The sequence below is a fragment of the Abrus precatorius genome, unplaced genomic scaffold, assembly GCF_003935025.1.
Source record: "Abrus precatorius isolate BTA unplaced genomic scaffold, Abrus_2018 Scaffold1, whole genome shotgun sequence".
In the NCBI taxonomy this organism is placed as follows: domain Eukaryota; kingdom Viridiplantae; phylum Streptophyta; class Magnoliopsida; order Fabales; family Fabaceae; genus Abrus; species Abrus precatorius.
Window position 1 is genome coordinate 3,878,293 of NW_020874291.1, and position 63,399 is coordinate 3,941,691.

Here is a 63,399-nt window from a genome sequence, read left to right on the forward strand (position 1 = left end):
CAAATTTCATTATTCCAAGTTACCTTATATAAGTGCAGCCGCCACACGTAAACCATTACACTTTGATTGACCATTATTTGAAAAATTCCTTATTTATGGTGTAACCGAAAAATGGAGCCCTAATCCTTCCTAAAGTGTGGGCTCTTCCTATTCTCATGTCTCTAATTAAAGTTGACCAATTTGAGTTAAATTAGCATTCATTCCCATAGTGATTTATTAAGGAAGTTTCTCATGTTTAATCCCTCCCACGAAAAACCCTTCACCTAGCCATTAGGAGTACCATAATTGCCTTAATTGCCTCCCACTTATTTTCAACCTCTCGAGAAAATGAATAGACTCGCGCTCCAATTTCCTCCCCCAAATGATTGGAACTGCCAGCTGCATTTAGGGGACAACGAGTCAACATGGGAAGTTACCACATAGTGCATTTAAAATCCTAAAACTGTGCATGATATTAATTGCATATTCCTTCCTTAATTACATTACATTCATTGCTATTCATTGTGAGGTTTATTGCGCACACTGCCCCAAAGGAGCGCCAACCTTCATGAGCAATCAATGAGACGTTTTGCATGCCCATTCCCTCCTCCAATGACTCAAACCGCGGCCTACATTAAATGGGCGTGTCGATCAACATAAAACACTACACCTGGAGCAATTACCCCTAAAACCGTGCCCAGCATTAAATTTCCATTTAATTGTTGTAATCCTCATTTCTTGAGGAGACCTTTCACTTGCACGGCCATGTTGGAGGCACTACTCTTTCACTAGCCACTCAATGGACGCAACCCTTCAAATTCATGGGACACGAAGAGTTTGAACCCATTTCCCTCCACAAATAAACCCTAGCCACCAACCTACATTAATTGCTCACTCTTGCCTAGGCCAACCCACCACTCGGTTATTCAACCACGATGATTAGTTATGGAAACCGTGTGAGCACATTAAATGGTGGCTTCTTTTTCCACCTCGTGCATTTATTGCTCGTGATAGACATACCCAAAGACTTTAAGCGACGTGACCATTTGAGAAGAAGCCAAGAGCCACGTCCTTTCAGGTGCCCTAAACCTAACCCTTCATGAGCAGCCCTAAACTGTCACTCCCCTTTGAAAATGAAAAGACATAGACACTACACTCACACTATATAAAGACCCTACTTACCTTCATGCTCCCTTTTCATTCTTTTTTTTTAGAAACCCTCACAGTGACCATCTCTTTGAAAGTCATACTCTTTCACTCTTTCATTCTTCTCTTTGTATCGTAAACACACCCTCCACCTCACCTCTCAAGAAGACAAAAACAGACATGAAGCAACCGCCTGCACTTCCACCTTTTTCAAATGTTCTTGCCATCGCCAAGGAGCCACCGCGTGGACGAGTACTTACAAACTTCAAGACCGAGCCTTCCACCCTTTTTCACTCTCATTCCAAACCAGGTTAGGGGAGTTCATGCTTGTGCTTGATTGCGTGTGTGGTTGTCTACTTGCATGCATCACTTTCTCATCCTCGCTCTAAGTTCTTGTTGAAAAACTTTTAAGTGAAAAGATCTCCTCTTATCCCTTGATGATTTTAATTGAATAATGTTATGAAGATTTCATTTTTATGGTTGCATAAGCTCGATCATAGTTAGAGTGATTTTGCATGTAAATACTCGTTTGATATTCCTACCTTTCTTCTTCATTGATGCTTCTCGGTTGGGTGTAAGGGACAATTTCAAAATAAAGAGTGTGGTACCTTATTATTGTTATATTCTTCATCTCTTCTCGACCCGCGTTTCCACTATTTCGTTGCATGTAGCCTCTTTAGTAAGATTTTCTTTTCTATTTTCTCACCACCCACTCCTCTTTCTCGACAAAATTTTGTAGAAAGAACATCAACCTTATTCTTATTTTGTTTGACCGAAAGTAAAGGGAATAGTTTTCGTAAAAATAAAGATTTAAAGTTAACCTTAAACTAAACACGATTTAGTTCATTCTTAGTCTCAGATCTGCTTTGTTCATTATTTTATAAAACTTAACTTTTGCATGGTGACAAATCCACGGTTACTTGGGTAAAAATTTCAATGTTGTTTCCTTAAAAGATGTTTATCTTTTCTTCAAAATTTTCTTGAGAACGTATTATAATCATCTCCACTTCTCTTATACTCTTATTCTTTTCTTCATCTTAATCTGGAAATCGAGTGCACATGTGCGCATGGTCACGGTTGTTCCTCTTAAAATGTATTCCAGGAATTAATCGGGAAAAAGAGGACTCTTGAAATTTTAATGCTACTATTTTATTTGGTTGTCGTGACTTGAGTGTTGAGTTTGTTTTGTATTGAAATAATGGTTGCTAAATATGATGTTTTCCCTGCTGTTTGGGTGTGCCATCCGAGAATGATAACATTGACTTTGAAAAATTTTAAGCTTGCACATAATTTTCTTTGGAGTTATTCGTGTGCATGGAGGTAAAAAGGGGAGTCAAGGTCACAGTTTGACGCAGCTGGGGAATGTGGAGTGTTCAGGTTCAAGGGGAGAACCTTGGAGGTAGTGAAGGGGGGTTGCCCTAATGGCGCGGAGTAGCTCACCGTGGTCGGGACACGTCGCCATCAAAGCCTTCACTAATCCTGACGTGAGCAAGCATTGTTGAGGATCGTCGAAGAACTCATTCCTGAGGAACAGAGATGAAAAAAATATCCCTGGATATTGTGTAAAGTGTGTGCTCGTAGGGAATGAGAGTCTCTGATCACCTTGACTGGAGGAATGCTGGAAAATTGAGGAAGTAGTGATGTCCTAAGTTGCATTTGTTTGAATCATATCGTTGATGAATTTCTGTGATTCTGCTTGTGCTTTGTGGCTATCTAACATATATCAATTTGAGACTATGTGTTTACTGGAATATAATTTCGTGAATATTTTATGTTATTTTAATTACCTTGCTTATTCAATTACTGATGGACGATTGTATTGGAGCTCACCCTTTCTGTTCTTGTTCTGGTATTGCGTCTTGTGTATGTATTGCATGATTGTGTGACAGATGGATCCACAACGAGCAATAATTTTGGGGGAGGACTCCGGAGGGAAGGAGGCATGGACGTACGATCCAGCAACGCGCCGCCTCACCTACCAAGGGATGATCTCCATGACCATGGGACCTCTCGCTGAAGATGGATGGAAGCCCAATTGGAGCGACCACCTTTTTGCTGATATCTCTGTACCCTTACCACCTAAACGGAGTATCATTATTCATTCACCCCCTCCTTCTCCATCATCTTAAGAACCCCCTGCCAAACGACTTAAAACTTTTGTTGATAAAGGTAAGACTATCATTGACCTCGATCCAGAGCCTACACCCTGTCCCAGCCCTACTCCCGCACCTGAGTGGAAAGACATCGGAGTTGTTGAGTCTTCCATCAGGCCAGTACCCCGTCACTCCCTGCAAATTTAGGCACCCTCTTCCGACAAAGCTAGACCTTTCACCCGACGCCCTTCACCACCACCACCTACCTCTCCATCACTACCACCTACCATTGGTTGGATTGACAGCGACCTGGATGACTTGTTGCCCTCCCCTCGCCCTCAGCCAGTGAATGACTCTCCCGACTCCAATGGAATGGAATCTGACCCTAGTGAGGATTCCCTTCCGTTAGAGTTTTATTTGTAGTTTGTTATTTTATTTTGTCATGGATGAACATTGCTCATAGGTTTTGGGTTGTTTTGCTACTGTTTGAAATACTAAACTTTGGGATTTTGTTTTACTGTGGTTTACCTTGGATATTTTGGCTGGAGAATTTATATACGTTTACTTTCTTTCATCTATATGCTTCTCGTCATACTTTTAGACTTTTATTTCAATCGGTGTGTGATACTAAGCATTTGTCTCTATTGTTGTTATAAAATCCTTTTACAAATAATCTGGATGATTAAAAAAATGATTAGCATGTTGTTAAGATACAAGACTAATTAAAGTATATAATTCTGTGATGAACGGACTCAATGGAGATGTTTTGTTGCGATTATTATCTGCTCAATTTAATTTGAGTTGTGTGATGAACTGATTTATGGTTAAATTGAGAATACTATAGATTGATATGGTTAGTGTTGAGTAGTATGAGCAAGAATTTTATTATAACTATCCGTGGAGGTACCTTTGAATGAACCATGAGAATTGAAAGTTGAAAATTATTCCCATGTAAGAGGGATTGTAATTAGTAAGTAGAGTTGCTAAGATGTTGATTTGCATGAGTTGTACACGTTTATCTTGGGTGCATCATTCTATAGAAGCCTTAAATTTTTACATAATAAGATGAGATCTTGGTAGAAAATAGGTGTTACAATTATTGAGACAAAAAGGCATATTTAGATGGAGCATTAAACACAGTGACGCCTTTGAAAGGATTAAATAGGTACTGACGTCCACTAACACAATGACACCTCCAAAGAAGGGATTGCCTCTCAGACTATACCTCTCTGTGACCTAACAGACTTTAAATGGTTTGATAGCTCAAGAAAGTGAGGGAGTAGAAAGACCGGTTACTTATTTAAGTCACATGCTAAAGGATATTGAGATTCGGCACCCGACACAAGAAAAGTACTGCCTTGTGCTTGTATATGTTGCCCAAAAGTACAAAAACTATTTTCAAGCACATCCCTTGCACGTGATGACCAAGTCAGTAGGAATAAAGCATCTATTGCAAAATGGCATGCTAACAGGGAGAATAAGCAAGTGGTCTCTCATGTTAAGTGAATATGACATTTCACAAATCACCTCCATAATAGTTAAAAGCCAAGCGCTAGTTGACCTACTCACCATATGCCCAGTACTTATGGAGGAAGAAATACGAGAGGAAATAAGAAGGGAGGTGGCGGCGACAAAACCAAGAAAGTGGGAGTGGATGCTAGCCTTTGATGGAACACCTGTAAACCCCCAAGGCAGGGCGAGGATTGTTTTGACAAATGAAAAGGGAGAAGAATTATCTTTTGCATACGAGTTGGCTTTCCTTGCACAAACAACAAAGCAAAATATAAAGCCTTAATTTTGGGTTTAAAAGTGGCCAAAGAAATGAAGATCTAAAAGTTGAAAATAAAAGGAGATTCTAGCCTAGTCATTAAACAGCTCAGAGGTGAATATAAAGTTGTAATGCCCCAAGTTCTGTAATTTATTGATTATTGATATAAGTTCGTGAATTACTGTTTGAATGTGTATGTATAAGTATGTGTGGTGTTGGGGTGCATGATTTTGTTTTGTTTGAGGATGTGGATGTGTGTATGGTACGAATATGAGCATATACGAGTATGCAAATGTACGATGATTTGTGATATGAATATTGATTTGTGAATTGGGCTAGAATTGATTGAGAAACAAGCTTAGTGTGCACTACAGGGGCATTATCGCTGTAGCGAGAAGGCCCTAGGAGAAGGGTGTGAAACTATTGCGCTCTTACTGTAGCAAAATGTCTCTCGCTACAGCAAGAGAGCGACAGAGAGAGGTGCATTTCTGGGTGCAATCTCACTGTAGCAAGAGGGTCTTGCTATAGCCAGATTTTGCAGAAACCAGAGTATAGTTTTCTATGAGATTTTCGTTGTAGCAAGAGATGGTGTCACTACGCTATAGCGAGAGTGTCACAACTAGAGGGGTATTTGAGGGGTTTAGGGCTTGAAAAATTCATTTCCCACTTTCCCTTCAAAGATCTCTCTCTGTTCCCTTGATTCCCAACCTATTCTTACCGATTAAACTGCCTCTAAAGCTATTTGTGAGTTGGATTGAAGGTTGAAATTGTATTTGGGACGCTTGGAGGTAAGTCCTAAGAGTTAGAGTTCCGATTTTCCATTCCTTTTCCTTATTCTTTCAATTTCTCATGGAGTTTTTCATGTATTTAGGATGAAATTAGTATGGGGAGCATATTCCTGGTTAATTTCGTGTTTGGATCTTCAATTTGAGGTAAGGGGAGACTCTACCCTATTTTTTTGTGTCTTTAATCCATTTATATTGATAAATAATGTAATGTGGTTGATATAGAATATAGGAATAGGCGTGTTTTGATTAGAAGATTCTTGATTGAGCATGATGAAATGAATATTGTCCATGTGTGTGATGGAATGACTTGACTATGGTAGGGTTTCAATGAAATTTGGATGTTGAATGTGATGTAATTGAATGTTGGACTACGTGCCGTAGTATGAAAGTGAATATTGTAATGCGGTTGAGATTGTGAGTGAAACTATGTGTTAGCATGATATCTCTTGATGCAAAATAATTGAATGGTTAGAAATGTGCGTTAATGGCGTGTCGATGTTGATGGTGATTGTGTTTGAATATGTTAGAAAGCTATGAATGGTTCAACGATACATTGGGAGTGTGGAAGATGGGGTTGGTAGAAATACCTTGGGGAAGAAAGGATGGTGGTAACATCAACAGTGAGCGTGGGTGCACCACAGGTCACACGCTCTCCTCCTGACTCGTCCTCTGACTAACACCTTTGCCAAGGGGTCCGTGACTATACACGTTGTATCTGTGAGGCATGGGTTATCCGGCGACCATCCATGGTGAAAAATAAAGTAAGTCTCTAAGGTTGAGGGCATAAAAAAAACTGTGGTCACAGTGCCACAGTGAGCATGACTAACGTGTAGGGAGCGCACGTGTGTGTATGGATTGTTTGGTGGTGCAATGAGTGCACCTGTGTGTGAATAAGAATGAAATGATGGAACTAATGTTTTGTACTCGTTGATGCATGATTTAAAATATGTTAGAAATTGTTTATGTATGAAATGGGTAAAGTGAGATTCTATGCTTGTTCATGTGTATGATAGTGTAGAGTACTCACCCTTACATTTATTTATTAGGTGACCAAGACGATTAGCACCGAAATCAGTGAAGGGATGAATGAAAACTGCTATAGGATTTATAAATTTATTTTTGCAAACTCTGATGTAATTGTATTAGTCTTGTAGAAATGATTTGATATGAATTGTAATCCATCCTTATTTTGAAACATTTTACTAAATTGTGTATTGTGAACAGTTTGAATGAAAATTTTTATTATTCTTAATTTTGTAAAATTTATTTAATTGAAAAATTAAATTAAGGTGTTACAGGGCCAAAGAAGAGACTCTTGCAAAATACAGAGAGCAAGCTCGCCTCTTGCTAAGAAGCTTTGAGAAGGTTGAGCTTTCTCATATCCCAAGGACAGATAACAAGTTGGCTAATGCATTATCAACAATTAGAGGAAGAATAAAGGGGGATGAGGGGGTGGTAAAAATAAAGAAGGTTGGAAAATCATAGATTAAGGAAGAAGAATAGCTTCAGTGTATTAGGAGTGGCAAAGAGGACAAAGTCATGGGTGAAATACACAGTGGAGCATGTGGGAGACACCAAGGCGGAAAGACGCTATGTTATGAATTACTCAGGATAGGCTACTTCTGACCAACAATGAAAGAAGATGTAATGAAATTTGTCAAAAGATGTTGGGAATGCCAATGACATCAGAATGTCATACACTTTCCTGCAACTAAACTACATAATACAAATTGCATATACACTTTTGCATGTTGGGCATTAGATTTTGTAGGACCAATAAGTCCGCCCTTTGGGGGAAGAAGATGGATTCTAGCAATAACAAAACAATTCACTAAGTGGGTGGAAGCGGTTGCACTCAAAGAAGCCAATTCTGATACTGTAATAACCTTCATCTGAGATATTATTATTTGTCACTTTGGATTGTTCGAGCATATAATATCAAACAATGGAGCCCCTTTTGTAAATAAAAAAGTTTGTAGCGTGTTAGAATCCTACAAAATCAGGCATGACAAGTCTACCACCTACTACCCCTAGTCCAACAGCCAAGCAGAATCAACAAACAAAATCTTGATTAAGATGCTTACAAAAATGGTGGATGACAACCCAAAGACTGGAGCGAATATCTATCTCTCGCATTATGGGCTTACAGAACTGCTAGGCATGGGACTACAAGAGTGACGCCTTTCTCATTAGTGTATGGTGCAGAAGCATTTTTGCCCACGGAAGTCATGACAACTTCAGCAAGAGTGCTTTTAAGACAACCAGCAAATAGGATCGCTGAGGCTGAGCTAGCAGAAGAAGGGAGAAATTAAGCCCAGGATGAGATGATGAGACATCAACGAAGGGTTAGAATAGTGTATGACAAGTTAATGAGACCACGAATGTTTGTTGCAGGAGAATTAGTGCTCAAAGCGACCGATGCAATAATGAGAAATCAACACATAACAAAGTGGGCACCAAAGTGGAAGGGGCCTTTCATTATTCAAGAAGCACACACAAATGGATATTGCACCTTGATGAATGATGATACTCAAAAAATGGTGGGACCTCTGAACTTTAAATATGTCAAAAAGTACTATAAATAAAAAATAAATAAGAAATAACCAAAACATATTGATCTCATATGATGTCTTTTGTTCATTTCTAAGCAATATTTCATATTATTATAGGTAAGTATATATTCTATTTATAAAAAAAAATAAAATTAAACTCTCAATAGTATTTAATAAGGAAGCTACAATAAATATGTATAAATAAATAAATTAATAAAATATATACACATATGTAGATATATATAATAAGGTGTTATTACAAGTTCCAATATATATATATATATATATATATATATATATATAAATTAAACTCTCAGTAGTATTTAATAAGGAAGCTACAATAAATATGTATAAATAAATAAATTAATAAAATATATACACATATGTAGATATATATAATAAGGTGTTATTACAAGTTTCAATATATATATATATATATATATATATTAATTCTCAACTTTTAGTTATTTTAAAATAAAAACTACTGATAACAAAATACACAATATGGATAATAAAAACAGATATAAGAGTATGTGATGATACAAATCCTATCAGTATAGTATCTTATCCAGAGACATATCATAAATATATCTTGTGGTAAAGCAATAATAATAATAATAATAGTAAGTATACAATGTAAAATGTTGTAATTAACAATGAGCAATTAACTAGTGTCTCAATAAGCAAATAAGACTCAAAACGCTCAGCAAACCAAGAGCAAATAAAACACGTGCTCAACACACAAGTAATCAATCATGACACTCAACAAAGTCAAGAGCAAATAAATCACATGCTCAGCATATAAGCAACTAATCATAACGCTCGGTAAAATCAAGAGCAAATAAATTACAAAGCATCTTATTCAAATTTCACAAGGCAATGAGTCACCTCATAATTAATGCTCAGAGCAGTACACAACTACCTAGTTTCAAAATACATCATTGAAGCCTAAAAAAAAATCAAAAAGAGAATGGAACATCATATTTAGCGAGAATTTGTTCTTGTCGATCCTTCTCAACCAAAAGACACAAATGCTCTGCATCTAAAGCCTCCAAGTCAGTTTTTAGCTTGTCGACACGGGAAGAAAGATAGAAGATCTTCTGGAAAAGGACGTTACATTGACAAGAATAAGACTTCAAAGAAGTTGAAACCTTTTGAAGCTCCTTAGAAGTGGTAGAAAAAGATAAACAGTCAACAAAAGTAGACTTAAGAGTATCAAACCAAACACTTTTAAAACAAAAACTGGCTAGAGCTTTTAACTTATCCAACACTATAAGATGCAAGAGACCAAACAAACCCAACTGAGAATGAGATGAAACGAATCTAAAGAAATTCAAAAAGCACTGATAAGCATGATCTTTAAACTCCATGGGAAAGTCATCTTTGGAAAGAAGGAAGCCTTTGTGGGTCGCAACAAAATCAGATATCAATTTAATGCCCTTTAAAGAAAGAGATGTAGTGAAATGATTTGGAAAAAAAAAGGCAAGAAAGTCACACACTCAACAAAGTTGTTCAATAAGAAGAAAAGAGAAAGAAAGAAACACTTACCTAGAGAGGATGAAGAAGGAACGATAGAAGAATCATGTTGTACCACAAAAAGCTCCAACAAAGCAGACTCATGGACACTATTAGCAACTAAAAAAAAAAAAACACATATGATACATAAAGGAACAAAATGACCAAAAAAAAAGAAAAGAAGAAGTAAACAAAACAAAATTCCAAGAAGAGGAGTCTTTTGCATACTCATAGTTGGTGAATGAACACAAAAGGGAAGGGTACCCTTACCCCCTAAAGAAGACGTTTCAAAAAGCATAAGTAAAACGAAAATGATTGTAATTGATTGTAATCAATCATAGGGAGATATGGCTGATTACATTTATTTTGGGCTGAATATTGTGATTGTAACTATTTTGGGAAAATATATGTAATTAGTGGGTAGGAATTAGTCTGACCGTGAGCCAAGGAATTGTGCTCTTTTTCCATTTTTGATGTTTTTGTTGGATATTAGAGCAAGACCTGGGAAGAGGTCGCGGCAATCATGCAGAAAAATCTGCAATCTGTTCGCATTGCGGCAAAAATGGCCACGACATCAAAGGATGCTTTTAGTTGATTGGTTATCCCGACTAGTGGGGAACCGATCAAAAACTGAGGGAGGAAATGCTGGAAGGGGTCGAGGGCGTCAGGGAACCCAATCTAAAGGAACTGCTGCACGTGCAAACACTGTGCAGGCTGACTCGGGTAAGAAGGAAGGGAATACTGCAAGCATGGTTAGTATTATAGATGACCAATGGCAGGTATTGATGGAGATGGTATAATCTTGAAAGCAAAGTGAAACTATGACTGGTAAAAGAATTATTGATTCATGGATTATCAATAGCGGTGCCTTAAATCACATGACAGGTTCGATGAAAAACCTGTGTGATGGGAAAACCATTCAAGGTTGCCCAATAGGATTACCAAATGGTGATGAGGTGGTAGCCTGTAAGCAGGGAACGATAATTCTAGATGAAGGTCTCAAATTTAAAAATGTTCTATATGTGCCAAATTTAAAATGCAATTTGGTTTCAGTCTCTCAACTAACAGATGAAGCTGATTGTGTAGTACAATTCACTAACAAATTGTGTATTATGCAGGACTGCACTTCGAGGACGATGATTGGAATGGGTGAACGAAAGGATGAGCTGTATTGGTATCGAGGGGTGGACAAGGCACACACTTATCATGTGGGAATCAAGAATCAGCTGAAACTTTGGCACAAGAGAATGGGACATCCATCAACAAAAATTATTAGGATGCTTCCTAATCTATCTAATAAATGTAAAAATGAGGAGTTAAATAAAATATGTGATATTTGTGAGAGATCTAAACATGTTCGAAGCCCGTTTCCTCTTAGTGACCATCAAGCCGGAAATTTTTTTGATTTAATTCATCTTGTGGTGCTTATTATTGTTTAACAATTATTGATGACTGTTCTCGTGGTATTTGGATATACTTGTTAAAAGAAAAGAAAGAAGTTGCGACAATGTTAAAGAATTTTATCACCTTTGTTGAGCAACAATTCAACAAGCATGTTAAAATTGTTCGTTCCGATAATGGAACCGAATTTATGTGCTTGAAACAACATTTCCTTCAACATGATATTATTCATCAAACCTCCTGCACTAAAACACCACAACAAAATGGAAGGGTGGAACGTAAACATCAACACATCCTGAATATTGCTCATTCATTGCGATTTCAAGGAAATCTTTCAATTCATTTTTAGGGAGAATGTATCTTGACGGCTGGGTATCTCATCAATCTCACTCCTTCTCCTATACTAAAATGGAAGTAACCATTTGAAGTCATATACGGAAAAGTACCAACCTATGATCACTTAAAAATATTTGGATCCTTATGCTATGCACACAAGCAAAATAAAGGAAAGGACAAGTTTGATAGTAGGAGTAGAAAATGTGTTTTTGTTGGATATCCTTTTGGTCAAAAAGGCTAGAAATTATTTGATCTTGAGAAGGAAATTATTTTTGTCTCGGGATGTTCACTTCCACGAAGAAGTGTTTCCCTTTGAGAAAACAAATAGGCCCATTACCAAGGGCTCTCTTAATGACTTAGTTGGACCTGAGTTTGAGCCCATTGTCCAAGAAGAACCCTACCCACCTCAAAGATACGATTACCCCATCACTGTCAACAGGGGGGCTCAGTTTTGATTCCAGAGGGAGATGGAGTTTCGCCTAGAGGCACCGACCGTGGCTCCAAAATCACAGAAGGCACACAGACTGCAACTGCTCCAGTCCACATGCTGTCGGCGGTAGAGGAGGCTGCAACATCACCAAATGATGCGCTGTCACCCACAAACCCGATGATGTCTGACCCAGGCATGGAATCATCGTCGACTGCAGAAATGGCATCTCCTCCAAGAGATTCCTCATTGTCGCAAGATCTAGTAGGTTGCGGTCATCGATTGAAGACACCATCAGTGCATCTCCGCGACTTCATCACCCACACCTTGATACTCCATAGCTCCTCTGATCGATCATCTTCTCCAGCTTCGTTCTCAGATACGGCCTATCCTTTACATAAATTTGTGGCATACAATTCATTTTCTCCTCAACATTGAGCTTTCCTTGCGGCCTTGCACATAGAGCAAGAGCCTCTGTATTTTTCTCAGGCTGTGAAAGATGAACGTTGGTGTGAGGCTATGTCCTAGGAGATTCATGCCCTTGAGACCAATGATACTTAGGACATCGCAAAGTTGCCTTCAGGAAAGAAAGCACTGGGATGTAAATGGGTATACAAGATAAAGTATCATTTTGATGGGTCAGTGGAACTGTTCAAAGCAAGACTCGTGATCTTTGGGAATCACCAAACCGAAGGCTTGGACTACAACGAGACCTATGCTCCAGTTGCAAAGATGGTAACTATACGCACTGTTCTAGCTATGGCAGCAGCAAAAGATTGGAAACTTCACCAGATGGATATTCACAATGCTTTTCTTCATGGTGAACTCGTTGATGAGGTTTATATGAAGCTTCCACCAAGTTTCCAAGTATCTCAACCAGGGTTGGTTTGTAAGCTTCGCAAATCCCTGTATGGCCTCCGACAAGCCCCTCGATGCTGGTTTGGTAAACTATCTTTTGCCCTTGTGAGGTATGGATTCCAACAATCCTAGAAGGATCATTCTTTGTTTTGTTTTTATCAAAAGAGTGTGCAACTCGCTGTTTTGATATATGTTGATGATCTAGTCATTACTGGAAACAATAATGATGCGATTTAAAATTTTAAAGATTATTTGCACAAGTGTTTTCACATGAAAGATTTAGGACGTTTAAAATATTTTTTGGGGGTCGAGGTAGCAAGGACTTCCGCTGGAATTTCCTTATGCCAACAGAAATATGCTCTAGACATCATTAGTGAAGTCAGACTACTTGGTGCCAAACCCGCATCTACACCATGTGAAGAAAACCATCGATTGGATCTTGCTACAGGCCCACCATTAGAAGATCCAAGTTCATATCATCGTCTCGTTGGCTGCCTTATTTATATGTGCTTTACCCAACCGGATCTTGCTTACAATGTACATGTGTTATCTCAGTTCATGCAACAACCTCGCTTGGAACACTGGCAGGCTGCCTTGCGAGTTATGAGGTATCTAAAAGGACGTCCTGGACAAGGTATCCTCCTCTCTCAGGACAATAATTTGTAACTCTATAGATGGTGTGATTCGGATTAGGCGAGCTGTCCCCTTACTCGTCGGTCTCTCACTGGGTGGATTATTAAACTTGGCAATGCTCCAATCTCTTGGAAAACGCAAAAACAACAAGTCGTCTCTGCATCCTCAGCTGAAGCTGAATATCGATCTATGGCTAAGATAACTCGAGAACTAAAATGTATAAAAGATATACTCTCCTCCCTCTTGATCCCTCATCATTCTCCTATTCGTCTCTATTGTGATAGTCAAGTAGCTATCCATATTGCTAAAAATCTTGTATTCCATGAACGCACCAAATACATAGAAGTGGATTGTCATTTTGTGCAGAATGAAGTCACCAAAAACCGTCTACTTATCTCTCATGTTCTCACAACTACTCAACTTGCTGATCCTTTTACTAAGGTTCTTGGTCTCAAACAGTTTGGCATATTATTGGGCAAGCTGGGCATACATGACTTGCATGCTCCATCTTGAGGGAGGTAAAACATAAATGATTGTAATTGATTGTAATCAATCATAGAGAGATATGGCTGATTACATTTATTTTAGGCTGAATATTGTGATTGTAACTATTTCGAGAAAATATATATAATTAGTAGGTAGGAATTAGTCTGATAGTGAGCTAAGGAATTGTGCTCTTTGATTGGCATATGTAAATGTATATATGGATCGTTTCAGCAGAATATACATACTAGAAAATTATTTTGGCAATAAAAGAAGCGGCTTCCTCTATATCTCCAATAATAATAGGTGAACAAAGAGAATGTCTACAGTAGGGCGGGCCTTCAATCACTTAGATGAATGACGCGGAGGAGTGAATTAAGAAGCCTTGGAATGCAAAGAAGAACCATCAATTTGAGTCTGAGTGCAATCACGAGTAGATAAGGAAACCTTTTTAGCAGACCTTATATGAAGAAGTCACGAAATAAGGGTCCTTGTAAATAATCTGAACGGAAGGTGGAGCAATGAAATTGGGTAAGGATTCAAAATCTTTAATAGATTGTTTTACAGCAGCAAAGTGTTGAAGCCAACTATCAGTAACACCTCCTCGGCGCAAATAAGAAACGAATAAATAAGAATCAAAAGACTGGTCTTCAAGAGAAGAAAACAACATAACCTGCATAGCACCGCATAGCACCACTAATAATAGATGAAGGAAAATTAACGGGAAAGATAGGCTGATCCCACCCAAATTGTCTGCAAACATGATCAGGACGATATGCATAGGGCCAAAAGGCAACCCCTGAACACTTGGTAGTGCCTGTCAACACGAACCCTGGTAGAATACGCGAAAATAGACAAAGACACCAAAAGTCGTAAACACCCTCCAATGACGAAGGCAAACCATTGCGAGTAGGAAACTCTAAACGGTAGTATATTCGGTGTAAGGCATCAACATTTTTATAACAAGATGTAAAAGATCGAAAAATAAAAGAAGACTCATCATCGATGACAAACAGCAAGGGATGACGAGGACCACCTCCTGACCAACACCAAGAACAGGGGCGACATTGCATGTGAACATTATCCATTGTGGAAGTGTTACGAATCGGGGCATAAAGGGGAAAACGCTTAGAAAGAAATATTTCAGGAAGACAAAATCAACAAAAATATTAATTAGAAAGCGACCATATGATAAACGCATTTGTTCCTAGACCTAATCAAGATGAGCTAAAGACCACCAAGGTAAACACTCAGCTCTTCTGAGAGAAGACATGCTAGAGGTAACCTCAGCCCTTCTAAGAGAAGACATGCCAAGATAAACACAAAAGGACTTATAGATTCTCAAGGAGGACCTAAGAAAACATATCGACTTAGCCAAAAAGCGATAAAAGTTGCGCGTTTGAGACGAAGAGAGATCGGAGGACCAAATTCAAACTTGCCAATAATATCATAATCTCCATGGAAGTAGCGCACCCAAGTTGCAAAAGTATATTTTACAGAAGTTCGCTTCCTAGGATGAGAAAGAAGATTGCCAGTCCCTCTAACCTTGTTAGAACCCTTAGAGTCAGCACGACACTTGGCAAAAAATATCCTAGAATAATGAGCACTCTTACTTGTATGAGCTTTCAACTCTAAAGCCAAGTCGGTAATGTGACTAGGTACTGGGGCGTCAAATAGATATGTGATGCTAAAGTTAGGAAGTTTCAACAGAACAAGTAAGGATGTCTTCAAATGTACCCCAGACAGTAATGAAAGTGTGAGTCGAAGCATTCCACCGCTGAAGCAATAACTCAAAATCATTAGAACGGCGCACAACCAAAAGATCGGAAGATTCCCAAATAGCTTCCTCAATCCCTGTTTTCTCTAGAATAGCAACAAAGGGGAGGTCATTCAGAAACGCATGCTCAACCCAATCGACCCAGCCTACAGGGGATGCACGAGAGACAAAACACAAAGGGGCCTAGGGAAATTCTTGACAAATTGAGTGTGAATGAAGGAGGGAAGGACCCATTGCAGAGGAAGGTGCCTCCAATGAACCGTAACAAAGGCAAACTTGAGAGTCTGATGTAGGATTACCCAATGGACCTGCAGAAAATAAGCCACCACAAGAAGATAGAGGAAGATTTTGGAAAAGGTGCGTCTAACACCCAGAGGAAGATGAAGGGTAACACTAGAGGTGATAGAGGATGATTCATCAGAATCTGTTCCGTAAGTAGCTTCACTAGGGGATCGCTCAGAACCGCAAGAAGAAAAAGCCATAAATTTGCAAAAGCAGCGAAAATGTGTTTGAAAGTGTAAACATTAAATTAGAAAAGAGACATTTAAAAGAGAGAGAGAAGGAAAAGGCATTTAATGGAGCTTGTCAAATCCATCGCCTAGTGCTTAACAAAAAACACCACCCAAAGATAACCATGCGTATAAAACAAGAAAGGTTAGGAAATTGAGTAATATAAATTTAGTCCAGCATTCAATGAGCAAACTAAAGCGTCCTAATGATGTGCCCAAGGAATAAAGTATTGAAAACACGCTCAGGTAAATGGAGCATTAGTATACATTAATCCATAGGCACATGTGGCTAGTGTTTAGAATGGCCCAAAAACTACCTGGGTCACAATTGTATTGAGATTGGGTTCAATTACAAGTCTCACTATGAGACAAAATTAGGGGCCAGAGTCTAAGTAATAACGATAAAAGAACAAACTTCAAATAACTAAGTAAGACAGATTGAAAGTAGTGCAAAAATATGAAGCTACAAACAAGGAAAAGTGAGAAGGGCGTCTGCTTCCAATTATCAGAGGAATAAGAGCATGCAGCTTTTAACAAATATCATAGTGCCAATCCCAACAAAATGAAGCAAAAAAGATGTCTAAATATCTGAGGAGGAATATACGCTTTAACTATAGGATACAAGTTTTAGTAAAGAATGAAAAAGCATTTCGCTCGCCTGAAAAAATGCTTCTATTTTGTTATGTACTTAATAAATGTATAATTTGTTTGGATTCATAAACTGTAACTATAAAAGAGATTCTCTACGAATGAAGAGATCGATATTTAAATGTGAATGTCTTTACACTAAACTTCGTGAAAAATTTTAGAAGCGTGAGTTAGGAGATTCAACTTTCAATATTCCCATATTGGTTCTACATAAGTCTATATAAAGGCTTCAATTTGTTTGATTTTATAACTTATAATATCCTAATTTTATTTTAAATCATAAATAAATAATTGATTGTTAATTTTTAATAAAATTGATGCACATTTTAAATAAAAAGGAGATGGATTAGAAAATTGAATAAGTGATCTATGAACAATAAAATTTTAAAGACCCAATGAAGTCTAAACCAAGAAAGGATTTAAACACAATTAAATATTTAGAAAATAATAAATACAACTCACTAATTTTAAAAATACTCTGACAAAATCTGGGTTGAACTAGATTAAATACTCTTAATCACTTAAGATAATTTTTAAGCCTTAAAATCATAATTCATTTGGCTAAATAAAGAATACATTAGACATGAAAGACAATCAAATTCTTAAGTTTAAATTTTTGTAGAGACTTTGACCAAAATCTCCGTAAGCAAAATTTTAGACAAAGCCTATACATGCCAAATTGCAAGTAAATGTTACTTGCAAGGAGTTAACCCAATTAGAAATTAAGTACTAAACCAAAATTTACACCTAGTTACATATAACACCTAATAAAGATAAATTGTTATCAAAATTTAATTAAATTAGACAAAAGTCTAAGAAAAAGATCAATTATAGTAAAGTTATTTAATGAAAATTTGCAAAGTTAATATACCCACTTTACATCTAATGTTGCATAGTTTTGAAGCACAAAAAAAGGCCTGATTTTGCTCATTAGAAAGAATTTAGAAATAGTCTATTTCATGCTCATGGATTACTCAAAAGAAATCAAAATAAAATGAAGCTTTAAGGTTACATAAGTTAGTGCACTTATGATGAAGAACATTGCAAATAAATCATACAATTATTCAAAACCATTAAAACTTTGAAACTATGGTCTTTTATGGTTTAAATTTAACCAAGTTGGTTAACTTTTTTGCTTAAAAAAGCCTAACCAAAAGAACCAAATAATTGAAAATAAACTAGACTAGAAAAACAAGTCAAAAAGCAAGAAAAAGACAATCCAACAAAAAAATTTGTGAGCAACAAAAACGTGGGAGAACCAAGTGTTTGAACCAACAAATTAAACTTTTCCAAGGGTAGACACTTAATTGAAGTTGGTCATTTAGTTCTTAAACATAGAAACCCAGTCAATTAATTGAAAAATCATTCTCTGTACATTACCTAAATTCACATAAGAATTTGGGTCATAAATAGGAAATTGATCATTTTTACTTAACAAATCCAGTTCTTTTCTTTAATTTAAACACAAAATAGATGTCCCAAGGCAACCCACACACTTCTCTTTTTTAACTCAAAGACCCTAAATATAACATCTTCTATTTTTATTGCAAATTGTAACATAAATTATATCAAAGAAAAGTAATTAAGGTAAACACTTTTATTTTTTCTACTTAAAGAATAGAGAAAAAATTAAACTTTTATTTTCTATTATTTAGTTTTATAAAAACTTGAAGTATTCAAAAATTTTCAAAATTAACATTTATGAAATTTTTTAATTTGTAAAGAAAATAAAACCAAAACTTTCTTTTTAGAAATTTACTCATTTCATGATACGTACACATAAATTTGAAATAAACAATATTGCCTTCTGGCAGATTAAATTTTTATTTAAAATGAATATAAACTACAATTAAAATGACTGGCTGTTAATATTACAGATACACTTCAAATTAATATTTACAACTAAACTTATCAAAGTATTATAAATTCAAAAATCGATGTTTAGAACAATTACATAACTTTGTCAAATTAAACTAGAAACTTATTAAAATATTACAATTTCAAATGATTTAAATTCTACAGAGCAGACTTTCCTCTTAATGTTACTGGGCTATGATCCTAGAATGAATTAATCTTCCTTTTATTCTCTTCGATTTCATCTCCTGAAAATAATTAGTAAAGGTGAGTATTTCTCGCTCCACTAAATCTCTTATTTGATAAAATAATTCAAATGGAGTTAAAAATATTATCTAACACATTTTAATTTATAATCATTACTGATAATACACATACCACTTCACATTCATCATAGTTTCATAATCATTGACTGGACTTCATAGCATAGATAATTGCTGGTTAGCCACTGCACACAAATACAATGTGTGCTAACTGGCCCTTTTTAGCAAAGGTGTGGTCAAAGATTTAGGTCAGGAAATGAGTATGAGGCTTGTGGTGTCTTTTCCATCTATTTTCATTAATTATGCGCATTTAAAGAAAAGTACCATCACCTTCATTTCCCTTAAATTTTCAAAATCATCTCATCTTCCATACCCTCAGTGTATCTTTATGATTATCTAATTCTCAACATTTCTTATATCATTCTCTTTTCATTTCTACATGCTTTTTCATAGATCAACATGTCATAATACGTGAGTTATGATCATGTAAATCAATGCATTACATTACATGTATTATGAGTACACCCTTTGATGCATCACAATACTTGTATCATAATTACATTCCTTAAGCTGTTATGACTCATATATTATAATCACACATCTCATAATTGCACAATCATGTCACATTATTCACTTCTATACATAATACTCTTTCTTCATCCAAGAACATTTAATCATTCTTCAACAATACTATAAATCTATCAATTTCAACATATCTCAGTCATCATACAACATCCATATTTATCATATCACCTAATACAAAAAGATCATCAATCAATTTCATACCACACAGATCAACGCAATGTACCGAAAGTCGAGCACCTCTGGACTCAGACCAGACGTACAATTTAATATACATATTTTTTCGGTTTTAATAAAGTTACCTATCTTAAAGTTCAATATATTCTAATACATATATTATTTAAAGTTCAGTATATTCTAATACATATATTATGTAAAACAATAATTTGACATCACTTGTACATACCTAAATAATAGTAAAATCTTAAAACTCCTCCAAAACTTAGTTACTCAGTTTTTACTATAAAATTTTGTCTAGATAATTTCTGAAATAAGTTATCAGTTTTTCATGCCTAAATTTCATTTCTTAGTACTAAAATCTTAAGAAACACTAGAGTTCTATTACCCAGAACGAGAATACTGGAGTTAGGATTCAAAACGGAGTTTTCTCTCCAAAAATCCCTTTTTAACACTAGTTTCAAGGAAATCTTGTAACTTTTCTATTTAGAAACAAGTAGTTTCAGTATTATAAGTTAAATTACATAAATAAGACTTAGAGTTTGGGATCAACTCTTCGTACCTAGAAATGAGTCTCTCAGATCAAGTTTTTCTAGATATCCAAGGGAAAGGTACAACGTCCCAATGGAGGATATCATCTTAAGGTTATGTTTTCTTTGAGTATCACAAAGCATAAAACTTTAGATTAAGAGAAAACTAAGAAATAGGAATGAAGTTGGAGAACTAGACTCTAAAAAACTTACTTGGATCTAAATGGAATAGACATTCGAGCTTGAACCTGAAAGAGATTTGGGGTTCGAGAATGTTTTTTCTGAGAAGAGAATATGAGAGAACAAAAAGAAACGTGGAAGGAAAGTTGTATGATGAAAAATGAACATTTTAAGGACTAAGGTTTCTTAAATACCCTTCCAAACTCGTGCATTCTCGCTTGAGCGAGCCAATTCTTGCTTGAGTGAGCCTAACTTTCACTTGGGTGAGAAAACCAGACAATAGAACTACTTAATTTCTTCTATTCTCGCCTGAGCGAGCAACACCTTACCTAGACAAGAGACATTATCGCTTGAGCGAGAATAGGTCTAGAGAGTTCCCTATTTTTTGTGCGACTCCTTGTCTGAGCAAGCTGCTTCTCACCTGAGTGAGACCCCTTGTCGCTTGAATGAGAGGATAGTTAAAGCAACTTTATCCTATCTTGCTTGAGCGAGATTCATCTTGCTTGAGTAAGAATGCTAGAAAATACCTTCTTTTAAAAAACTCTATTTCACTTGAGCGAGAAGGCAACAAAACTAGGGTTGATACACCAAAGCAATCATAAAACTCAAGAACAAATCAAGCTTTATTAAAAAACTCACCAAAACATAAAACTTTGGTTGCATTTGATGCAATGTATACTAGGGCTTTTCTAGCATCTGAAGTTAGGATGACTTCTCTTTCTACAATGCTGACAAAAAGGATTATGAAGACCAATTTTTGTCTCCTAGAAGAGATTACCACCAAACAAAAGATATATAGAAATAAAATAGTAAGATTGTTTTAACAGAAAAATGGAAAATTTTGAAAAAAAAAAAAAAACCTTAGTTCCTGGAAATGAAAGTCCTGAACTATGCAGATTTATACCTAGCACCCACAGCAAACTTTAAGCATAAGAAGGAAAAAATTCAAAAAACTTGTCCTCATATGAAATCCTAAACGGAAAGAAGTGGACCAATATAAATACATAAGTAAGAGATCTGGAGAAAGGGAGAGCAATGAGAGTAAAACTTTTAGAAGGCAAGAGTAAAACTTTTAGAGGAAGAGATCTAAAAAGAGAGGACAATATTTTGAGGAGAGAGCTTTTGAAGATTCGGATAAGAAAGAGCAGAAGAATACAAAAAATGGGTAGAGCATAACAAGGAAGAACAAGCCAAGAAAAAAGCAAAAATCAAAGGAAATACCATACCTGTCGTTAATCATTGCTTGGATCATTTTGTCATCCTTCCTTATTATATTCTCAAGGTTAGCACCATTTCTTTTGTTCTATGTTTTGAAACTGATTCACAAAGTAAAAATAAATGAGAGATAAGTGTACTAGTGTTGAATCACATTTTCTATTTTTCTTTTTTTAATTATTTAATATTATTTTATTAATTTTATAAGTTAGATTTGATTTAGCGTGAGAATAACTCTAAAACTCGAGCATAGCCTTCACACTAGCACTGCGCTGCAGATCTGTCCCTATGTCTATTGCTTTAGTCATTTCACATTTACCTTTTCAATTGTATATTTACTTTCAATTGTACATCTCTTACAATATGACATTTTGACAGTATTTTTTCTAGTTTTGTTCAGTGACTTAAGACTTTATGTCGCTAGTACCTTTTCTTTTTTATTTTATATATATATATATATTCTTATTTTAGTAACATTTATAACTATAAGTAAACAAAACATTATTTATGTTTCAATATTTTTTTTAAGTTTATTTTATTTAATTTTTTCACTTTTACTAGTAAATATAATAGTGATAATATTAAAAATAGTGACAGTAATTTAAAATAAAGACAAATAGACTTCTTGAGAATATTATTGTTATTATTAAAAAAATAATATTAATTTTTATTTTTAAGGTAAAAATAAATAAATAAATTTGTGCTTTAGATAATGGTAGTGACTAGTGATTAAGTGAGTAAAGAAAAATAAAAAAATTATCCGTGCATAATATTCATTTTGTCGTTATTATTGATATTACTGTCTTTGTTATTATTTTATTATTATATGAGATTACTATAAATCAATTGTTTTATTATTTTATGATTGATAAATTAATTTTATTCATAACAATATAATAAATAAATACATAGAATAATTACAATGATTTACAATGTATATATGTAACACCTCTGTCATTATGTGTTGTAAATCATTAAAACCTATGTGTATTTATATTACCTTGGTCTCATACAAAATATTAATATTAAAAAATTAATTAATGTTGATTTTAGTAATCAAATTATTTTTTATATTTCTTCCTTTAATTATCAAACAAATAATTTATTAAGTAAAATAAAAATCAAATTACTATATTAAATGCAATGATTGCATCATCAGTAGCTCCATTAATCTTGAAAATATTACAGATCTCCAGAAAATTAGCGATGTGAGCGTTTGGGTCTTCATCTTGCAACTCATCAAATTGAACAAACTGCTGAACCATCTGAATAACATTGGGCTTTATTTCAAAATTTCCTTGCACATCCGGACGAACAATGCTAGACTCTGTCCCCGTTAATGATGGACGAGCATAATCGGACATGGTCCTTGGTTGATCTTCGTTGTTTGCCATTCCTTCCATGTGGGTTTGTGCGTTTTCCCTCTATACTAGCAGTCGCCTCTCTTTCCGAATTTTTCGCAAAGTTCTTTCGATCTCTGGGTCAAATTCAAATAGTTCTTCAGATAGTGCAGTAGAACGGGTTTTGATCATACACTAGAAAAATCAGCTCCTAAAACGAATGAAAGCAAAATAGTTAAGTTAATTCAAGACTAAAGAAATAAATAAAATTAGTAAATATGTAATAAAGGGAATCCTAATTAAACAGTCCCCGGCAACGGCGCCAAAAACTTGGTGTGTAAAAATCGAATTACTGGGCAAGTGTACCCGTTGTCGAAGTAATATTATTAAAATTTAAATTAAAGTACCAAATGTTGTATCCACAGGGACTGTTATTAAGAAACTTTTCCTTAATTGCGTAATTGTTAATAAATATGAAAAATAAACCTTGTTGATGAAATTGCTAAAAGTAAAAGAATAATAAATTAAAAGGAACAGATATTCTAGTGAAAATAAATTATAGAAAATTATGACTAAAGGTATTCAATGTAAAAAGGCAAGTATCTAGACTGTAAATCCCCTAAGTGTCCAAATAACTGAAATTCTTCTTCAACTACTTAGTTCCAAACCCTTATCGCTGCAGGAAATTCCAAATTAAATCAATACCTTTCTCAAGGATAATGATTCCTAACCCTCAGTTGATTAATCGGAATCTCTTCCTTAATTAATACCCCTAGGTTGCATTAAGTTCATTATGAATTCCATAATTAGGGTTAATCCTAATACAGAAAACTCACGTCTTTCTATCTCTAGAAATACATTCAAGTCTTTTTAATTGAGCAATGTTAATTTCATGCAGGAATTTTACTCAAATTCAAACAAGAAAACAAGATAGAGAAAATTGATACTACTCAATTAAACCCAAGAGAAAGGAACATAAAATAGCATTAGAAGAATTCCATAAAATTTAGTCAATTAGGATTCATTACGTCTAGATACTCAAAGGAAAGTTAGAACCTAAACATCTTGAAATTAAAATTACAAAAGAGATGAATTAAAACGCTTGATCCTATCCTCCTGCCGTCTTTGAGTCTTTCGTCTCAAAAAAACTGCCCTCTCAGGTTTGAGTTTAGTTCTCCTTTTATAGGAATTATCCTAGGGTTAATTTTCTCGCAAAAGTTAAATTTCTGACGCGCGTAAAAGTACACGGCCATGTACTTGGCCGTGTACATCTCTGTTTTCTAATAGACGCCCTTCAAAGCTTTCCATAAAAGTACACGCTCATGTACACGGCCATGTATCTGGCCGTGTACATCTCTGATTTTGATGATACACTTCAATTGACGCGACCAGTGAGATACACGCTCATATACACGGGCATGTACTTGCTCGTGTATATCTCTGGCTTTTTTGTGTGTTTCAATTCCCAATATCTTTTAAAGCTTTCACTTCTTGATCTTTTTTCCTGAAATATGAATAAAATGAAATTAATAATAGTAAATTTTCTCAATGAATAGCTTAAAACTCTCAATTATCATTCATGAATTACAATGTATGATCAAGTATAGAAAGCATTTATCAAATACATTACATAGCTTATCATAAATCCTTAAATCTCTCCTTTAAATACGTATTCCTAGTGCACTATGATCACAGAAATATGATGCCTTCAGCAATAGGTAAATAGTCATTGACTAACCCATGCATACAAATACAACGCATACAATTTTGAGTCCCTTAGCAAAGATATAGTCAGGAGTCTAACCAGGAAACAAGTGTGAGGTTATGAGACGCATTCGCTCTCAGAAAGAGTATGTACACATACACAAATGTCACTCACCATCTTATGTTTCTCTTAGATTTTCCATCATCTCTGAACTCTATACCCCAGTGTATTATGTAACTATCCACACTAGATTCATCCAGTACTTTATATTTATCCCATATTCACTTCATTTTCTAATCAGACAATCTTGCTTAATAAAGCACTTCCAAACTAAGTCCTTTCCACTCACAGCACAGAAATATAATTTTCAAATATGTATTGTTAATACAATATAGCCATTTCTAGCGAATATATACCATAGTACATTCAATAATTTCAATATGCATAATCATTTTCATACATCTTATACTGAGTTCTCATCATGTATTTCATATCAGCAAAACATGATTACTCAAACAAAATAATCAAACACTTATATTATCAGCTTTTTCTTACAAGTACTATTATTCAAACATATATTCTCATGCAATAATCACATAATAATGCTCCATGAACACAAAATATACACTTTCGTAAATGATAATATAGAGCTCTCCTTATCTCGCGATGAATATTTGGAGAGAGATTGATGAAAACTCTTACTCAGCAATAGAAGTTTTCTTAGATATCACAAGATACCTTAAGAAATGAAAAACAAGAGAAATTAACAGAAAAAATAGAGTTAAACCTAGAGAAATTTACTTGGAGTCGTTTAGATTCGACGTCCAAGTTCAAATTCTAGAAGTGATCAGAGTTTGATGAGGTTTTATCTAAGAGGAGAGAGTGAAAGTTTAGAGAAAATTTGAGAGAAAACATAAGGTTTGGAGTGAAATAAATTTTCATACTGAAAATCTCTTAAATACCCCTCAACCTCGTGCGCTCTCGCTTGAGCAAGGTGATTCTCGCCTGAGTGAGACATATCTTGCCTTGGCGAGAACACCAGACAGTGGTCTTCCCAAACATTTTCTGATATTCTCGTTTGAGCGAGATCATTCTTGCTTGAGTGAGACAATATTTAGAGAGCTGCACATTTTTTCTGTAATTCCTCGCTTGAGCGAGATTTCTGCTTGCCTGAACAAGAGGACAGTTGGGTGAAGTCTATCTTGTTGTCTCACTTGAGCGAGACTTATCTCGGTTGAGCAAGATTGCTCTGAAAACATATGGTTTTAGGCACTCAGTCTCACTTGTTCAAAACCTGCCTCTCCTGAACGAGACCCCCTACACCAGAACTCTAATAAATACTATTACAATCAATTTAAAACATATCCCAACACTATCCAATATTAGAACAATTTATCAAACAATAGATACATAAAAAGAGGATGTTACACTTTCTCATCTTCCTATTTACTTTCTTTGTTAGAACTCTTTCCTTGCTCAAAGTTTCTCCCTTGAACCTTCTTTTTGTTTTCTTTGTAACCATGATTAAGTTTTGATTTGACTTGTAACAACCTTCAATCACACCTTCCTTTCTTCCTTCTTTCCTCATGAGTCTCATTTGTCCTTTGGTTAGTAAAGCATATAACACTTCTGCCAAAGTAATAATCCATTAATTCCTCTTTGGAATCTTTCAAAGAGAAAATAGTGGATTTACTTTCGCTATTTGTGACTCTTTCATCCACTGCATCTCAAACTCTTTAATCAAATCTAACCCTTGAATCCTTCTTACTTTCTCATTTCTTTCATTCTCTTGCTTAAGAAAAGCCTCTTTTCTTTGTCCATACAAAAATTGGCAGTGTCATGGCTATGTTATCAAATTATATTTTTTTCTCAATGTATGGGTTTGGATATCTGATGGCAAGGTCTCTAAAAAATAAATAAAACTTCTATTATCAACTCTTAAAATTAAAAAAAATTAAATTAGAAGGCTACTAAAATAAAAGTTAAAACCCTTATTTTTATTCATTCTAACAATTTTGAAATACAAGAAAATTATAATTGAAAATTAATTATAATTTTACCTATTAATCTAAAAATAAATCAAAAGTAAAATTAGCAATAATTTTTTAACAATTCATTAAATATTGATAATAGAGATACTAATATAGATTCTTAGCAATTTTTTATTTTTCTAATTTTTTGGATTATCTAAACGGATGACTTAATTAATTAGCAGTCACATCGACTGGGTGAGTCTAATTTTTTAAATAATAATTATTGTCAACATTGTATCAAAATTGATGATTATGTAATTGGAAAATTGTGGGAAATAATTCTAGCCAAGGGTGACGTGTCCCATAGGTGACGATTATTGATATTAAAATTAGCATAACAAGTGGGGCAGAAATTATTGATTTGTTAACGTAAGAATGATAATAATTCACTTGACTCATTCTACTTATTTTGACTGAATCGTTCTGCAAGTGGTGAAATTTTGAATTTTGTGAGTTCTTGATGTAACGTAAGGAAAGTAAGAAGAGTCAGTCGAACTAAATTGGAATTTTGATTACTGTTATGCCATCATTTGGAATCAAAACACATATGGATTACTAGCTGTAGCAATATGTAGCAGTATGGAATCAAAATTTCCATGCAATGTGTAGCACCAATAGAATGATCACACTTGCTTTATTCATACTAAGTGGCAACACTAAAGTTTCAAATTTAGGAAACTTCTCGTTCATCATCCCAAAGATCATCAAGAAGTGGCTTGGTTGGTCCTTTGATCAGCCTCTCTTGATAGATTTCACTTATTTTCTTGTAATCATCCTCAGTCAATGACCAATCAAAAATGCCCAAGTTTTGCTTCATCCTCTCCTTGTCGTAGCTCTTAACCACAAAAGTTAACCCTTGTTCATATATCCATCGAAGACAAATCTGTAAAATTTTGAGAGATTAAGTATCTAAGCATGGAAGTAAAAACAGTACCTCAAAACAATAACAAGTAAAAACTAGATTTAAATTATTGCTACTTAGAGATTCATACATACCTGAGCTACAGTCTTGCCATGAGTATCTGCCAATTCTTTGAGCACATCATTGTCCATCACAAAATTAGTACCCCTACTGGCACCCTTCCTCAAGGGTGAGAAAGCAGTTATGGTAATACCCTTTGCTTTGCAGAAATCTCTAAGCTTCTCTTGTTGCCATCCAAGGTTGACTTCTACCTATTAGAATGAAGGTTTACTTCAATCAATGATTTCATTCATATTGAGCAAATATATTCAAATAAATTAATGATTAACTTAATTGTTAATTACTTGATTCACTGCAGGAGGGATGGTAGCAAAATCTAGCAATTTTTCAAGCTTCTTGATGGAGAAGTTGCTGACTCCAATTGCTTTGGTGAGGCCAAGTCTTTGGCATTCCTCCATGGATCCCCACACACCTTTCATGTCAAATTCCACTATCTCTGATACCTCAATGGGGTATACAACTTTTCCTGGCTTAGTAGCAATGGGCCAGTGGATTAAAAAGAGATCCAAGTATTCCAGTTGAAGCGTCCTGCATGGATCAACATGGACAACAAATCAACACCAACATAGCCAAACCACTTGCGAAAAACTTTTTTTTAACTTGTTAGAAAAGTTTGATCTATTATTGATCTAAATTGAGATGTGAAAATTGAATCATCACCTGAGAGATTTTTGCAGAGCAGGAACAATGGTTTCAGGATGGTTATCAGTGACCCACAATTTGGACGTGATGAAGAGGTCATCCCTGGATGCAATTAGTCCAAGCTTAAGTGCTGCTGCTATGGCTTCTCCTACAGACTGCTCCACACCATATGCAGAAGCAGCATCAAAATGCCTGTAACCCTGTTTGATAGCCTCAAGGACTGCATCTTTTGTGGTAACTGTGCTGGTTGCTTCCGGCGCCGTGCCGAGACCCATCACCGGCATCTTCCTCTGCCCATAAGAGGAGTGGAGAACAACTTCAGGGACTGTGGTGGCAGCCATCTTTACTTCGGATTAGGTAAGAGTGCAAAACTAGCTTTAGTTACCTTGTTTTGGTGAAGGTGGCCTTAGCTCCATTTTATAACAGGATTTGAGCAATAAAAAATACCCATTTGTGTTAGGTGAGATATTAGTAGTGCTTCCTTGACTATCTACTCCGTGGTAGCTGCTCTTGGCATTGGAAGATGATTTGATTTTGTGCAGCCCTTAAGAGAACGTGGTTTTGACTTTAGGTCTTGTTGTTTTTCGTTTGCATGAGAATCACAAACAATCCAAAGAAAAACAATTACACAAAGTAGAATTCAGCAAAAGGGTTGCTTCTTCTTGATCTTGTCACTGTGATTCACTCATGCTTAAAGCCCCATAATGCAATTAACCACTGTGAACTGTAAAAACTAAACTTAGTCTCCATAGACACGTTGGCTGTGCTTTGACATTCACATTCAAGAAGTGAAAATGAGTTACTTTGAATAGACTTTTTAACATGTTTTAATAAAAAAAAATGAAGTAAAGTAAATTGAATTTCTAACTTCTGCAAAAGTTAGAAGAGAGAATTTTCACAAAAGTTAAGATATAGAAAATAATTTTAATTTATAAAAAAATAATTTTATTTTTATTTTTTTTTCTTTTGTTGAGTTTATCCAAATTGAGGTTATATGGCCAATAAGAAAGATTTCTGATGCCATCAGAGAAACACGGAATTCTTATGCGACGAGTCTTCTTCGCATAGTAGCAATACAAAAGAAACAAATTGCAATATATTAAATACCATTTAAATTGTTATTATATTACTTTTTTTTAATTGCATGTATTTTTTTATTAAGAACAATTATGTATAAGTTGAATAAGATTATTATCAGAGTAAAATTGCATTATTTTTTAAAAAAATCTATAAACTGAATATAATAAAATTATTTTTTAGACTTTTTCTTACGTGAATAAGAAAACATGACCAAACGCAATTTGTTTCTTTCATTTATATTAATTAATTAAATAAAAATAATAATTTTAAAAAATTGAATAAATTATATTGATAAATTTAACATATTAATTAAATAGTGGGGTGAAAAAGGCCGTAACAGAAGACATTTATAATATAGCGAATGGTTCCATGCTACTACATGCTATACACTGGTTTAACATTTATAATATTTTGTTCACAAATAAATAAATAAAAAAGAAGAAAAAAGAGGCATTTATAGTATATTATATCTTTGAACTAATCATTTCATCATTTGACTACAACCACTCTTTTTGTCCCATTGGCCAATAAATATGACACTAAATTGTAATATTCACATTCAATCTCAACTTTAGGCATAAAAAAGGAAACAGGCTTAAGAATAAAAAAAATTAAGAAAAAAAGAGGAGTAAAGATTTATAATTTTTTTTGTCTATTTATGATTAAATAAATATTTCTTTCTTTTTTTAAAACAATTAATTTTTAAGTAAAGCTTAAAGAATTATTTAAAAAGGAAATTAGAAAAAAAAAGGAAAAGGGAAGATAATTTTAAAAAAAATATATATATATATTTAAAATAAAAATATAAATTGATATATTAATATAAAATTAATATATTGACTATGTATTTATTATCATAAATTATATATAATTATTTTAATTTAAAATTTAAAAATATAACCTCTCTTTAATCTTCCTTCAAAAATTTTTCAAAAAACTATTTATTTGAGAGTTAATTTTTTTAAAAAAAGAAAATAAAAAAATTATTTGATCATAATTTTTTAGAAATCAAATATTTTATTTTTCACTCTCTAATCTTTTTAACAAATTAAAAGTAAATTTTGGTGTAAGAGGTAACACAGAATTTAATGCCAATAATACATAAAAACATCACTATCAACTAATGATTTTATATAAACAAGTAGATAAAAGTTTAGGAATTAAACCAAAGTGGCACATAGATGAATGTAAAATTTATGTAGGCTTCATACATACCCTGTTTTCATAATATTCAAGTATCTCCCGTCTTCGTTTTAAAGGAAACCCTTAATTAAAATTTTATTTTCTTTTACTTGATTATTTTTTTTTCTAAAATTTGCAAACTTTGTTATAATTATATTTCAGCATTTTTCATAGGACTATAAAAATTCAATAATTTTTATGGAAAGTATAAAATTATATTTTTCATATTTTTTATTTTAAATTTCATAAATTTATTAATGACTCATGTTTTATTAAAAAAAATTCATTTATATATTACTTGATCTCTTGCATTCTAACCTAATTTCAACTTATTTTTTTATATTTTTATTATAATTTAATAAAAATATACAAATTTTTTTATTATATATGTTAAATAGAGAAATAAAAAGAATATAGATATAATGTTTAACATCATAAGAAAATTATTTATTTCTGTAATGATTTATTTCGCTAAAATTTTGAAATTTATAAATAAAAGTGAATAAAATAAAATTATCTACCTTATTACACCCTTTTAATTTCTTTAAATGAGACTTAAATTATATAATATTTTATTATATATTTATATTTTGTAAACAAGTGACTATTATATACTCTCTTTTATAATTCTTTGCATGTATATTTTTAAATTTAAAATCGATTAACAATTATGTGTAAATTACATTTTTTCTTGCTGCAATTGTTTTAATTTTTATATTTATTTTTTTAATTTCATTCTAAATTTTGAAAATTAAAATTATTATTTAACTTTCTTGTATTATCTTATATAAACTTTTCAAAAAAATTTTGTGAATATCTAATTTTTGAGAGGTTCCTTTCACACCCTATTTTAATAAAACTCTTAAAATGCTAAAGTTAATAAAGATAACATACATTCACAAGTTTGAACCCTATCCTTATGTCTTCTGCCTTAACACTGCTAAACATTCATATCCAGTCCAAGATATAGCATATTGCAGCAATTAGTGGAAAAGGAATCTCTACTCCTAATAGATTATAAACAATAATGGGAAGTACATAAAGATTATCTATCTCTTCAAGCATTTACATAACATTGCCCATGAATATGATAGTTTGATTAACTAAGTTAATTAAATGTCCATTTGCATGTCTCAAAACTAAATACCATGCAAAAAATTACATCACCACCATTGTTTATTTTTCTCTCACTTAATTTATACAAAAAAACACAGAAATAAGAAAGTGTTATATTTTCATAAACCATTTCATAAGAAAAATAATCAACTAGAGAGTATATACAAGCAATTCAATAACTCAATAGTCACATTGTAAACAAGTTTTATGTATTTGTTTCTTGTTATTTTTCATTGAGTAATTAATTATTCTATTATTATTTTAAATTTTATGGTTGAGCAATTGAAAATTACATATTTACAAACAATGTCTCACAAGGTACATCAATCTTCAAATGATCAATCATTAAAGTACACAATAATTAAATTATTGTGATCACTTCTAATAATACATACTCCAGTCAATTTTAGTTAGCCAAAATACTTACATAATTTATTAAGAGTGACATAAGTTAATATTATGCTTAATCTATTGTCTGATATGTGTATTTAGTTTGTTTCTTAACAAGATTTCGCATTAGGAAGTTGTCTTACAATTTATACAACATTTCTGCTAAGAATTTATGTATTATCATTTTAAAAAATTAATAATAATAATAATGTGTCTAAAAAAAATTATAAACTTTATTTTGTTATTTTTGTCATCATGTTATTTATTTAAAATACCAATTACAATGTTTAAATTATGCCCCGATGAAGTTTATCTGCGCAAAATTACATCATTGTGCTAAACTAACAGCAAAATTTATGGTGAGAATTTAAAAGTTAGAATTTTAATCAGTTACAAGTTCAAAATCCATATAATCACTTTATTACTGTTATAAATATTTATTTTTATTTTTATTTTTACAATTTTTCTCAAATTTTAGCTAAATAGTCCTTTGAATTTTTTTTTAAATTACAGTTTAGTCCTTAAAGTTTAGAAAATTTCAAACAATACACTTTTGTAAGATATATCTCTTTGTTAAGGTAATTCAAGTAAAGTTTCTTTAATTGCTTATCCAAAGTCGTTTTCAAATAACCAAGTTCACAAATCATTTAAATTCCCTATCATTGGTCAAACTTTGTCAAGATAATGACGGCTTGTTTACTAGTCTTTTAGCCTTTATTGAATTTTCAAAGATTTTAATAAATATTCAAATCCTACCAATGAGTGGCTAAAATTGTTTCACACGTCTAGACTTAAGGAATGGATTCCAAAACTCTTACAATTTGGTTGAATGTAATTTTTAACCAAACTTAAGCTTTTAATATTCTAAAAAAATCAAATGTTAATTCCCAATAGGATCTCCGCATGACACGTCCCTCTCCTTGTTTCTCACTGATCTTCTTTGCTTAAATTCATTAAATTTGTTTCAAAACCGTTCAACAGTGGGGTAATTGTCAGATCAAAATCTTATTGAACCTAAGTCTTTCAAAAATTCTCTTATTCTTATCTAAAAGTTATTGAAAATCTAATTACAAATCAGAGATTTTGAAAAGATATTATAAATTTTTTGAGGAGTGTTTTTATCTATGGATTTAGAAAATAAGTCAATCATGAATTTTATTCATATAGAGTTAAGAAAAAATTCCAATCAAGTTCAACAGTGTTAGAAAAAAAGTTTATAAAAAATTAGTTCAATTATATAATTTATCGTCTTAGTTAAAATTGTTTTAAACCTGTATGATAGACTATTGATGAAAGATGAGACAATCAATTTCATAAACTTTGCTTGAAGACCTACTTTTTTATCATGTTTTGAGTTTTAAAATTAAACATATATTATATGTATCTAAAAATATAGATAAAGTGAATAAAATTGATGGTCAACTTAAGTATTTCAAAGTTAAAATAAACTTTTTGGCACAATCGTTGCAATTTCTTGACTTAAGCTTAAATTCCAACATAGTGTTCATCCCCCTCCATTGTTCATTTCAACAGTTTTATATATATAGAGGGTTCTGGTGGGTCCAAAAACAAAACCTCATTTTCTTCCTCTCTACTCTAATACAAATAGTGGAATTCCTTCCCTATCCCCTTAATTCACCCCACATGAACTAAGATTGAACATAAATTTGAATAAAGGCAACTTAATTCATGTTGAAGAAGAAAGTGGTGGTATTAATATTGCAAGTATAATTATGAAAGTTTTGAACCTTCCTTATACTGATGATGATGATAGTGATAATATAGATGCTATTGATAAAAATAATTATTTACAAGATAATTATTCTAATTGGAGGTTATATAAAATAATATTGTAATCTAATAAACCAGTGCTAATCTAGTAGAGTTGAAAATATATGCTATTAGGTTTATTAATTTATATTTCTTATGCAAAACATGTGTTACTTCTTATTTGGACCCATTATGACTTATGTATTGTATCAGATCTTAATATCATGAATTTTAAGTTTATAATTTAGTTAAATTACATGGTTTTCAAATTATCTTCTTTATCCATGTTATTTTCTATTCTCATGTATGTATGTTTCAAAAGATCTTACAATCCTACAATTTACGATCTTCAAACAACCCCCCTATCCATGTAGGATCTGATATTGACAACATTAATACAAACTGTGCTGTTTCAAATGTATGCCCCTTCCCTTGTTTCCCAATCTGATATACAAAAGAATGGAATGACCCCCGTATGCAAACCGAAAAAACATCATAATGGTGCTGAATTTTCTGTCGCCAACTTTATTCTTTTAATAAAATCATCGACTGACATGGTTCCAAGCTCCCCACCAAATCTAGATCTAACTGTAACTGTTTGTGTTTCAACCTCTTTTGAGCCCACAACAGCCATCAATGGAATTTTCTGCTTCTCTGCATTTCTTATGAGTTTTGGCAGGCGCTCTCCATGGCAAACTTCAGCACGGATGCCACAAGATTTCAGTTTGTTAGTCACATCATTGCAGTATTCAAGCTGCATATTATAGACACAACGGAAAAATATTTCCATTAATTCACTGACCGTTTGTTCCCTCAAAATTTTATAAAATATCAGTCTAACTAGTTGGGAACTTAGCAACTCCATAAATACACTTCAGCATCTATTACAAATCTGCAAAGCTGACAAAAACTTCCCACCATAAATCACATTGGCTGTTTTTAAATTCTTTGTTAGAGTCCAGCCTGTGTCAATAATTAATGAGAAGAATAACATTTGGAGGGTTTATTCTAGGAATAAACAGTAACAAAAGGTGGCTAATATGTTATGAGTGAGTTACAAGTTTTATTAGGAGTTTAAAAAACCAGCACCAGACAACTGGTTTTATTTGGGGTTAATATGTGGTTAATGAGTCAATTACAAGAGGTTTATTTTAGAGTTAAATAGGGGATAATTGAAGGGGGAAAAGAGAAAATAATACCGAGTCATTCTCAGTGATAAAAAGATTTTCCCTTGTAAGACGATCCTGCCTCTTTAGTGTCTTTTCTTTTCATCTGAATAAAAGAACGCTTCCTTTCTCAATTCTCTACCTTTTGTGCTGTTCAGATTCTTATTATTACTGTTTATTCCTCCTAGAATAAACCGTCCAAACCTTATTCTTCTCATTAATTAGTGACACGGGCACTTGTCTACCATTCTTCCTATCCAATGTAACGATTTTCCACTATAACACATTACCTAGTGGGAGAGCTGTTTTTCTCAATTAAAAAACAGGTAAGTACAAAATAGGATCAGAAATATTTGAATCAACCAAAGATTTTACTAGTAGTCAAACGTTGCATTACCTGGGCATCAGTTACTGGTAAAACTCGAGCTTGTATTGGAGAAAGCCATAATGGAAAATCACCAGCATAATGCTCTATGAGAACACCAAAGAATCTTTCCAATGATCCAAGCACTGCTCTATGGATCATTATAGGTCTCTTTTTCTCAGTATTTGAGTCAACATACGTTATGTCAAAACGCTGGGGTAGATTGAAATCAACCTGTTTAAGTTAAAAGGAATTAAGTCAAGCAAAGAGGGAAATGGTTCCCTGCTTATTGTTTCATTCAAGATTAAGTAACCAACATGCAAGTAATAAATAGTATTGCCCCAAGTCCTGACAAGTTAAGAGATTTATACAACAAAGCTTATTATAGTCAAGAACTCATAGAGCGACTTTCCTTAAAGCTTTTAACCTATAAGATGGAGGTACATGAATAGTTTTATATCTGTCCTCCCCTCATGAAAGATCCTTTCGACTTCAAGCATCGACAACACAGAGGGCCCAATGTACCTTGTTCTTAAATGAGCGGGGTAGAAAAGGGTATATTCTTGACCACTTGGTCATATAGACTCTAATACACGGCCCTATTTGGATAAACCAATTTTTATAACTTCTAAAATTATTTTAGTAGAAATTTATATACAAAAATTAATCACCTAAGCTGTTCTAAGTTTGCTCAACAGCTTACTTCAATAAGCCAGAACCCAAAATAGCTTAAATGGGTTTTGCATGCTATTTTCATAAGCACATAACCCAAATAAGATGGATTTATTTTGTCCAAATCAGACTGTCAGGAGTCCAGGACCAACTTTCATGAAACCTTAAGCTGTTAGGTGAAGGAAAATGAAAGATCTAATATTTCAACAATTCATGAGTCAAGAATTACCTGTATGGTTGAACATTGCCACTTCCTACCAAGAGCATCCTCAATCTTGATATCAATCTTTGGCCCATAAAAGGCACCTCCTCCATCATCAATTTGATATGTCCAACCTTTATCGTCCAAAGCATTTTTTAAAGCAGATGTAGCTTTTTCCCATATATCGTCATCTCCCACAGCTTTTTCAGGCCTTGTAGATAAATTCACTTCATACTTGTCAAAACCAAATTGCAACAATATTTCTTCAGTAAGATCTAGGACACCCTGGATCTCATCTTTAATTTGCTCATCTAAACAAAATATGTGTGCATCATCCTGTAAAAGAGATATTGAAGTCAAACAAGAACCATATTACCAACATTCAATTTGCAAAAAAGAATTAAAAATCAAAAGCAGAAAACTTCTAGAAGGCTATAAAAATAGTTTACATTAAGGTCACATGCCAGACTCAAAACAAAAGAAATGTCTAGAAGGAAGGCCCAATGCATGAGGCTTACAGAATTGTGGGCTCCAGGGCAGTCATGGGTACACAACAGCACAACCTTACTAGTGTGCAAGGGCACACCATCTACTATGTAAAAATCAACATTATCCATAAATTTTAACATAAACTTGAACAACATAATCTTAGTAGTTCACAAGACAATCAGCAAGGTGACGACAAACCTGCGTGAACCCTCTAACACGGAAAAGGCCATGCAAACTTCCAGAGAGTTCATATCTGTATACAGTCCCCAATTCTGCAACCCTAATAGGAAAATCTCGATAGGAATGAAGCTTCCTTTTGTATAGCAAAATATGATAAGGACAATTCATTGGCCGAAGCTGATAAAGCTCATCTTCAATGCTCATCTGATCATACATATTCTCTTTGTAGAAGTCCAGATGACCACTGACCTTCCAAAGATCAGCTTTTGCCACATGCGGTGTGTACAGTAGATCATAACCATGTTCCATGTGAATCTTCTTCCAGAAATCTTCAATTATGTGTCTCACAATAGCACCCTTTGGGTGCCAGAAAACTAAACCTCCACCAGCATCATCCTGCATCAATATCATAAAAGTCCAATGCATTACATGCGTGATTTTCATCAGAAATTAATAGTTATTGCCAACAGGGAATAATAAAAGGAAATGCTAGCACATCCGATTCATCACTACAATCAAAACAGCAAAATCAATGTGCAGAACAATATAAACAGAACTTTTAACTGTACCTGTATAGAAAACAAATCAAGATCTTGCCCTAGGCGTCTATGATCCCGACGCTTAGCTTCCTCTTTGAAGTGAAGGTAAGCTTTCAACTGCTCTTCATTCTCCCATGCAGTACCATATATTCTTTGCAACATTGGTTTCCTTTCATCTCCTCTCCAGTATGCACCAGCAATAGACTCAAGTTCAACTGCTTTCTTATTTATATTTCCAGTAGATTCAACATGAGGTCCAGCACAGAGGTCCCACCATTCATCACCTTAAGGGAAAAAAAATATAAGGTAAGACAAAAACCAGATGAAACTCCTCAGGCAATAACTTCTTTTTTAATGCAAAGTGAAATTTGTAACAGACCCCCAATAGGGAAGATTTATGTTAGAAGGGGAAAAAAAGGGAAGAAATGGATCAGAGTCCTAAGGATTAGAATAGTCAAGTCAGTTAGTTGAGATAGTTGTACATAATTGAATCTGTTACAGTTGTACATAACTGAATCTGTTACAGTTGTACATAACTGAATCTGTTACATGTAATAGGCAGAGGCTAATAATAAGGAGGAAGGAGGGGAGAGAGGCATTTGGTTAGACAGTTGGGACTTGGTTGGGAGAGGACAGGTTCTCGAAGTCCTGAAGCTCTTTCTTGTACTCATTCATCTTCTTCCTCATTTTATTCCTTTATTTTGCTGTACATTGATCCAGTTCTTGCAGAAACTTCAGCACTCTCTCTGGGCACTTCCATGCCTCTTCATCGTTATTCTACTTAACACTTTCATCTTCACAGTTCCAATATCAGACACACAACATTGTCCATTTTCATTCTTCTCAATCATTTTAAAGATGCAAAAGAAGTTCAGTGCTCTAAACATGTAGGCTTAGTGGCCCTATAGTGAGACAGCTAAGAAATATAACTTCCCTACTTGATTGAAGGTAATCAAATAGAAACCACATTAAACCGTCATTGACTTTATTTATAATGACAATGTAATAATAAATACCGCTATCTAATGTAATAAATAATATATTTCTTATTTATTTACAATTATCCTCAATAGTAAGATTGCATGGCAATTGACTGAATAAAACAAGAAAAATAATTTTCATTAGGGGCCAGCAGCTAAACAAGCCTTTTCCACATTAAAAAGGTCTATTACTTCTTCACCAGTGCTTGCTTATCCTAACTTCAACATTCCTTTTGAAATAGAATGTGATGCATATGGCAATGGAGTAGGAGTTGTTCTTATACGACAAAAGAGACCTATTTCAGGTTGCAATCTCAGTAAATCAATTTATGAAAAGGAGTTCATGGCTTTGGTGATGGAAATTCATCATTGAAGATATTATTTGTTAGGTCGTAAATTTTTTGTTTACACTAACTAGAAAAGCCTTAAACATTTGTTGGAACAATGCATTACTAAAGTTGACTAACAATGTTAGATGATGGCTACATTGTGTGATTTCATTTTGATACAATTTTCAAGCCTTAGAAAGAGAATAGGGCAACAGATACACTTCCAAAAATTCATGAAGTTGTTGAACGGAGTTATCACTTCTACTCCTATCTGACTTCAAGGGCATAACCTATATGAGGAAGTTCATCAAGATCCTATACTCCAAAAAATCATCTCTAAACTTAAGACATAATCCAGCAGCTCATACACATTACTCCTTTCACAATAGAAACTTCTTATATAAAGGCAGGTTGGTCATTCCTTCAAAATCCCCTCTCATTCCTATATTATTACAAGAGTTTCACTCTTCTACTAGTGGACACTTTGATTATCTTAGAAAATACAAAAGATTGACTGGAAATCTGTTAGGGCTACGGGTAAGGATATGGGCTCATATGAGGCCAAGCACACTATGGAGGGTTTACACTGGAAGAAAGAAGTGTATAGGCAATAAGAGTGACGTGGCAGAGAGAGACGTAAGTGGTTAGCTAAGGAAGGAGTCTGTTATAGTAGTGGGATGGGTGTGTGAGAGAGGGTATCTTTTTGGAAACCAAGAAGTTAGTTATGGCGAGAGGGCACTAGCTCTCTGTAGGAGGCTAACTTTAGGCAGTAGTACTCATTATACTGATTTTTCTTTTTATCAAGTAATATCAGCTTCTTTTCCTCTTTTCCCTTGTTTGAGTTAGTTAAATTCCTTGTTGATCTTTACCGGTTTGTATCAAAATCTGTATTGGGTAGGCATGAAGAAATCTATCATGGAGTTTGTGTGATCTTGTGACATTTGTCAGCAGCAAACATATATGGCTATTACTCCATGTGGTTTGTTACAACCATTGCCTAATCCAACCAGAATATGGGAGGACATTTCTATGGACTTCGTCACTGGCCTTCCACAATCTAAAAGGGTTTGATACTGTTTTGGTGGTTGTTGATTGGTTGTCTAAGTATAGTCACTTCATTAATTTAAAACACCCATACATAGCTCAAAGTGTGGCTGCAACTTTGGCAAATAGTATAAAATTGAAAACATGGCCATTTGGGCTGAAATTACCTTTCATTTTTTATTATTCTTCTGTTCTGATGCTTCCATCTATTGGTAACAGAATTAATTAATAATACAGTGAATTTTTCCCAGTTCAGGGTGTTTTGATCCAGTTTCTAACAGACAGATTCTCACTTTATCCAAGAGAAATCTCAGCAAGGACTTAATTCTACCAACCATATGTGCAATAGTGACCAGTTAGCCAATATTTGTTTCCTCTAGGAACTTTGTAAGAGCAAGGTAAATTATCTCAGTAACAAGTGAGGCATGATTGACATGTACAGCCTAGCACAAGGTAAAGTTTAATAATATAGTAGTTTATGTGGATTACAGGTACTACACCCAAATGACTATACACCCACAAAGTCTAGTAGTGATCATGAATCCATAAAGCAAACCTTTTCTATGTTTCATGAAAACTTGTAGCATATGCACATACATGGAATGTAACTACTAGAAAATTGGGCCTAACTCACTCATAAAAGCTAGCTCACAAGAGGAGGATTGTTCAAGCCTCATAAGGAGTATTTGGTGTGAGACATCTTAAGACCCCTACCCTCATGCCTAAGATTAAACAATCTGGTGCGTAAAGTAAAGTTTGTAAGACTAAACATCTACAAGTGACCCAATTTTCAAACTAGATAGACTTTGATATCATATTAGAAAATTGGACCTAACTCACTCTCTAAAGTTAGTTCATAGGAAAAGGTTTGGTCAAGCCTTAGATGGAGTATTCGATGTGAGACATCATAATAGTAACAAATTAACAATCAAGAACTAAGTGCACACAATCACTATTCCTTTCATCTCTCTATTCCCTCTCCTTCTAAGTTTCAACATGTGGGAATTAAATTAGTTAAAATTTAAAAGAGCAAGAATGCTACCAATATGATATATTGTGATGGGATCTTCCTTAATGCTTTCCAAAATTTCCAATTTGTATGGTTCATTCAAAGCAATTATTCTTCTATGAGCTTCGTCTCTCGAAACTTCTTCTCTTGCAAGGGGCAAATTTCGACCAATAATTCGATCCTGCAGACAACACAAGACATAAATAATTGTGTTCCCATAATACATAATATAATGCATAATTAGCAAAAAGCATGTTAACAATAGTACGGGGCTCCCAAAATATAAACATTTAAAGTAATTTAGGTCTAACAGAATGACTCTGTTTACCATCTCTTTCTTGATTTTCTTCAAATCTTTATCAGTCAAAGGCTCCATATCAAAGTCATAATAAAACCCATTTTCTATCCAAGGCCCAATTGTGACTTTTGCATCAGGGTAAAGCTTTTGAACAGCCATGGCCATCACATGAGCACACTGCACACCTGCAACTTATTAGTCAAACTAATGATACAAAAGCAATTAGTAACCACTATTACCACATTCATGTACACATAATAAATCACACCAACAACAATAAAGCCTTATCCAATTAAATGAGGTCAACTACATATATCATACAACATCATTGAAATCAGTCAAAAATCAAATTTTGAGGGACAATAAAATCACTGCACAGAATTTATTTAGTATTTAGAGCATGGAAAAAGAAAAGTACTTGAAAAGCATGTAAAGTGTAAACAACCAAATTAAGCGCTTATTCAACTAGAACTTACTTTGATAAATTTCACCATAAAATTTATAAAATAAGTTAAAAACAACTTAAGAGAAAGTTGTAAGTCACTTTGCTTGGCTAAACCAAATTCTTGTAAGTGCCTATTTGATGAAATAAATCCACATAAATTCAGCAGAAATTCTTCTACTCACTCCGTTTCCTTTTGGTTTTATTAGCACATAAACATACTAAATTACTAACTGTTAGTATTATTAGTCAGCAACACGTCATTATTTATGCATAATTATTATCAACAGCATTATGATAGAAATTTCTAATGCCCGTGATATACATATTGCTTTCAACACTTGCACTACAATTAATTGAATTAAGTTCAAAAGAAAAAGGAAAGGACAAAATAATTAAATAAATAAATCAATAAATCAAAAGCAAAGATAAAGCACTATACTGTAATACATTTTGGAATACATAGTTAGCAGCTGTCATGCGTTATGATAGAAATTCAGATGCATTTTTGTCTCAGAACTTAACAAAAAAAAAAGTGTTTATTTTTTAAAAAATAAGCTGAAAATCTTGTTTCTTTTAACGTCCCTTCATCCAGAACTCAACTATAGAAAACGCAAGAAACGACGTAAGTTGCATTCTACTGTAGTAGTCAAAACAGAAGCAAACGACAGAAGCTGCAGCGAAACGCGGAGGTTTCACTGAAAACAGAAAAAGGTGCGAAATGGAAGATTACCGTGTGGCGGATTCTGAGAAGCCTCGCTGACGATTCGTTAGAAGGCAGAACAACCTTGTTCGGGTTCGGGTCCGGATTCGGGTTTGGGTTGGGGTCGACGGAAAGCGGAGGGTGGGTGGCGACGGAGAGGCATTTAGTTTTAGTTGTTGGAGAGAGGAAGGAAGCAAAACGGCGTCGTGCTTGAAGGTAAGGAATAGAAGAGAGTGATAGTGAGCAATAGGTTGGTGCAACGGTGAAGGTAGCCAACATTTTGAGAGAAGACGATGAAGAGGGTGAGCGTGTGAGAATTCTTCTATGCCTCACGTTCTTCCCTCATCCAATTTGCATCCACAACAGCAGATATTTTGTCAATTTTGGTTCTTCTTCTGTGCATATATTACTCGGTCACTGTTTTAAGCCTTTTTGTTAGATAAAATTAATTAAATATATATTTATTTTAATTTTAGTCTTTATCACTTCTTTTTTTTTTTTTTCGCACTTGAATGTGATCGTGAAAATTTTTTATATAAACAAAAGCTAAACTTGATACCTTACTTTATTCTTTATTATTGAGCCGCTTGTTACTCGAAACAATATCCGTTTGTATTTTTATTTTTAATTTTTAAACTTTTAAACATTATTAATTATAATTTAATTTTAATCCTCATACTGTTATTATTCATTAAAAATATAATATTTTATAAAAATTAATACATGATAACTTCTAAATAAGTTGTATCATTAATTAACAATAATTAAGGATAAAAATTAATAATTTTTAAAAGCATAAAATAAAAAAAATTTAATGATCAAAATCAAATTACAATATATTAGAAGCGATAATGATATAATTAAAATTTTATTAAAATTTAAATAAAATATATTAAAAATTATAATAGAACATATTTAAATTTATTTTATAATATTATCATTTTAAAATATTTAAATAATTGAATTGTATTATATATATATATATATGATAGCAATTTTTTAAAAATATATTTATAGACGAATAATAAATTAAACTAAATAAAATCATAAATATACTAATTTATATTAATTTTTTTAATATATTCTATATAACCATTAGACTAAGTATAATTTATAATTATATTTAGTAGTTTATCATTTTTTTTATATTTATCAAAGATTTAGCTTTTTATTTAATAGATATTGTTTTTAAGTAAAATAATTATATAATGAAAAAAGAGTCAATTTATATATTTTATAAAAGAGTATCATTTGCAAATTTTATTGAAAAATCTAAATATTATCAATAAATAAATAAAAATATTATAATAATAGTTGTATTATAAAATTTATAAATATTTAAAATAAGTTTATTACTTAATATTTACTTTATGATTTATAGATTAATATAATTTTTTATTAAAAAATATTAGTCTAAAATAAATATTTTTTATATATTTCATATATAAAAATACTTTAGTTAATCTCTTAATTAGATTTTATTTATTACGTAAGAGATTTTAATCCATCTTAATACTTTATCTAAAAAGGCTTTTGTAGTTTATTATTAATTTTGGGCTTTTTTCTTACTCTAACACTTAGTTTACAAAAAAAATTCAAATAACTCCAATGCAATTTTTATTGTGTAATTAAACCTTTGTCTAAAACCTATTGTATTTTTGGTTTATAAAACTTAATTTATTTTTCATTCATTTAAATAGACATTAGAATAAAAAAGACTTTTTATAATAGGCTTTTATATTGGTTAATAATTAACCAATTTAATAAAAAAATGTGATAGCATTTTTAAAAATAACAAAAACTCTTTAATATCAGTCGTTAAAATAATCAATATAGAAAATACTTTCTTAATCAATTATTTTTGAAAGTGACATAAAAAGTGCTTTATATATCTATTGATGTATTTGATAAAAGTTCATATTAATTAATAGTGTAGTAAAAAATTCTAACAGAAGCTTGAGAATGTAAGTAAGAGATCGTGTTCATTGATTTCAATTTATATTATTTCACTTGTGCACACATGTGAAATGTTTCATTTTGAATTATTTCTATATTAGTTCTAGAAATAATTGATGTAAAATGTACTTTATACATAATTTCTGTAAGTATTGGCATGAACATGTGGAAAATACTTTTTATATCAGTTATTTCTAGAATTGATATAAAAAGTTTTGTAATTATTGTCATTATTGTCATAAACTTTGAAGGAGCATAATTTTTAATACATAACTTTAATTTATGTTTGTAACTCCCTAAATTTTTGGTAATATTGTTTAATTATTAAGTATCTATATACATGTATTTTATGTGTTGATTGACATGAAAATGATTATTGGAAAGTTCGTATAGTATAGTTTGAGTGTAATGTGAATTATGACTGGACTGGAATAGATTGAATATATATATATATATATATATATATATGTGTGTGTGTGTGTGTGTGTGTGTGTGTGTGTGTAGGCTAAGTGTGGATGTTGCTGCAAGGCATTCTCGTTGTAGCGAGAGGCCCTTGGGCGTGAAACATAAAATTGTGCCTTTCTTGCTGTAGCGAGAAGGTACTAGGGGAGAAAGATGAAATTGTCGCCTTGTTGCTGTAGTGAGAGATCTCTCGCTGTAGCGATAAAGCCACAATTTGGACTGCATTTATAGGTACAATCTCGCTGCAGCGAGATTCTGCAGAAACCAGAGTGCAATTTTGTCTGAATTTTTTGCTGCAGCAAGGGAGAGAGTCGTTGTAGCAATAGTGTCGCGACCAAAGAGGATTTAAAGGAGTTTAAGGTTCGAGAAAGGTTATTTCTCACATTCCCTTCGAAATTTCTTTGATTCAACTCAAAACTCTATTCCACCAATTAAATTGCCTCCAAAGCCTTTTAGGAGCTTGATTGAAGGTTGTATTTGTGTTGGGAACATTTGGAGGTGAGTTTTAATGATTAGGGTTTTCATTTTTCATCCCCTTTCTCTGTTTCTCGATTTCCTTGGATTCTCATGGAGTTCTTCCATGTAATTAGGCCGAAATCCGTGTGAGGAGCACTTCCGTGGTTGAATTCGAGTGTGGGTCTTCAATTTAAGGCAAAAGGGACTCTACCCTACTCTATTGTGTGTGATTTGCCATTATTTCGTTGAATATTGTGATGTGGCTGAGTTAGATGGTAGGAAATTGTTGTGAAATATGATGTGGGCCATGTGTTGTGAGAGGTGAATATTATGTATGTGGATGAGAGAATGGGTGGTTGCCTGAGATTAATGAATGTGGATTGTATATATATATTAAATGTCGTGTGATAGGATAAAGGCATGTATGTCGAATATTGTGAATGGATATAGGCACTTGTGCCGTATATTTGAATGAATATTATGAACAAGTGTGGGCCTAAGGGCCGTGTAATATGCATGATTATTGGCTTCTTGTCGTGCACTGTAAAACGAATGTGGGCCTAGTGCCGTGTATTATGCATGATTGTGGACTTTGTGCCGTATACTGAAAATGAATATTATAATGTGTGTAAATGAGGCGTGATTAACTCCTATATGATGTGCTGTGAATGGTTCAGCAATACACTAGGGGTGTGGAAGATGAGGATGATAAAAATACCTTGGGAAAGAGAAAGTGGTGGTATCATCGACAGTGGGAGCGGATGCACCACAGACCACATACTCTCTTTCTGACTAGACCTCCGACCACTACCTTTGCTGAACGACCTGTGACTACCCACATAGTATTTGTGATGCGGGGGTAACCAGTGACTATCTATAGTGAAAATTTGTGATCACAGTGTCACCGTGAGCGTGACTAGCGTGCAGTGAGTGCACGAGACTATTGTTTGTTAATTTTGTGTGTGTGTAAATTGTTTGATGTCATAAGTGCATTGATGTTTGAATTAAATTGAATGGAGTAGTATTGCTGTCTGTAGATATATATATATATTTTATGAATTGTGTTAGAAATGAGGTAAGATAAGTGCAAGGTGAGACTCTATGTTTGTTTGTGTAACGAGTAGTATAGAGTACTCACTCTTACATTCATTTTTCAGATAATCAAGACGATCAGTACCAGTTTCAGTGAAGAGGTGGATATAACTGCTATAGGACTTAGGATATCATTTTAAAATTAATGTATTTGAATTAATCTAATAGCAGTGATTTGATATGAATTTTGTAACCTCTTTCCTTAAATTTGAAACATTTTAATGAGGATTTTATTTGAATGAAAAAGTTTATTCTCCTTATTTTTGTGAAATTCATTATTTTGAAAAGTAAAATTAAGGTGTTACAATGTTAATTATATGTCTATTTCATATGATTTTTTAAAATCTATCCAATTCAAAAATAATGCATATTGATGAACATTGATAATGAACATTGCATATTAATGAACACTAACAACAAACAATGTATATTTTTCATTTATAGATTCAACAAAAATTGACAATAAACATTGTATATTGATAAACATTAATGAGAAGAACAATTTCTACATAAATTGATTAACTGATATAAAATCTCTTCACTTATTATATCGCCTGTATCTATATTGGTTCATCAATTAATGTTAAAAGGTATTTTTAATTGACATAAAAGACACATTTTTTTTTGTACTAGTGAGGTTTTGCTTTAGTTAGTATATCTTTTTTAAGACTTTGTCTTTAAATGGAAAACTTTGTTCCATGATACAAATGTTTAAATTAAATAATAACTAAAAGGACATGTTTTATGTGATGGTAAATAACTAAATTGTTTATATAATGTTCCCTGTTAAGTTATTTCATAAAAAAACTAGTAAATTCAATATTAAAAAATATTCAGTTAAATAGTATTATGGAACAAATATTATCAAAGAAGCTTCAAAAATAAGTTATTTATAAATCATTTAGATTCATTCTCATTGAAAATGTTTTTTTTTATATATATTTCAAAAGTGTGGGAACAATATAAACAACCCAAGTATAATTCAACACTTTAACATAAATAATCTCACTGCTATGATCGAACATCTTAAACAAAGTTGTGAAAAATGCTTTTATGAAGTATGCTTTAAAGCATCAATGTTCAGTTCCTTTTATGGCAATAACATATTAACTGTCATTAGCAATAGCTTGTTTAGCAAGGCAGTAGCAATGAATTTTTTAGGCGACACTAAATGATGTATAAAGAAATAAAATCATTAGTGAACATTCCATGATATAAAAAAAAAGAAAAAGAAAAATCATAATAATAATTAAATTATAACTACAACTCATGCTTATCTTCCTTTATTTTTCTTTGACTTCTACTTCTGTCATTGTATGTTTCCACACACATTCCACCAAATATAGTTTTGTTGATTTCACTCTACGTAGTGTTCAAGTAAGTTTTGCAACGTCTCAATCATATGGTGAGTAAGGGATAAATTAAAATATTTCCACAAACACTTTATCTTAAATAATACATACTAACATAACTATATTACATTACCAAGTCATAATGACATCATATCTATAATGTATTAATAATTATTACAAACCTAAGTTTTTCTCAAAAAAGATAGCAACTAGAGAAAAACATCAAAACATAAACAGATAATTAAGTTAGCATTCTCCTCTCCATATGATCCCTTCCTTACACATACAGTCCATCTAGAGGAAGGTCATCATTAAGACTCAAGTAAGCAGCTACAAAGTAGAGAGAAAAATATGCCTCCACTCTAACTTCTCTATGTATGATCACTTGGTTAACAAAGGAGTTATTAATGAAAGTTATAGTTAAAATAATAAAACTCGTAAATATGATAGTTTTGTTGGAGTCATTGGATCTCTATGCTCCCGCTCGCACACTAAAGGTCAAGGTTCGTGCAGGTGTATTTGGTGTATCTTCACTCATTCTGCATCCATATACATATATTGGACACATCACCAAAAAAAAAAGTACACATATTCATAAACAATTATCCAAGACAATATTTATGCTTAAATGAAATAAATCTTATCTAAGCAATCAAATAATCTCACAACAATCAATTAATCACAAAAAAGTTTGTTAAATTTAAAAAATGCCATTACATTTTTTTACATAAGTTATTCGTTAACTGATATGAAATATATTGTAGAAAGTCATTTTTATATTAATGTCTTTTGGGCAGCAATTCACAAAGCCTATTACAAACACTAGCCATAGCCCTAAACCATGCGACCTTCATAACATAATTCAATTCCTCCAATCCATTTGATGAAATCAAATTTTATTTCACACTTTCTCTATCGTTTACATATCAATTTGCAAAGAATACAATCCAAATGTTCATTTTTATATCACAAATAATATGAGAACATAGAATACCACAAAATTTAAAAAGTCAACAATCACATAAAAAATTTGAGTTTGCTATATCATAAACAAAAAAAAATAAACCATCCAATTTGTAATACTTGCTCATCTTAAACACCAACTTTTCTTGATTTTCTATACACTGAACAACAACTAATGCACATGCCTCCTCAATCTCATGCTTTACTTCTTTAAAATTCCAACTTGTAAATTTTAGAAGCCTCATACTCAATCTTGTAAAGAGATGTGATCACCACAAATTCTGAAAATAGAGACTTAACATTAGTTAACAATTCATTGTTTTTATATTCTCTCAAAGCTTACACAAAGTTATGCATAAATTGAATAATTACTATTCTTTTTTCCAATATATGTCTTGATCAATGAATTAATATTTTCACATTGTGAAGTAGTTCTTACATGACCAAACAAATTATCATAAAAATATGTTGTAGTCTATAAATGCTTGTTCTCATATGTTTTAGAAACCTATTTATTTTCTTCAACTCCATGTTTCATAATAATTTACTTCTAATACTCTTCAAATTCATCTGGAGTAAAATTATGATGCATAATTGTCTTAAAATATTGTGAAAAGGGAGAATTCTTGACATTTTCTCATACATTGTTATGCAAGTGCCATGCACAAAGTTGATGTGATGAAAAGGAAACACATGTTTGATTGCCTCTTTATAGAACTATCACTGTTAGCTACAACTCCTTTTCGTTGTTATTGCACATTGCTTCTAAAAAATATTTTAAAACCCATTTATATGTTTTAATTATTACATCACAAACCAAAGCAAAACCAAATATGATCATTTGTGCATGATAATTGCAGCCAAAGAAAATCAGCAAAGGATAATTGTATTTATTCTTCTTGTATTCATATTAAACGCAACGATATCACCAAAACACTTAAATGAGTTTACTACATCCATTAGTCAAAAAGAGATTTTTCAATCTACCATGCATTATTCTTCTTGTAGAAAGCTTAAGGTAAGACATGCATCTCCATCCTTACTTTGAGCATGCTTTTGACGGTCAAAATGGTTTTACAAATCCTTTTTCAAGGAACCCACATCGCTATATCCCCTTTTTGAGCCGATAAGTATCCCATTATATGACAAGTTCTAACTTATAAGTATTATATTTTAGTAGTTGCCAATGTATATTTTGACACTTAATTGCTTCTTTTTCACATAGTTTGCACTCAAATTTCATGCAATTTATATTCTAATGCATTTAAGTTCATGTCATTTAAATTCAGCAACTTTAGCCTTAATTTTGTCAAATAATAAAAGATATTTGATCCACTCTTCTTATGATAATTTTCTTAAGGGCAAAGGCTCAATTCTATCTTCAAAACACTCTTCATATGTCTTATTTTGAGAGTTTTTACCATTTCTCATTAATAGAAATGATTTGACTTTGTTTTGCATGAATGTTGTAATTTTGTATTTTCGTTCAATCTAACTTCTATCAACTCTTTTGACTATAACTTTTCTACAGATAATAATTTTGCCTTATTTTAGTTGCATTGGATTTTACACAATTGGAGCTTCAAAATGCATATATGATTTGCTAGATTTTGAGTTGTTTTCTATTTTTTTTTAATGACTTTTTGAAGAAGTGTCAGATTTGCTGAAGTCGCCTAGAATTTCAAGTCTCGCTCAAGTAAGAATTACCTCGTTTGAGCGAAAAATATAGAATTCACACCAGATTTTTTACTGATATTTTGCTTGAGCTAGAACATACATCGCTCGAAAGAGAATTGGCTCACTTGAGCAAGAAATCTTGAAGCAAACTTTGCTCTTAGGTTATTTTTCATTTGAGCAAAAATTGGCTCGTATGAGCAAAAATTCACTTATTGTCCTATATAGATTGATGATTTAGCTCAGAAAGGAGAGTTGGAGCGGGCTTGGAGCCCCAACATACATTAACCTAATTTGGCATTGCAGAATAGTGGAGGAGCTTGGGAAAGTGATCAAGAATCATTGGGAAACTAATTTCTATCTCTTTTCCTTATATTTTCTTATTGTAATGTATGCCATGAATGGCTAGAATTCTAGGAATTGGATGTTATCTTCATATTCTGATTGTTTTGGTATTTTTAATATATGTTTGTTCATTTGCCATGAGTTGGGTGTGTTTATTTTGCTTGTAATGCTTGTTTTTACCTTATGAGGAATGATTTATGATCCGAGAATCTAGGGTGAGTTGGGAAACTACCTTAGAACCCAGTTGGAGTAAATACACACAATAGATTAGGACTCTAGGAATAGATTTTAATATATTATATGTAATATAACTCTTACTAGTAATGATGAATTATTTGTTGATTAGGTAAGGAATTATCACTCAATAAATATATCTTAAAATCTCGGGTGAGAGGAATCCAACGAGTGAATATAATGAGAGTGCATCATAGAATTTTGGTAATTGTTAATGTGTGTTAGAAGCAAAATATAAAGAGGATGATGAAGTCCAATCTTCAATCTTATCATAGTAGTTTAGTTTGCTTTTATTTACATTTACATTTGTATTTATCTTCCATGAACTAAACTATCAAAAACCCAAAATATTGCTTAGTTGTATATTTGTGAATATTTAGGAATTTGTTGATTTTAAATTGAATAGCTGAAATCGCTTAAGTATTCACATTTTATGTGAATACGACACCCTTTACATTACATTGAAAGCTTAATACACTTGTCAAAAATCCTTAACACTAACACATATGAATGCAAGTTATCCACTTGAATTTTGTATACATTAGTTATTACATGGCATGCAAGAATTAAGTGGATAAAATTAAAAGGTGTTAAATCATGATTATGATGAGCCACAAAGGACACCACTTTCCATTTTATATAAGCATATTTGAAGCTTTGCTTCACACTTAGTACAGATAGTTAGTTTATGCTCCCTTGATTTATTTGTCCTTATAAAGTATTTTTTGTTCCTCAACCCCTCTCTATTTGCATACAAATTAACACATTATAAGATCATTTTCCTTAGTATCTTGTTATATTTCATCATTTCTAACAGCAAAGCCATGACATCTAGCATATGAATAATAAAAATTCATACTTTCCTTTTTTTTTTGCCAAACTCCAAATGGCATATGTCATCTGATTCAAGTCTATTATTCATTTATAATCATCATGTGTTATATCAACATGTTCACTTTCATTATCATCATCTCGTACTTTTCATTTACATTTTTATGGCTACTAATAAAATTTTGATAAAAAAATAAATGTCAATAAATTTTGAAATAGTACTCTAAATCAAGTCAATTTCACATTCGTAGACAGATTTAAAGTCACTTACACATGTAGTTTAAATTTAAAATAAAAAAGAATGATCCAAAAACATTGAAAAGAATTCTGTTTTACATTCATTTTAAAAATTGTTTTAGAAAAAAAATTAAAATAGAAATTGTTTCAAAATTCTATTTTAAAAAATGCTTTAATTAGAAAAGAAATAATCTTTTATTTAATAGTATGAATATAATATAAATTCCTAGTTTTTTTTAAAAACTTTAACTCTTGAACATAATTTTAGAGTTCATTGTGTTAAGTTGAATAATAATATATACAACAAATTTTGAAAAGTGTTATGTGTAGTTTAAGTTTTACTAACATATTTTAAGTTGACACGAGACAATGTTTGCTTACAGTATTTTATTATTAGACTCTTTCTTAATATGCTATATTATTATATACATTTATAATATAATAATATAACAAATTGTTAAAAAAATAGGCTTTTATTTTGATATTTACAGAAAGAGAATGAATTATCTGGCAACCCATGCAAAATATTATGTCAATTCAAAGTGTAGCAATAAAGCATAATAGCAAAGCAAAGAAAAACAAGTTATAAACAAGTACAAAAAAAAAAAACCAGTTAAGCAAAGCAAAACAATAAATTTTAATTTATAAACCAGCAACAAAACAAGTTATAAACCATCAAGATAACGAACCATACTAGTGGTAAAAAGGCTTTTTACATCAGTTAAAAGAGGCCTTTTACATCAATTCTGTATCCGATGTAGATATAGGCGATGTAGAAAATCTAGGACTTTCTACATCGGTTGTTTATAATAACCGATGTAAAAAATATTCTTAATGTTCATCTTCGTTAATGACGTCAGTATTTCTCTTCTCGAAGAGTTTTAACGTTTGCGTCAATATTATCAATATATTTTCTTAAGTTAAATTAAAATTCATAAACGTCAGTGTTTATGGTATTCGTCATGTTCTTCATATTCATTGTGTTCGTCGTGTTCCTCAAGTTCTTCATGTTCGTCGTGTTTGTCGTGTTGATTGTGTTCATCGTGTTTATTATGTTCGTCGTGTTTATTGTATTAATCGTGTTTCATTATTGTTCATCTTTGTTTGAATCTGAAACATAAAGAAGATGCAATGTTCATCAAATCGTTTAATATGGAAGAAGAAACAACAAAAAGTGAAATAACAAAAAAATGAAAGAAATTAAAATAATTGATATACCTAGAAAACCTTTGCATGTTCCTTGTCTACCAGCTAACAGAATAGAAGTTTCATAAACTTAAGAAAAATCTGTGTTCGAGTCTCCAATTTATGCTATTTCGCTGGCGCGTATCTGAAAATTTGAAATTTGAATTGATTCTACATCGGTTCCCAGAAACAACCAATGTAGAATAAAAATAACTGATATAGAAAAGTTTGCATAAATTTCAAAAATCCCACCATATTTTTTTTACATCGATTATTTTTACAACCAATGTAGAAAGTACTTTTTACATCAGTTCTTTTAACAACTAATGTAAAAAAGTTTGCAAAAATTTCAAAAATGTCACCTCATCTTTTTCTACCTTATTTCACAAAAATCGATGTAAAATCCTGTTGTAAAAAGTGTTTTTTGTACTAGTGCCACTAAGTCATAAACTAGTAGCAAAATAAGTTATAAAAATAAGACAGCAACAAAACAAATCAGCAAAACAAAGCAAAACAACAAAGTTTTAATTTATAAACCAACATGCAAAACAAGTTATAAACTAGTAGTAAAACAAACAAAGAAAGCAAAGCATGATAAAAATGAGTTTTAATTTATAAACCAACCACAAAATAAGTTATAAACTAATAGGAAAACAAATCACCAAAGCAAAATTAAAGAACAAGAAGTTTAATTTACAACCTAGAAGCAAAAAAAGTTGTAAACAAACAACAAAACAGACCTACAAAGTAAAGCAAAACAACAATTTTAATTTATAAACCAGCATGCAGAATAATTTATAAAAAAAACAAAACAAAATAAACCAACAAAGCAAAAAAAAAAAAAAGAATTTATGTCTTGTATATAACAATGTTGGAAATAGAACCAACTGAATCTAGAAAAGAAGCATAGAAAAGAAATATGAAAAATGTGGTAAGGAGGGAAGAAATATTCTTAGAACTTGGTTTTTTACTTTTCTCTATGAAGAAAGTCACGCTTCACAAACAGAAATGAAAATCACAAGCAATCAATTAATCCTAAAACAAAAGTCAAGTAATACAAATTGTAAAGAAAAAGTTAAATTATTTATCATTTCCAAAATGAAATTTTTCAAAATTTATGTATTGAAAACCCTAGACTAAGGGAATGTTTGTCTATATTTTTAAAAAGAGTTTTCTCTTTTTAAAAATTAAAAATACATGTAATTTTAGTTTTTAGAAAAGAGAACACTCTTTTTAAAGATGCAAACAAACATACTCTTAGTAAAGGAAAACACAATTCTCAAATAAAATAATCAAAAATTCATTTCCACAGTAATTTCTTTCCAAATTCTTGTTAATGTAAAACCTAAATTTCTACAATAGGAGACAAATTTCTCAAATAAGAAACACAAAACTGGAGCACTTTGATTTCGAAGAAACAACCACGTAACTTCAATAATTAGTAACAAAACTAATGGCAGTGTCCGCTCATTCATCTACACATGCAGTGCACAACATCCCAAAATTACATATTATTGTTGAGTCAAACTATTGAGCAGGAGTATATTTTGCAAAACTTAATATGGAGACTAAATTGAAAATAAATAAAAAACTATAAACCAAATGTTTAAATAAGGTCTCATACCATGATTGGTTGTTTATTGGGGGTTCTAAAACCCCCTAAATTAGGAAGGTCCAAGAGAAATCTCCTATAAATAAATATATTCTGTCATGATTTTGTCTAGCTAGTTCCAATTTAGGAATCATTTTAAAGAATGCAATTATGTATGAAACAATACAATTTGTTTTTTTTAGCACAACCTTCTAAATATAGAGATGAGATGTCTAGAAGAGCTTATCCACAACTTATAGAAACAATTTATGATTCCTATAAGCTCCTTTTAGCTTATTTTTCAATTAGTTTCTTACTCTAACTTATCAAAATAAACTATTTTCAGTTTATTTTAATAAATTTCGTGGTTAAATAAACACAACCTATATATTTGTCTGAATAAAAAATTATAATAAATAGAACATAAAAGAAATGATACAAGAAATTAAGTAAAGGAAAAAAAAAGACAAAATCAGATAAAAAAAAAAGTAATTATATTAACTTACGTACACAATTTACAAAATTTCAATGCTCAATCATTATTTGAAAATTCAAGTCAAATGTTTCGCATGATCTTGTTTTGTTGCTCCAACCAAAGTTGTTGCCACAGCAAAATTTCCTCTTGCACTGGCACATTTAGTGTTTGTTCATGGGTATTTGCACTAGGCCATGGTCCAAAGGGATCATCCTCTGTGGGTGTTGCCAATGTTGACCAATTGCAATCATTTGTGCTAAAAGTTGGTCTCACTGTTGAATCATCAAAGTTTTGTGCTTGAAATTGCAGGGGAATTATACTCAAGTTAGGATTTTGAGGAGCACTATGAGTTGGTGTTTCCATTGTTGCATCAACATTTGAATTATGCACTTGAAATGTTGGCGTTGAATCATTCTTAAAAGAACATTGAGACTGAAAACTTGGTGCTGCTTTCATGCTATCAGAAGTTTTAGTATTAAAAGTTGGTGGCACTATCATGTTGGTCTCTGTAAAGAAACCTTGAGCTCTGAAAGTTGGCGTTGAATCATTCTTAAAAGAACATTGAGATTGAAAACTTGGTGCTGCAATCATGTTATCAGAAGTTCTAGAATTAAAAGTTGGTGGCACTATCATGTTGGTCTCTGCAGAGAAACCTTGAGCTCTGAAAGTTGGCTCCACTATTGTCTCATTTGGATTTATGTCACCAAAAAGTATATCAAGATTTGCTGTGGAACTAGAACATTGATCAGAGAAGGTTGATGCCAGAGGATCTTGAGCATAAAAGGTTGTTGCTTTAAATGTTGGTGCCACATCAAAAACATCACAGAAACCATCACTGGTGGTGGTAGGAGGAGGACCAGCATCTGTGTCATCCAAGAATGGATTGTAATTGTGTTGAGGTCCTGAGGCTTCATCAAATGAGGTGACAAATGGGTCAAACCCATTTGCCAATTCGGATGATGTTTCAGTTGGTGCAGTTACTGTCTCAGCCAACATTAACTCCCAACAATCTATGGAGTTATTGTCGGAACATGCTTTTGTGTTTTGCTGCTCCCATTCATTTGTTTGATTTTGTTGCAGCTCCTGCTGCCATTCATCAAAACTTACCACATCCAAACTGGACCTTGATGTTTGATCAGCTGGTAATGATTTGGCAGAGCCAGAACCATTTGCACTAGCATAATCTTCACATTGTGATTCTTCATGGTCTGAATGCTCAGAATACATTTCTTGTTCAAAAGATCTCCTAGGACTTGTAGCAACATCAGTAGTACACATGAGATCTTCCAATGATGTACACCGAGACCCAAAATCGGATCCAGTTTCAAAATACTTTTCAACTGTCCCATATCTTTCACTAGCTTCATCTTGGGATGAACTTGAACTCATAGGGTGTTTTGGCACAGGAAAGGGGGAGTGTTTTGAACCATTACTGGTAGGAAATGAAGCTTGGTCCTTTAAGAACTCTTGTAATGTCACCATAAGTTCTTCAGAAACCTTTTGAACCCTTGGGTAGTCATAGGACCTGCCAACCCCAATGTTTGCACAAAAGGAATAGAAAGCAGATAAGTCATCAAATTGCTTGTAGGATTTAACACAAACATTGAATGCAGCAGCACATGCTGAAAAGGACAAATGGAAGAAGTTATCTAAGACAACAGCAAGGCCATCAGAGATATCTCTGTATAGATCAAAGCTTTCTTGCACAATAGCATAGAGAGAAATTTGAACCAAACGGTTTGTCCTGGCTGACCCAGTTGGTCTTGTGCCTATAGCTCTATCCAATAACCTTTGCCAATGTTCAATTCTATCAAGCACCATTGTAGGTTTCATGTCTTTGATACCTGGCTCATTTGATGCCTTGTTCCTTTGATTATTCTCATGAAACCAAATCTTATAAGCGAATCGGCGTTGAAGCTTTCCGGTTAGGAAACAATCCAAGCGTTCATCAAGGTACAAAGCAAATGTCCTAATGAATGCAGTGTAATCCCAAGGACTAGAATTTGAATCATCTTTGAAACTTGAAAGGTTGAGGATTTTGGCACCCCTCTTCATTGCATGGAAGACTTCCCTGGGAAAATATGGATCACCATCTTGAAAAATTCTAAGGACAAGCATGAGAGATTTGATGGCAACAACCCAATTGCGGGTCTTGCCAATGCGTTTGCCTATGCAGTGGGCGCATGCAGCTGCATAGACTTTGTTTGAGGATACAATGCTCAAAATTTCATTCACATAACGCTCTTCAATCGGATTCTTATCATGGGTTGTGGCTTTTAGGATGATCACTTCAAGATTCGCTGCATTTGTAACTTTGGCTAGACTTATGCTTGTTTGATCCTTCACTGCTCCAATTGCCTTCCTTAGCTTGCTTGGCATGGTGATTCAAGTTATGTCAAATTTTGATTTATTCCCACATTATCAGGGTTTTGATTTTTCTTGCACAGTTCTTTCTCTCTCTTTTTCCAAGAAAAGTTGTGCAGAAGGAAAATGATATCATTTCCAAACAACATTTTTGATATGCGACATAATAGAAGGAAGAACATGAAAGTTCAATTTATTCTAATTTTAGTTTGTTAATTTGGATGGTGGAGAGTAAAAGGTGGGAAAACAAACTTAGGCATGAACAGATTATATTTTTGTTGACCAAATTACCTTTGAAGTAGTATTCAGTTAACCTTTTCTCTTTCTCTCTTACTCTTAATGATGCTTTTTATCGAGTAAACATCTATTTATTTTTCAGATATACATGGAATGTGTTCTAGTTTATGAAAGAAAATTAAAAAGTTTATCTGAGTTATGAAAAATGGTATTAATTTTAACATTTTAAATAATTGATATTAAGGGTTAAATAAGATTTTCATCTCCCATAATTTGTGATTTTTTTTATTTGATCTTTTATTTTTTATTTTTATTAAATAAGTCTTCTAAATTTTTTTTTTTTAAAGTTCATCTATTAATAATTAGTTATTTTTTCTTTATTATATACTAATGTAGCATTCAACTTGACTCAAATAATATGACATAGAATTAATGTTAATGATAATGTAGTATCTATATTTTCATTTTTTTTCGTATTTTTAAATCTTAAATTTAAAAGACTTCACTTTATAACTAAAATATCATTTTAAAATACAAAATTTTTAATGTTATTAATGACATATTCATTCATATTGCCTTAGTCAAATTATATGAATTAAATTGGATGTTATGTAAATAAATAATAAAATAAGTTAATAAATTATTAATAAATGTATCAAATTAAAAATAAATAAATTTTGAAGGACTATATTGAGAAAAGTTAAAAGGGAGGGGCCAACTAAAAACAATGTAAACTTTTGAAACACCGAAACCTTATTTAAACTTTGATGCTAATTTACTCTTTAAATCAATAAAAATATTATCAATTTATTATTTTAATTTGTATTTGAAATAACAATTATGATATTTTTATGATCAATGAATTAAAATAATTTTAATTTTTTTTTCAAAATTTAGTTCTATATTTTCCTTTGTGATAATGACACGTATTAACTGAAGTAATTGAATGCAGGTATAATTTTTAGTGTTTACTGCATATAATTTATTCTACTTTAAATGAACAGATATGTCACATAATATAGACACAAACATACAAGAAAAAATTTGTTTATATATGTTAGCGTTCTTGCTTTTGCATCATCAACAATTTTAATATAGAATGCAATTATCAATGAATCAACTGAAAGTTATAATTATATATTACTAGATTAATTGTATTAAATTTTTTAAAAATTAAACAACAATATAAAGATAATAAAATGGTTATTAATTTTATAGATTTTTTTTTGTTAGAATTAATTTTATAGATTTTAAATATATATATATATATATATTATATTAAAATTAACAGATATAATTTTTTAGATATTTTTAATCAAAATTTGAGGTTCACTTATCAGATTTAGTAAGCTATATAGAAAAGCTAATTAATGTGTTGATAAGTTTGCTAAAGTAGGTGTTTAAGAGATATTTTTAATTTTCTTGTTTTGATAGGACCCTAATATATCTTTAGCCCTTGTTAACATAGATTCTTTAAGTCTTTGCACCTTTAGGATGCTATCTTAGTTTTTTCCTTTTGAACTTGTAGCTCCATTTTATAGTAAAAAATAAATAAATTAAAGTTCACATCAATTAAAGAGTAAGTGTTAAAGGTAGTTGTAGATTTTTAATATTTTTTATTAATACTTTAAAATACCCTAAATTTTATCCTATTTTTATATCATTCAATATTAAGATGACCAAATTAATTTTAAGTAAATCATTAAATGATTAAATTAATAGTATAATTGAAATAAAAGACTAAAGTGTAAAAGTTTTATAATGAATTTTATGTTCATATTATATTTTTCATATTATGATAGTCATATTAATTTATAATTAATAAAATAAATAACATCTACATATATCCTCGTAAATCGATGAACTTATAACATGTATCTTACCGTTATATTGATGTTTAAAAAAATATCACACCTTGTACTTTTTTAATATATAATTTCAACCTCACGAAAGAAAATAAAAAATATAAAGGTACATAAAAAATGATTTTCATTGTATTATCTTCAAATTTTTAAAATTTAATCATTTTGCAAAATATATAAACTTTAATGAAGAAAAATATTTTTTTATTTAGAAAATTCTCTTTTATTTGTTAAACATTGTTATAGAAAAGAAAAACATTAACTCTTACAAATTAAATTACCAATTCTATCTCACTTGTACAAAAATGGCATTCAACGTCATTTAAAAATGACTTTTTATATTAATTTTTTAATAGATATAAATACAGTCGATGTAGTAAATAATCAACTTTTACATCAATTATTAACTCATGAGTCTGTATTTTCACATAGTTTTTTAGCATGTTCATATGCACTTATTATTGATTTGAATGAATTTTATAGTAATTACCCTGTTAATTGTTGTAGATGAACACGTAGGAAGATTCAAAGAACTTTTGGATATTTTGGACATAATTTCAAAAAAATTAGGCCATTAAAGATAATGCATGCCTAATTTTTTTTTATCAGCACACTCATGCTTTGTTAGCATGCATAACCATGCTGCGAATATGCATGCCCATGTCTCCAATATAAGCACGATCATGCATTCATATGGCACGATCGTGCTCACCTGTGTGAATCACACACTCAACATGATTTAGGGGCTTAAAACCCTATTAAAGAAGGCTTAGGGGCAGCGACTTATCATCCAGTTTTCCACTTCACTTTTGAGCTTTTATGTCACTCTCTCTTCACTTTCACACGGGATCTCTAGCACATTCTTGGGGGATTTAGAGCTTTAAGCAATCAGACTTAAAGAACAAGATCTTCCTTCTAGTTTGCTTTTCATCTTTATTCATGACTGTAATACCCTCTTTTCATTTTTTGATAATTTATATATTTTTTTAATATTAAGTAGTATTATAGTGCATTTAGAAGAGAGTATAGAGGATTTTGGAAGAATTTTGGTGAAGGAAATCTTGCTCAGGTGAGGTAAATATCGCTCAAGCGAGACTGAGCATGCATGAATACAAAGTTGCAGTGCTATTTTGCTCAAGCGAGATAAGATAAATTCAGTCCAACTGTCACCTTTTCCAAGCGAGAGTGATCTTGCTCAGGCGAGCTGGGATCTCGCTCAAGCGAGATGGGTCGCTAGGCAAGGACCCACAGGAAAAATGTCCTGTTCTCTGGACGCCATCTCGCTCAAGCGAGCATATCAGAAAATAGTGGGCGAGACCACTGTCTGCATATCTCGCTCAGGTGAGATATCCGTCGCTCAAGTGAGATGTCTATCACTCAAGCGAGCTGTTCCTCGCTTAAGGGAGAGCATGCGAGGCTGAAGGGTATTTAAGAGATTTTCAGCATAAAAATTTTATTTCATTCTAAACTCATGTTCCCTTCTCATATTCTCTGAAATCTCTCTTCTATTCTCCAGATAAAAACCTCAGAAACTCCTATTTCACTTCAAATCCAAGCTTAAACGTTGATTCGAAACAACTCCAAGTAAGTTTCTTCGGATTAAAATTCATTTTCTCCGATTGTTTTTTCTGTTTTTGTTCTTTATGGATATCTCTTGGTATTCAGGAGAAATTCTATAGTTGATTTATAATCTTCTTCAGTATCTCTTTGTGAACTCATCTTTGAGGTAAGGAGGGATTTATTTTATTGTTATATTATAGTATTTATTTTGTGCTTATGGAGCACTGTTACATGAACATTTTATGAGAATATGTGGTTGAGATATCTATTGTATGAATAATGAATGAAAAGATGTTTGTTTGATTGTTTGGACTGTTTATGTAGACTAAATGATTGACATATGCATTATATGATGAGCACTCAGCGTGAAATATTATCAAACTTGCTAAATGATGTGATTTATGAATATATCTGAATGAAATGATATGGAAAAATATGATATGGACCTGAATGATTTAATACTTGTAACTACATTAATAAGGGTATGAGTGGAATGGATTGGAGTGGAATTAGTCTAGAAGTGTTTTACTAAGTACGATCTTATGAATGAGAGAAATGATAACTCTGAGAATGACTTTGAAAGTCAAATATGGATTGGATCTAGTGTGAATAGTTGCAGAGATACACTGAGGGTATAAAGTCTGGAGACGGTGAATATATGGAGAAAACGTAAGGTGGTGAGTGTAACATCCTAAAATAAAAAATTCGTACAATGTATATTTTATCCTTCATAATTTGAAATAAAATATGAATTTTGTGTATAATAGACTTTATTATAGCTAATAAAAGAAATTTTTCTTAAGATATAATAATTTATACAAAAATTCACATAATCTATATTATAAATGGTATGACAATAATAATAATTAATAATCAATATCATAAAGAAAAATTTATTAATCTTATTATAACGAAATACTAAATGTCATTCTATAAATAAATTTGGTGTAAATAAAATTTTTCCATATACATCATACATGCACTATAAATTGAATAACAATACTTTTAAAAATTGTAATAAAATATAGTCAAATATTCAATTTAAGACCAAATATGCATTCCTTATATTAAGTATAATAATTTACAAATCATTTGTTAAAATATATGGGACTTAAAATAATATTTACATCACATAAACAAATATAAGTCCCAAAGCAGTCTCAAACATAATCCAACACTGAAGACCAGTCCTAGTCATCAACCTCATGCCAGCTCTTTATTTCGGCTAAATCTTCTGAATCCAGATCATCATCTAATCCCAGATAGTGATCGCCTGAATCAGTTGTGACCTCTATACCCGTGACACGCTCAAAGGTCCATCTGAACAGTCTCCCGAGATAGTTGTGGTCATGATAGGTAAATGAATAAGTGAGGGATGTCGGAGTCCTAACCGTACCTCTATAATATATATACATAGGGTTTAATGTATTCTACTCCTAGGAAAATCAAACAAGTTACTACAAAAGAAATCCATCTCTAACATAACAAAAATCCTAGGTTCATCCTCCACAAGAACAACAAATTTAAAATAACACAGTCTTTAATATTTATTAAATACATAATTTAACCTATTATGTTGTAATACCTTAAATTTAATTTCAATTAAATAGTAATTTCGCAAATTCAAACAACCAAATTTTCATAAAATACTTTGAAATAAGGGAAGGGTTACAAATTAATACCAAATGACTGCTACAAGACTAGTTCAGTTATAACATATTCAAAATAAAAGTTAAGTCATATAGCAGTTCCATCCACCCCTTCACTGAGTCCGGTGATGATTGTCTTGATTACCTAAAAAATTAATGTAAGGGTGAGTACTCTACACTACCCAAAAACACACAGTCAACATAGAGTCTCACCTTTAGCACATTTCCAATACATTAACAAATACAATTTCAGGCAGCATTTCACATCCATAAGTACAATACACAAACTCGTGCATACGCACACTACCCACACTTACTGTGACACTGTGATCACAAATTTCCACTATGAATGGTCACCGGTTACCCCCACCTCACGGATACCATGTGGGCAGTCACGGGTCGCTCAGTATAGGTAATGGTCAGAGGTCTAGTCAAGAAGAGAGTGTGTGGCCCGTGGTGCACCCGTTCCACAGTCGGTGTCACCACCACTCCCTCTTTTCCAA

General features: G+C 32.3%; 3 protein-coding genes across 8 annotated transcripts; all 3 read right to left on the minus strand.

Annotated features, from left to right (window-relative positions):
- Window positions 1-27,285: 27,285 nt before the first annotated feature.
- Window positions 27,286-28,854, minus strand: LOC113856140 (NAD(P)H-dependent 6'-deoxychalcone synthase-like). The gene is made up of 4 exons (XM_027487830.1): window positions 28,435-28,854; window positions 28,059-28,302; window positions 27,789-27,965; window positions 27,286-27,675 (listed from the first exon to the last, which is right to left on the minus strand). The coding sequence occupies exons 1-4, from the start codon at window positions 28,755-28,757 to the stop codon at window positions 27,463-27,465; spliced, it is 957 nt and encodes a 318-aa protein (XP_027343631.1). The 5' UTR covers window positions 28,758-28,854; the 3' UTR covers window positions 27,286-27,462.
- Window positions 28,855-34,394: 5,540 nt separating this feature from the next.
- LOC113856525 (threonine--tRNA ligase, chloroplastic/mitochondrial 2) lies at window positions 34,395-42,774 on the minus strand. Of its 6 annotated transcripts, XM_027488389.1 has the most exons (9): window positions 42,402-42,552; window positions 42,131-42,270; window positions 41,257-41,403; window positions 40,962-41,109; window positions 37,597-37,850; window positions 37,046-37,423; window positions 36,386-36,694; window positions 35,518-35,718; window positions 34,395-34,708 (listed from the first exon to the last, which is right to left on the minus strand). In XM_027488389.1, exons 2-9 carry the CDS (start codon window positions 42,146-42,148, stop codon window positions 34,448-34,450), a joined length of 1,716 nt encoding a protein of 571 aa, XP_027344190.1. In that variant the 5' UTR covers window positions 42,149-42,270; window positions 42,402-42,552; the 3' UTR covers window positions 34,395-34,447. The 6 variants fall into 6 exon arrangements, with proteins under 6 accessions (XP_027344190.1, XP_027344173.1, XP_027344181.1 ...); XM_027488372.1 differs by lacking the exon at window positions 42,131-42,270 and having other exon boundaries at window positions 42,402-42,774; XM_027488380.1 differs by lacking the exon at window positions 42,131-42,270 and having other exon boundaries at window positions 34,395-34,650; window positions 42,402-42,752.
- Window positions 42,775-55,305: 12,531 nt separating this feature from the next.
- LOC113854850 (clathrin coat assembly protein AP180-like) lies at window positions 55,306-57,603 on the minus strand. The gene has a single exon (XM_027486122.1). The coding sequence runs from the start codon at window positions 57,601-57,603 to the stop codon at window positions 55,306-55,308; it is 2,298 nt and encodes a 765-aa protein (XP_027341923.1).
- Window positions 57,604-63,399: the final 5,796 nt, after the last annotated feature.

Excerpts from the sequence above, each read along its gene's own strand:
- LOC113856140 (XM_027487830.1), bottom strand. The coding sequence starts at position 28,757 with ATGGCTGCCACCACAGTCCCTGAAGTTGTTCTCCACTCCTCTTATGGG. Across the intron at positions 28,303-28,434 it reads GCTCTGCAAAAATCTCTCAG|GACGCTTCAACTGGAATACT; the intron begins GTGATGATTCAA and ends TGATCCATGCAG. Across the intron at positions 27,966-28,058 it reads TCCCTCCTGCAGTGAATCAA|GTAGAAGTCAACCTTGGATG; the intron begins GTAATTAACAAT and ends TCATTCTAATAG.
- LOC113856525 (XM_027488372.1), bottom strand. The coding sequence starts at position 42,650 with ATGTTGGCTACCTTCACCGTTGCACCAACCTATTGCTCACTATCACTC. Across the intron at positions 41,110-41,256 it reads AGAAAATCAAGAAAGAGATG|GATCGAATTATTGGTCGAAA; the intron begins GTAAACAGAGTC and ends TGTTGTCTGCAG. Across the intron at positions 37,851-40,961 it reads CATCACAATATATCATATTG|GTGATGAATGGTGGGACCTC; the intron begins GTAGCATTCTTG and ends TTTTCCCTTAAG.
- LOC113854850 (XM_027486122.1), bottom strand. The coding sequence starts at position 57,603 with ATGCCAAGCAAGCTAAGGAAGGCAATTGGAGCAGTGAAGGATCAAACA.